Source organism: Acipenser ruthenus, chromosome 11, assembly GCF_902713425.1.
Source record: "Acipenser ruthenus chromosome 11, fAciRut3.2 maternal haplotype, whole genome shotgun sequence".
Classification (NCBI taxonomy): domain Eukaryota; kingdom Metazoa; phylum Chordata; class Actinopteri; order Acipenseriformes; family Acipenseridae; genus Acipenser; species Acipenser ruthenus.
The window spans coordinates 21,428,590-21,500,678 of NC_081199.1; the positions used below are offsets into that span (position 1 = coordinate 21,428,590).

The 72,089-nt window shown below is 43.4% G+C and overlaps 1 protein-coding gene across 3 annotated transcripts; it reads right to left on the reverse strand.

The window, feature by feature from the left end:
- Positions 1-929: 929 nt before the first annotated feature.
- Positions 930-38,179, reverse strand: LOC117426794 (collagen alpha-2(VI) chain-like). 3 transcript variants are annotated; one of them, XM_059033442.1, is made up of 30 exons: positions 37,974-38,176; positions 37,145-37,190; positions 35,493-35,594; positions 29,849-30,450; positions 28,666-28,686; positions 28,113-28,178; positions 27,662-27,715; positions 24,282-24,326; positions 23,782-23,808; positions 23,461-23,487; positions 22,526-22,570; positions 21,986-22,039; positions 21,413-21,475; positions 20,674-20,736; positions 20,162-20,215; positions 19,782-19,817; positions 19,292-19,354; positions 18,977-19,039; positions 18,550-18,612; positions 17,977-18,039; positions 16,250-16,300; positions 15,872-15,907; positions 15,565-15,627; positions 15,329-15,391; positions 14,808-14,843; positions 14,128-14,173; positions 12,211-12,363; positions 11,645-12,097; positions 11,202-11,240; positions 930-3,071 (listed from the first exon to the last, which is right to left on the reverse strand). In XM_059033442.1, the coding sequence occupies exons 3-30, from the start codon at positions 35,572-35,574 to the stop codon at positions 2,464-2,466; spliced, it is 3,039 nt and encodes a 1,012-aa protein (XP_058889425.1). In that variant the 5' UTR covers positions 35,575-35,594; positions 37,145-37,190; positions 37,974-38,176; the 3' UTR covers positions 930-2,463. The 3 variants fall into 3 exon arrangements, with proteins under 3 accessions (XP_058889425.1, XP_033900692.2, XP_058889426.1); XM_034044801.3 differs by lacking the exon at positions 37,145-37,190 and having other exon boundaries at positions 37,974-38,175; XM_059033443.1 differs by lacking the exons at positions 930-3,071; positions 37,145-37,190 and adding an exon at positions 3,093-5,932 and having other exon boundaries at positions 37,974-38,179.
- Positions 38,180-72,089: the final 33,910 nt, after the last annotated feature.

Sequence of the window (72,089 nt, forward strand, 5' to 3'; positions counted from 1 at the left end):
TTTTGGCCTTGCAGGTATATTGATATATCGGCTTGCTGTGCACAGACATGATTGAACCTGTTTATAGAACCAGCCCTCGTATTAGTGATGCACATCGATCAGATCCAGTCTCATTGGAGAAGTGCATTGCTTCACCTTGCAGGGCCAATGTAAGGTGCAGCATGGCAGGAAATGTGAGGGAGCCAATAGGAAGCGAAGGACTGCAGTAGTGAATGACAGTCACAGCACTGTATATGCACAAAGATGAGACAGCTGGAGGACAACCCTCTGAATTTAGTCAGCTTGCACAGGGCTTCTTTTGCGTCAAACACATGAGAAAAAAAATATGAAAAAATAAGAAATATGATTGGTGAAAACAATACTCCTTGCTCCTTCGAGGAGTTCAGTAAAAAGAAAACAGAAAGTGAGTTGCCCAGACATGTTCAGTCAGGATCCAGCAATGAGGACGGCTGATTGAGGATGGAGATATAGAAGTCATCTCTAATCTCTAATCATCTGGCATCAGCAGTCCAATTTATTACTGTGTCAGCGAATGAAAGGTAAAATCAAATGATACCAAATGATATCAGTTTGCCTGAGGTCAGCCCCCTCCCCAACCCTGAACATTTTACAATAAACTACAGGTAGTTCCTCTTATTTTTTTTTTTAAAAAAACAATCTAACCCTGCCATCTTGTGGACGCTAAGTGTACATTGGAAATTGAAAAGCTGAAAACTAGACCAATTGTTTAAAACTGAAACTATCTTACGGTGACCTGCTGAGGTAGCTTGCTAGGCTTTTTAGGATTTCTTTTTAAGCAACCTTGTCTGGGCTTCCACAGCATGGCAGTAGGGCGGAACTTGGAAGTTGACAATGAAAGGAAAAGACAATGACAACGAATTAACACACAAGGCGCTGAGTCTTAACAACAACACAGGACACAATCAGTGGGAAAAACTTTTTTTTATTTTATTTTATTAAAATGCACAAAACAGAAAGCTGATTCTGCTACATCCCCTTTTTTAAACCCAGGTAGCAAGGTGGCATTTTACAGATACAACCCTTTTTTTATTAAAGGACTGTTCAACAGACGCTCTGGTATGTGAGATCAGACATCCCGACTGACATTTGCTCGAAAAATAAACTGGTTGTCAGCAGCCTGCAGAAACTCTGATGTTGCCACTAGCTTTCCTCGGATAATTGACATTCATGTACACGGTTACAATAAGATGATAACTGTCTACTGTTAAAAGAGTTTTTAATAATATTGGATAGCTGATTAAAGTGAATCCTTATGTAGCGTTATGTAGAATGCTTGTCCATGAGTGTGGTGTATTGGACTGTTTAAGTAATAATTCATCAGAAAGTTCAGCAGTGTCTACATACTTACAGCTTGATGCAAACACTGCTTGACATGGCAAAACTCATCAGGTGTTTGTATTACAGTGGTTTTGTTATTTGGTTCCCTTTAAAAGTCGCTATATAGAAAACGCCCTCATATTTAAAATGAAATCCCAGGATAGGTTGCAAAAATAATTTCAGCTAGGAATCATGGGAGACGCCACTTTCAACTGAAGATGTACTGAATACATATATTTGCTTCATGTCCTGCACATTCTGCATTAATATTAATATGTTTAAGAATTGCAGTTGTCACTTCATAGACAGGAAACAAACAAGATTCCTACCTGCTTGTGCTTGTATTTTATTAAATTAATTCACTTTACTGTTAATGCGCTTTATAGCACCTTTTTGTAGTAAAACAATTCTCGAGCTGGGTACAAGTTTACAGCATGTAAAAGCTCAACATTTTAATACATTTCTTAGAAAGGTTACCTATATGTGTAGTTGCAATGTATTTGCAACTGTTGTTGCAACAATTATAAATAAGTGTTAGGCAGATCGAATTAAAATTATTACCACAAACTTAATTCCAAACACTCAATTATATATCCTGAGGTGACTTTGTGAATTTGTTTTGGGTAATGCCTTCATCAATGTTTTAATTCATTTTGAAATAAAGAAACTGCAATTTCCTTTCACCTCCCCTCCTTTTCTCACCTTGGGTGCAGTTCTCCCACATCACCTCTGCATCTACAGGACTTGACATAGTGTTGTATAGTTTTAACTCAGAATTTGCAAGTGCGTTGTACTGTAATCTGTTTTATGGTATAATTTGCCAACATAACAGCTGGAGGGCTGTTCTGCACTATGTGATTATCTCCAGATTATAGGCAAGTGACAGAAGCATACTCAGTGAGAAACACAAACACAGTCTCCAAAACTTCTCTAACAATAGCACCATAATGTAAAAAAAAAATAATAATTGTGTAATTCTTTTTCCTGTTTAAAATTCTAACCCATGAATCATATAAAATAACCCATGAATCATAAAAACTCATAAAAAAGTTACTGATATGTCAAGAAAAGATTCTGTGTTTATATCCAATAATATACCCCCCCCGCCCCCCCTTGACAGCACAACTAACAAATCCACCTGATGAAGCGATCGAAGAAGCTGGACTTGGAGAGCTGGGAGAAGGATTTCTCTCGGAAGATGGCCGTCCGGTCTCCCAGTCCGATCTGCAGCAGGATGTTCATGTCTACATCGTCACCCACGGCGATCACCGTGGGGACGACATCGACCTTGCGCATGGAGGTGACAGCCTCCGAGAGGCTCTTGCTGCCGGTGATGCCATCCGTGATGAAGACGAAGGCGAGCTCCGCGTTGCGCCGGGCAACTCTCTGGCTCCCCCCCTGGCCATTGACGATGTTGTTGATGGCGTGGATGATGGCAGAGCCCACGTTGGAGGAGGAGTCGAGGTATCTCATCTGCGCCAGGCTGTCTGCGATGACGGTCAGGTTGTGCGACAGGGAGAAGGCTACTCTCTGCTCGGCCTCACTGCCGTACTGCAGCAGGGCCATGCGTGCATTCAGCTCATCGTCCTTGTTGCGGGCCAGGGTCAGCCGCCGCGCCACGTCCTCCACAAAGGTGCGGGCGTAGCGGAAGTTCTCAAAGCCGATCCGCTCCGAGCCGTCCAGCAGGAAGACGATGTCGACTGGGCGCTGAGTGCAGTGCGCTACGGCAAGCTCTGAGGGACAAAAACACAGTTAGTTTCCCTGCTCGGAAGCATATAGTTGTTTTTAATCACATTTACATGCTTCATGAAATCAGTCCCTATTCAGAAACCAAGAGCCCGGGTCATTGTCTAGCATGTGTTCATTGGTGAGAGCAGCTTCTGTGAAGGACAGCCAAAGCGTGGAGGTGCTGACTTCGGGGAGTTGGAATCCTCGTGTTTGGCTCTCCTGCTCAGTAACCAATCACTGCTTTTCTAACTTCTCTGTGCTCATCATATGACTTCTCTATGAAGTGCAGGACTGAAAAATGTACAAGAGCATTGGGTCATTTTTTGTTTGTTAGCTGAGAAAACTTTGGAAAATCAAAAACATGTAAAACATGCAATTGTAACTTAATATTTAGTACTTTTTTTGTTTGCTCTATGTCCTGCTAAGACACTGTCATTCAACACTTTTCAAGAAGCCAAGCAACAGAACACTCCAATCACCAGAAACTTTGACCATACAAAGCAACATTTTTTTCAGCAAACAATGCAGCAACTACAAATAAATGAAGCCCATAGAGGAAGCACTCAAAACCCTGGTCTGAGATTAGTTAGGCCTTAAAAATGAACTGTTTTCTTAAACAGCACAAGATTTTTGAAGGAATGGGTTAAGAAATTAATAACCAAGATAAAATACAAAACAAAATAAACCACATGGTACATCCTGAATTGCTTTCAATACATGTATTTAATTTAATGTAATGTTTCATTCTTTTCTCAGTTTATTTACAAAGAAGATCTACATATAAATGCTTCTTACAGTCATCTTGGACAATTTAACATATCCGATATGTGCCAGACACTTATACATTCACAGGGTTATAGCATGCCTTCAATACATTGAGACAGTGTATTGTAAAATATCAGAGATAATAGAGAGATTTTAATGGAATAACACTTTAAAACAACCGCTGCAGATCCATATGGATTTCAATGGAATATCTGATTGTCTTGTAATAGTCCACTGGATTCCTATGATATTCCATTGGATTCCTACCATATTCCATTGAATTCATTACAGATCACTGGCCACTACAGTGTTTCATTTCACATTGAAGTATAAGAGCAACTGTGCTAGTTTTCTGTTTGGTCAAAAATACCTGGAGACATGATTCGCTTCACTCATCGAGTATTACTCTCTGGCATGCAGACCATGCAGACCATGCAATTTGCTCTATTTTGTTTGAGAAAAACAAAAACATTTTATGGGAATGATCAAGTTTTTACTAAAAAAAGTTTTCTTAAAGATTGAAGAAACATGCTTCATTGTACATGCTGGAATCCTATGATATTCCATTGGATTCCTACCATATTCCATTGGATTCCTACAATATGAACAATGTGAAGAATAGGTAAGCATTGTAAAGCCCAGAGAGGTACGGAACAGCATATTCATAAACATGGCAAACTATGGTCAACTATAAATGAATTGTATAAACATGGGACAAGCGAAGGGAAACTGCTAAATTACAAAAATACACCTCCTAGCAAGCCAAGTAAACTTTTATAAGGGATATGCCATTACAATGCATTATTGGTATAAGAATCCTCATATATAGATAGTGTTTTGTTCTCCATTACTGAATCATGGGAACAGCCTAAAGATGCCAGACAGGTACTGTATCAAAAGGGTTACTTTAAAGAAACTTCATCAGATCACATTAAAAACAATACTATACCACAGAAACAACCAAATATTAACATTTCAAAATCAAGGCCACACATTTCCTTCTATTTTTTTAAACTTAACTTACAATCTAACATTATCTGAGCGTATGTTTTTTGATCAGTTTAACACACTGTCAGCACTGTGTCTGACTGTAAACACTGCCATTGTCTAACTTTCACAAAAATAAAAAAAATATATACACAATTCCAATTTTAAAGGACTGTTATTCTCAAGAGTTCTTGTGCATTCCTATGCGACTGGACCTGACATGACTTTACCTTTATAGTTCCATACAGAGGCAGGTATCTGATTCTCATTCCAGACAATGCTATGGTTGGACAATGATGACATTTTAATTGATTATTGGCTAAAATATCAATTGGGAATGCATTTTGTCATTTATTTTTTCTAACATCCAGTTTTTGGTTGTACCGACATGAAGGCTAAAGGCCAGAATGATTCAGAGGAATGGGAAATACCATTCAAATGACTAAAAAGAGTGCCTGCTGCCGGCAAAGAACAGTGGCTGTATCTACCCTTAGATACCTCCAATAAAGTACAGAGGCAGAGGAAGTGGAATTTGAGGCCTGTATCTTACATTAATTGGCAGGAAAGAAGCAAGAAAAGGAATCAGTATGATCTTAGTTGCAGATAGCAGTAATACTGCCTTGCTTTGGTGTAGCATTAACTAGAGCGGCACAAATCCAAACACAGCATACTCTTGTTTTTTCAACCAAAAACATTAGAAAATGTAATTGCTTCAGCAAACAAGACAGAAATACCACAACAATGATTCTGAATGATTGGACTGCATTATAAAGACAGTGAGTATGAAGTTCTGGCTGCCATTGCTGACTAGTTTAGCACAACCCTAGTGCTATATCTGGGTCCCCCATGATGTCCCCGTACACCATTTTGAAGGTGTCAATGAACAGATTGGTCCATTTCTCCCTGTCTTCTCCCTTGGTGAGCTTGGCTCTCTGGGCAGTGTACGCCAGGGTGGCCACCACTTTGGGGTAGGAATCGGGGTCCTGGCTCGCCTTCAGGGAGCTTAACAAGTGCCGGACCTCAGAGATGGAGGTGGGGATGGAGTTGGGGTTTGAGGGGTCCTTCCCCTCCTCTGCAGGGGCTGGGTACAACTCATTCCAAGGCTCTGTCCCATCTGCAAGGGAGCGTTAAAACAAGAGTTTAAAAGGGGGGGGGGGGGGGGCTAGGTGGAGCCGCTCCTGCCTTTCATCTCTGGAGACCTGGATTCCAATATGGTTGCGCAGACAGACAACGGGCTAATTCAGTAGCCTATCATTCCTGCCTTTCACCTGAGGAGGCCTGGGTTCCTATCTGGTGGTGAAGACAGACAGTGGGCTAATTCACTAGCCTATCATTCCTGCCTTTCACCTGAGGAGGCCTGGGTTCCAACGTGGTGGTGAAGACAGACAGTGGGCTAATTCACTAGCCTATCATTCCTGCCTTTCACCTGAGGAGGCCTGGGTTCCAACGTGGTGGTGAAGACAGACAGTGGGCTAATTCACTAGCCTATCATTCCTGCCTTTCACCTCAGGAGGCCTGGGTTCCAATTTGCAGGGCTAAGTGGGGCAGACAGACAGTGGGCTAATTCACAAGCCTCTCATTCCTGCCTTTCACCTCTGGAGGCATGGGTTCCAATCTAGATGTGTATGTGTTGTAGATAGACAGCAGGTTTATTCACAAGCCTCTCCTGCTTTTCATCCATGAAGGCCTGGGCTCAGATCTGGAGGGCTAGTTGGTGTAGAAAGACAGAGGTCCATAAAACTGATGTTGTGTATTTCCACTTCCAGGTTTTCTTTGGCTTTACATGCAGACAAGGTGTTAGAGATGAAACATCAAAACAGGCATGAAGCAGGTTGCTCACACTGAGATGCAATGGTAACGAGATAGCAGGCAGCAAGAGGAAGTCAGTTACTACCGGTGTCGTGGTGACATGCTCACAAAACAAAACAAAAACATACAAGGGAGTTTCATTCAATCCAACAACTGGCAAGAGAAAAGGGAAGCATCTCTCTCTGTTTGACCACAGCAGGCAACATGATAACACCAGCCCCAGTGGGATACAGCACAGTCAGTATCTTACTGTAACAAACACCATTCAAATTTCAGGCAAGCAGTTTCCAAGATGTAGCATAGCCAGACTTCATGCATAATGAAGGTCACCTTGAGGTTTGACTGACATACGGCTGTATGGACAGATGGACAAAGACCACCACAATAAACCTGTATCTTTGTCCCGGATATGATTAGAAGCTGACAACAGAACTCACTTAACAAATGAAAAGCTCTCAGTTACTGAGATTGAGACAGCAGAACTTTTTTTTTTTATTATTCACAAAGCAAATGGAAACTCACAGATTTACATAAATTAAGTTAAAAAACAAAGTTCTGCCCAAAATTCTCGGCCCAGTATAGTGGAGTTCCCAACCACAGTCCTCCAAAACATTACTATTGTATTTTACCTTCTAAAAACACCTTTGAAAGAGCACTCACTGTAGCACTCACGGTTATGAAGTCACCTAAGGACTACACAGCAATAAGCAGTAGACCCAGCTTCCACGAAGGCCCATAGGGTGCACTCTGTATCTCTAATTTACATAAAGTCGCATTAAATGACATGTGTGCCATATAAAACTGCTGTGTCTTATTGTTCAGCAATTCATACACAACTACACCAATTGCAATTCTCTACCTACACTGAAACCGGTATCACACTGTGGTGAACTCATACCTGGTCCCATGGTCTCACTCTCTGTTGGACTAATTGAACAACCCTCAACATCTTTTAAAGATACATTTAGATTGAGTAGGTAGCAGTGGTGCTTATCTTCTTACACTTTAGGTAGCTGTCATATTCTGTCTGTCTGTCTGCTCAGCTGGTGGAGCCTGCTTTTTTTTTTTTTTTAGCACAGCAAAAAAGAACTGCACTGCTGGTATTTCAGAGAAGATGCAAAATAAATGAAAATGCCCCATCATGCAAATCAGCCAGTTTACCTCCTGAAGGGCCAACATTAGCAGACATGCTTATACTGTAGACATGTGCCAGTTCAGAGTTCATACATACAGTAAATACTGTGGTGTTAGCCACATTTACAAAATACCATTCAGTACCATAAATATACAGTGGCTCTCAAAAGTATTCACCCCCCTTGGACTTTTCCACATTTTATTGTGTTACAACATGGAATCAAAATGGATTTAATTAGCTGTTTTTGCCACTGATCAACACAAAAAAGTCCATAATGTCAAAGTGAAAAATAAAAATGGTTCAAAATCAATTACAAATACAAAGAAAATAATTGATTGCATAAGTATTCACCCCCTTGAGTCAATATTTGGTAGAGGCACCTTTGGCAGCAATTACAGCCATGAGTCTGTTTGGATAAGTCTCTACCAGCTTTGCACATCTGGACATTGCAATTTTTGCCCATTCTTCTTTGCAAAATTGCTCAAGCTCCATCAAGTTGGATGGGGACCTTTAGTGAACAGCAATTTTCAACTCTTTCCACATATTCTCAATTGGATTGAGGTCCGGGCTTTGACTGGGCCACTCCAGGACATTGACCTTTTTGTTTTTAAGCCACTCCAGTGTGGCTTTGGCTGTATGTTTGGGGTCATTGTCCTGCTGGAAGATGAATCTTCTCCCAAGTCCCAGGTCTCTTGCAGACTTCAGCAGGTTTTCCTCCAGGATTTCTCTGTACTTTGCTGCATCCATTTTGCCCTCTATCGTCACAAGCTTTCCAGGCCCTGATGCAGAGAAGTATCCCCATAGCATGATGCTGCCACCACCATGCTTCACGGTAGGGATGGTGTTCTCAGGATGATGTGCGGTGTTAGGCTTGTGCCAAACATAGCGCTTAGCATTGAGGCCAAAAAGCTCTATTTTGGTCTCATCAGACCATAGAATCTTCTTCCACTTGGTCTCAGAGTCTCCCACATGCCTTCTGGCAAACTCTAGCCGAGATCTGATGTGAGTTTTTTTCAACAATGGCTTTCTTTTTGCCACTCTCCCATAAAGGCCAGTTTTGTGAAGCACCCAGGCTATTGTTGCCGTATGCACAGTGTCTCCCAGCTCAGCCGTGGAAGACTGCAACTCCTTTAGAGTTGCCATAGGCCTCTTGGTGGCCTCCGTGACTAGTGCCCTTCTCGCCTGGATACTCAGATTTTGAGGACGGACTGTTCTAGACAGATTCACAGTTGTGCCATATTCTCTCCATTTCTTAATAATGGACTTTACTGTGCTCTGGGGGGATATTCAATGCCTTGGAAATGTTCTTATATCCTACCCCCGATTGGTGCTTTTGAAGAACCTTATTCTGGATTTGCTTTGAATGTTCCTTCGTCTTCATGATATAGTTTTTGTTAGGAAATGTACTAACCAACTGCGGGACCTCCCAGAGACAGGGGTATTTAACCTGAAATCATGTGAAACACCTTAATTGCACACGGGTGGACTCCATTCAACTAATTATGTGACTTCTAAAGACAATTGGTTGCACCAGAGCTTATTTAGGTGTGTCATAGCAAAGGGGGTCAATTTTGTGTTGATCAGTGGCAAAATCCATTTTGATTCCATGTTGTAACACAATAAAATGTGGAAAAGTCCAAGGGGGGTGAATACTTTTGAGAGCCACTGTATCTGCATGGAATGATATGCAAAATAAATGTGATATAAATACCCACATACTGTAGATAAAATGACGATGGATGCCATGCTACAAGATATATAGGTAAAACCTGTTGCCCAGACATTAAGTAAAGCATGTTACTACTGTTTCAGGTCACTCCTGGACCTAAAACAATGACTGGTTGTGATGCACGACCCTGTTCTGAAACCCCATGGTCTGACAGTGACAGTGTGTGTGAGCTGAACATGATTTGGCTGAGGCAGCCAAATATCAAGCATGGTCTGGCAGTGGTGTAACAAAGTTTAAACAGGATACAAACCCTTGGATTGGATATGGACGCTTTAAGATGACTGGATTTCAACAACGAATACATTCAAAACTTACTGAGAAACACCTTTTTTCACAATTATCCATTTAATTGCTAACTGAAATGGCTGCGTAATGTAGGATTACGCAATACACAGGCAAGGTGTGGCACTATTGAGACCTGCTGCTATTTAAAAGATGACCTGGAGCCTGTCACCCAGAGAAGCCATGCTATCCCTGCAGTGGGACTGTGGCAGCTGTTGCTGGCATTTCCTCGTCAGCTTTTTCTTGTGTGTTGCCAGTTGTGCTCAATGCATTTTTGACGCAAACACTCAAATACCTATTTTTCCCTAAAATCAGGGTGTACTTACAAGCCTTGCAAACACATTTATATGACATTTCTGGTTTCCCCAACGTGTTGGGAACAATAGACTGCACACATGTGCCGCTAACCCCTCTAGCTCATTCTAAACATCTGTATAGGAATAGGAAACACACCTTTTCTATTAATGTGCAGGTGGTTTGTAATTGTGCACAATTTAGCACTGCACCCCTGAGAAACTTAAATAAAAACTGACAGTATACATTTGGCTTATAGGCTATTCATGATAATGTGAATTAATGGTACACTGCAAAATTTGTTGCTGGTCCCTTGAAATTCGTATTAACGAGAATTGACTGTCCTTCTGTAAGTATCATAACTTGTCAATGCGGAACCATGATCTATTTTGTGATAATTGTCTAGGCTTCTAAGTAGGCCAAGTTAAAAATAATAATAACAAAAACCTAAAATCATATTAAAATAATCATTTATTCGCATTGTACACCTATGTGTACAATGCAGCAGCATGATTTATTTTGTGCTACCAGTAGCCTACAGGCTAAAATAAAAAGAAAGTGCGGCAGGTATTTATTTGATTTTAGTACTGTACTGTATACTGTATAGGCGTACTGTACAGATTTATATTTTTACATAATGTAATGTGTAGCCTACCCAAAACACATAAGTGTTATTTCAGCAGAATGAGTTATACATTTAAAATACACTGACCACTATAAATGTATGTGTGTTTGATTTTACTGTAGTTCTTTAAACCTCCTTTTATTGGACAAACATGTCCAGTTTAGCGAGGGGCTACTGTATGATTATGAAAAGCTTTTTGATAGAAAGACATTTTTTATTTGGGGGTGAAGGTGGAGGCTCCACTATAGAATCTGATGGGATTAAACTGCCTTTCATTAATTATTTCGAAAAAATGTCACTCAAGTCTCGCAATGCTAAAGATCTCGCTAAAAGGACGCAACAAATATTTAAATTAGTATATTGCGGCTCTTTTCATAAACATATTTTCTCTTAGTACATACTACCAAATGTATACCTTGTTAATTGTCGCAACGAAAATGCAAATTGCGGTATGTTTGTACAGCCCATCTTAGTACATCTATCCCTCTGTCTCATTTGAATTTCCATACCTGTTTTGCAGGGAAGGTCCGGGCAAACAACAAATGGATCTGAAAGAAAAAAGATAAGCCAATGAGATTCACTGAACCCCAAGGCACATATCACCACACCTGGCAGAGACAATGCAAAGGAGTCTCCCTATGATCAAATATGTATATACTTTATATATTTATATACAATCAAGGTAGAGGAGAATAGGTAGAAATACTCTCCATCAAAAGTATATAGTGAACAAAGGTCTATCATGAGGCAGTGATAAAGCAGATAGTGATAGTAAGAAGTACCGGTAGGAAAATTGATTTTAAAACCTTGGTTAGATCTCCTTTTAAAGGGAGCAAAGTGATGAAGTCGCCAGTGCTAACAGGAAATATAATGCATTGAAAAGCCTTGGTTAGCTCGATAGTGTTGCTGTTGCTAAGAGGAGGTAAGAGGGCGGGTGCTAAAGCTTCTCTACCTGGGCACAGCACCTCCTCCATTTTGTCGATGAACTCCTCGGCTACCAGGTCTGCAAACAGGTTCATCCCGGTTACGCGGCTCTGATCGTTGCACGCGATGGATTTCAGGCTCTCGTCCTCCTGCTGGCGGCTGAACATGTCCCCAATGCCGATGGCGTTGACGATGACGTCGCCACTGCACAGGGACTGCAGGAGCGTCTCGTCGTCTCGCGGGTCATAGCGCCCGTCTGTGATGACAACAGCGAAGACCTTGGCTTTGTCGCGCTTGCTGCCTTTGATCAGCTGGTCGTAGGCGAAGCGCAGGGCGGAGGGGGTGTAGGTGCCCCCCGCGATCCACTGCAGCCTCTTCACAGCGTCCTTGAAGGTGGCCAGCGAGTCAATGCGTGAGTCGTTCAGCTGGATGGCCTCAAAGGTGTTGTCATGGCTGTACTGGACAATGCCAACACGAGTGCCTGAGGAAACAAAGAGTCCACGGGTCAACTGCAATGTTCCACTTACTACCCCCAGCTGTAACGAGAGGTTGAGAGTAAGTCCTATAATTAAAGTTGCGTGTCAGTGTCCTGACCTGTATCTGATTTGGGGTCCTTGGCGATGGAGCCCAGCCTGCTCACCACGTTGATCACAAAGTTCTTCTCCAGGGTGAAGTTGGTGAGCCCCACACTCTCAGAGCTGTCAATAACAAAGACGATATCCAGAGCCCCACAGCGCTTCTCGCAGTCTAGAAGACACAGCATTGAAACGGCTCTTTAAAGATGAACTCCCTTCAAAGCAATTTGCGGTGACACCAAACATCCTTTACACAGTTCTGACCTTGGTATAAATAGCTTCACACAGCACAGTATATACCTCTTCCCTTCTTGCTGCAGTATTCTGTATTCCTATTGGTATCCAGAAAGATGCAACTGAGGTGAGCAAAGGAGAACATAGCACACCATTTGCCTCTACTAAGGAGATCTAATTTAAAAGAACAGAATATAACTGTTTTTTTAATGCTCATGGGGTAGATGTACTAAGATGTGCCAGTCACAGCACAAACATACCGCAAATTGCATTTTCGTTACGACAATTTGCAAAGTGCACATTTTGATCTCTAGCGAGAGTTGTACGACATTGTTTCAAATAAAAAAGCAGCAGGTGAGTTGTGGTTTGCTGCAGCAGAGAGTGCCCAAAGGATAACGTCTAGGCAGCAGTGTGGAGTAGTGGTTAGGGCTCTGGACTCTTGACCGGAGGGTTGTGGGTTCAATCCCCAGTGGGGGACACTGCTGTTGTACCCTTGAGCAAGGTACTTTACCTAGATTGCTCCAGTAAAAACCCAACTGTATAAATGGGTAATTGTATGTAAAAATTATGTGATATCTGTATAATGTGAAATAATGTATAATGTGATATCTTGTAACAATTGTAAGTCGCCCTGGATAAGGGCGTCTGCTAAGAAATAAATAATAATAATAATAATAATAACGTCTATACATGCAAGGGTGCATGAATCAAAATAACATTGTTTTTGTTAAATGTAAACGTCATCTGTACAATGCATTCTGTTCCGTCTTCATTTTACCTATTTTAGTTGAAAAGCAGTATATAGTGGGGCCCCAACCTTCACTCCCAAAAAGCTTTTCATAATCATACAGTAGCCCCTCGCTAAACCGGACATGTTTGTCTGACATAAAGAGGTGTTGGGTTTAAAAACAATACAATAAAATCGCACACACATACATTTATAGTTCTCGATGTATTTTAAATATAAATCATTGCGCTGAAATAACACTAATGTGTTATTTCAGCTTGTAAGCACACCCTGACTTTAGTGAAAATTAATTACTTGGGTGTTCATCTCAAAAATGCATTGAGCACAACTGGCAACACACAAGAAAAAGCGGACTAGGAAATGCTTGCAACAATGTCGACTGTTTAAAACATGCTTTCAAAAGTTCTTAACAAATTGATGCAATTGTAAGTGTCGCAATTGCCTGCAGCTTTAGTACATCTCATTACAATATTTTTGCTCACTCATTTGCATCTTCACCCTGTTTTTGAGAATTTCTGCAGGAATGCCCAGAATTACATATTCATTTAAGGCTAAAACGCAAATAAGAACTGCGGCTGCAAAGCATTTGTTAAAATGATGCTAACAGCGTTGCGTTGGTTTAGTACATTTCACGCTACACTTCCTTCTGGTTTGCATGTGGTTTGCAACGATTGCAAGAGATGCAACACTTTAGTACATCTACCCCATAGGGTTTTAGATTCTACTACTTCTCCTGTGTAGGCTACACCTGCTGAAGCATCATCTCGTCAATTTTGCAATACCTTTAAGTTAATGTATTTTGATCAAACAGTATATGGTACCATGACACTTTAACTGGGTTTCTAGTCTGGCTAATGTGGCACACCCTCTTGCCCTGTGTACATCCTGGCATGTTTTCTGTTGGTCTGACTGCAGAGAGCTGACCCAGAACTCAAGGACCACAAAGAAACACACCACAGCATCCACAGGTCTCTCTGACGTAGGTCATGACATCACAGTCCTGAAAGATAACAAGGACAAACTCTTAGTTGACTCTGAACTCACTAGATTGTATTGGATTGTGTTTCAAAACATTTCTGTGCAAAAGATTGTATAATGCATTACAGGAATCTGAACTTTAAAAAACAAACCCACTGTAGACACCTAAGTGGCACTTTACCTGCTGTACAGTGCTCGATACAACCATCCGACATGTTTTGATATAGTATGGCTTGTACTACAAGGCTTGTGTCGCATAACAATACCATTACAATGGCAGAAAACCATTACAAATAGAATATAGAGTGGAGTAGAGGCTGGTCTGCACAACTTAAGGACAGAGTGGGAAAGCCCTTCCATGGTGCTGCAGCAGTTTCTATTGTACACCGCCTATCTATATGCACCCCCTCTTGTATTGTATAGCTATTCACTGTACTGTACAGCACCATATCCTCCATTCTAGAGGTATTCACTATACTGTACAGTATCTATATGAATTCAACAGGTAATCACTGTACTGTATGGGATTCATCCTCTATTTTATATGTACAGTTTCCTGAATGCTATCTGCATAGTATGTACTCTACAGCACCCCATCCTGTGTTCATTTTATATAGTATGTTCTGTATTGCAGGAATCCAAACAAATTCACTTACTGTCAGGCCGGGATCTCCTTCAGGGCCGGGATCTCCCTGTAAAATATGAGAGAGAGAGAGAGAGAGAGAGAGAGAGAGAGAGAGAGAGAGAGAGAGAGAGAGAGAGAGAGAGAGAGAGAGAGAGAGAGAGAGAGAGAGAGAGAGAGAGAGAGAGAGAGAGAGAGAGAGAGAGAGAGAGAGAGAGAGAGAGAGAGAGAGAGAGAGAATTTCAGAGACGCAGTGTGGTAGTGTGCCCCGCCCATGTGTGTGTTGTGTGTTAATGTTGGTGTATAGATGTTGGTGCACAGGATATAAATGGGTCTGTGTTTTTTTAAATGAATTAAATCAAAGCATGTGAACAATCAAATAATCACATATGTCACATAAGTCTAGTATTATATGGGATGTGTTATACCAGTCTATCCAAAAATATTGTTTACCCCAAAACCCCCATACCAGGTACATATAGGTTGTACTATATTTAAATTAAGGCAGTTTCAATTAATATGATCAATAGATTAATCTGTATAGTTTAAACCCACCGGCTCTCCTGGTTCTCCTTGGGGTGCTCGCAGTCCGGGCTCCCCAGTAGGTCCTGGATCACCCTGCAGACAACGAGAAACAAGGCATTTAAACATCAAGAAATTAGGCATTTAAACATCAAGAAATTAGGCATTTAGACGTCAAGAAACCAAGCAATGAGACGACAAGAAACCAGGCAACGAGACGACAAGAAAGCAGGCAACAAGACAATAAGAAACAAGCCATTCAGACTCACCGGGTCTCCACCAGTGCCCTTAACACCAGGGGCTCCCTTCTGTCCGTATTCACCCCGTGCTCCCTGGAATGCAAGAGGACAAGAGGATTAGTCAATACAAAGTATCACCTTCTTGAAACAGCATCTGGCTAAATGGATTCATTTTATTTGTTATTGTAAGCAAATTAAGTCAAACTACTGAATCCAGTATTGATTGATTTTAGAAAAAAATACCAATTAACATAATGTGTGCCTCTTTCATATGTGTCAGATCTATGAAGATAGGTAAGATTTACTGGAATTGTTTTGTTAGCTCTGCTGATCATACCTGAGGTCCTGGGTTACCTTTATCACCACGATCACCCTGCAGACACAGAGGGGGGGACATTAACAATGAGAAGCAAGTGCATCTCTGCATTGAAAAACATGAGCTGGATGGAACTGACATTATACAATGGGACAGGGTTAGTGTAGACAGTAAAACAAGTAGTAACCAACATACCCCTTGCAAAGCATACAAATTACAATTACTGGGGTCGTGTCAGTAATCCCTGCAATCTACATTTGCAGCATGCAGAATAGCAACTTTTATTAAAAATGTTCATAATGAAGAACAGAAAAGCATTTACAAATGTTGGTATTACAAACTCCACTGATATTTGAACCCATAGATAGTAAACATGGCAAAGCGAATGCTCGACTGTACCGTGGGTCCGCGTGGGCCAGGGTAGCTGAATCCTGTTCTTCCCCTGTCGCCCTGCAGAGCACACAGACATCACTCAGCGTTAGAGAGAGAGACACACAGGGTCAAACAGCACAATGTCAACTCGGGGGCACTGATGAATCGGGATACTGCACTTTCTTTGTATGCTATATTGAGCCATATTTATAAAGCGCTTGCTCTAGTCTTTAATTAACTCCAGTTTTGTGAAAAATGAAAATTCAACATTAAATGTACAAAACAGAGAAAAAAATATATTTTAGAGTGAATAAGAGACATACAGTTACATCACATTTTTTATACTAGTTTTGTAAAGTCAATTGGTGTTTTTCTCCATTCATAAAATAGGAGTTCATTAAAGACTGGAGTAAACTCTTTGAAAATACAGCTAGGTGTATTGTAATTGGGGTACCATTATGTATTTTGACTACCACCAAATGGTTCTTGAATGACAAAAAAATTTGATTTACTGTGTATTTGGTGTGAATACATCCATGTCCCTATCTCATTTAAGTTCAGTCATTTAACCAAACAGCCCATCACTAATGATCTTTTGATCTTGTTACTCATCATACTAATAGCCCATCAGGACCTAACATGTATCGTGATGAATGTTGTGTCTGGACCTGCATATCATGATATGTAGTGTATTGCAACCATATTGTAGAATTACACCCCTAATGTCAACTACCTTTTATTTTCTTTTTGAACCCAGACTTTCCGTGTGACATTAAGTGACACTCCAAGGGAAACCCATTGTAAACTGCAGCTAGTTTATCTAGACAGTAATCTAAGTGTCTGTAGCCATCGTTTTATTTAGGCACAACTGTTTTACAACACTGCAGCCTTGTCTTAAGAATAATGGCACTTGTCAATATCAAAACACAAGATTTCCTTTAAGTCTGGTCTTGTATAGCGAGTTACGATCATGTTCTTTATTTACAGCTATCTTGGCTCTCAAGAGCCTCTAGATACCAGGATGTTTGTTGTATTTGATCGATGAATCGTTTAATCCAGGAGTTTGCAATCGGGGGTACGCGTACACCTGGGGGTACTTCTAAGGGTCATAGAGGGAATGCAGGATGGCTCACAAATGAAAGTAAAAGAAAATAATGATTTTTAATGGTATTATATATTCTCTAAAACACTCTATAATTATGTAATCTTTGACTGACTGGCTTTTATATAGGTGAAGCAGGCACCTGCTGATTGTGCCTATGGCAAGCGCTCTGTGCTGCTCATGATCTTTGCTGTTTTCATCTTGTCGTATCAGTGAAGCACAGTGTTTGTGCTTTTTATAGAAGTATAAATGCTCCGTTAACCATCTGCCGAATAGAAAGCGAATACGAGTGTTTCCAAAGAGATTCCTAAATACTGTCTTTTAATTCTGTTCATCCAAAGACATGTAATTACGTTTTAAGAATTAAGCCTACTGTTTGGTATTCTGTCTTAAACCCGCAGTTTGTCAGTCCCAGACTGTTGTGAAAAATGATATATTAAATCAACTGGAAAAAATGTGTTAATCAGATTATTCTGCCTTTCATTGCAACTGTGGTACCATTCAGTGAGTGAAAATTGTAAAGGGTACTTTAGCTGAAACCTCCCAACAGAAAGGGTGCAGTTTCAAAAAAAGGTTGAAAACCCCTGGTTTAATCCATTAACCCCCCTTTAGTTGTAGTCATGTCGGCCCCTCTCTGTTTGAATATTTTTACCTTTGGTCCTGGAGCTCCAGGTTCCCCTCTCTGTCCCACATCACCAGAATCTCCACGGGAGCCCTGAAAAACAATTACAATTCAAACTATGCTGCTGATGTGCTGTATAACTGCACTGTGTGTCTGAATACAAACATCAGCATTTGTGTGGGAATGGTCCCTTACTGCAAAATACAAAGACACTTCATCAAAATGATTAGTATTTCTAAATCAAACATGAAGAAAAGCTGGAGGTGGGGAAGTTGTTTCCTGTAACATGACATACTGTAATAATGGATTTGTGCACTGGGAGAGGGGACAGCTCTTCATTACTGTAAGAATGGGTTTGTGCACTGGGAGGGGTGATAGCTCTTCATTACTGTAAGAATGGGTTTGAGCACTGGGACGGGGGACAGCTCTTCATTGTAGTGTAAGAATGGGTTTGTGCACTGGGAGGGGTGATAGCTCTTCATTGTAGTGTAAGAATGAGTTTGTGCACTGGGGGTGGGGGGGAGAGTAGCTGGCTGTAGTGATGCTGTGGTGTGCACAGTACGGCTGAGATGGTTTGTCTGGATTTAAAAAGCTTCCACTCACATTTCTTCCTGAACCGCCGATTTCTCCGGAAATGCCTCTGGGTCCTGGCAGTCCCAAGTCTCCCTTGAGAACGAGAAGGGAAGGAGAACAAGAGGAAGAGTGAGACACTCCTTATATGCAGCCAGACTATCGATCACCAAGTCACACACAGGACCAGGCTTCATTGAGAACACATGGATTCATACAGAGATAAAGGAAAGCCCACTGAAATAGATGTCAAAGTGCTAGCCCAACAGTTATATAGAGAACAACAGACAGTGAATTACAAGACAATAATCCCATCGAGGGATTCTGAGACATGATAAATCACAAGATTATCAAGAACCTACTTGTTCTTGACTGATGCTGAAACTGCATCATGAACTAAGCAAAGGCAGGATGATGAATTAAAGCAGCTGATAGAAAGTGTATATAAACTGTGGCGTACCTTGGCTCCTTTGTTTCCTACTTCTCCAGGAAGTCCCCTCTGCCCCTCAGGGCCGACGTCTCCCTGTGAAGAGAAGAGGAATCAGTTCCCTTCTCGACTCCCTGGACCCCAACCCAAGGAGGCTGGTGAGCAGCTCACTGGTGCACCTCCCCAGTCTTTTATAACACCCTGAACTGTAGTGTTTGACTTTCCCATGCTGTGTGGGTACAGGAGACCCTCTCCAGGGCCGCTTGGCTCCCTGATATAGTGCAGTAAGAAATCCTCTTCAACACAAAATGACAAACACTTCAAAGAGCAGAGATGGAAATCCTTTACCTTCTCTCCATTGGGGCCAGTCGGCCCGGCACCGCCCTTGGTACCAGGGTCCCCTCTCCGCCCCTGTAAAACAACGCAAGCCATGACTCTCTTTCACCCTGTACAGACAGGGCTGCATTTCTTATGCTCTTAGTAACAAAAAGATACATAGACCACAGTACGCTGATCTACAGGTGATTTAAAGGAGCTCAACTGAGGCAAAGGTGGGCTTTTAGTTCACAGGAATACCTTTGGATGAAGGATGCTACAGTATGTAAGAGGAATTTTGTATTGTACATTTGATACATTTGAAAAGAAACTGTCAGACAGGTAATCATTCTGAATAGTCTCCTTTTGTGTTGTGATCCTTAGGAGTTACATATAGAAGGTTTATGTTCACTGTTCTAGATGAAACTGTTTGAGATACTTGGTGAAGTCTCTTCTAGTATTATCGCACAGAAGATGTATGAGAAGTTTGTCAAGCCGTTGCAGAGGTCAAAGGTCACCCTACCGGTTCTCCTTTAGGTCCACCTCCGCCTCTTTCTCCCTGAAAAAACAAAAACAAAGAACAATGAATGTCATGTATTCTTCAAACAAATGTGTTCATAAACTTTAAATCAAGACATTAGTGAGAATTCTGGAGTTTATGTTTGGATTATTACAATAAATCACTGCTTTGTGTGCCAAGCTAATGAAAACTAAACCTACACCACTGCATGAGATTTTAGAATATTTTAATGGTAAAAATGTGTAAAACAGCTTTGTATTTTATTGTAATGTAATGCACTGCATTGCACTGCACTGTACTGTACAGCACTGTACTGAACTGCACTGTACTGTATTGCACTGCATTGTACTGTATTGCACTGCATTGTACTGCACTGCACTCACCTGTCTTCCTTTCTGCCCAGGAAGGCCAGGGGATCCTGGACTTCCTTGCTCTCCCTAAAAGGTAGAACAAGGAAGAAATACAAGTGATGATATATTAAGAACTACATTTACAATAGCTACACCACATTGATGAAGGGGTCTATCAAAACTACATTTACAATAGCTACACCACATTGATGAAGGGTCTATCACAATTACATTTACAATAGCTACACCACATTGATGAAGGGGTCTATCAAAACTACATTTACAATAGCTACACCACATTGATGAAGGGGTCTATCAAAACTACATTTACAATAGCTACACCACATTGATGAAGGGGTCTATCACAATTACATTTACAATAGCTACACCACATTGATGAAGGGGTCTATCACAATTACATTTACAATATCTACACCACATTGATGAAGGGGTCTGTCACAACTGCATTTATAATAGCTACACCACATTGATGAAGGGGTCTATCACAACTACATTTATAATAGCTACACCGCATTCTCACTTACCTTCTGTCCTGGCTCTCCGGGGGGCCCAGGGGGCCCGTCTCTGCCTGGCCGGCCGTGGTCTCCCTGAAATCACACAAGTAGCCGTTATACCACACCTGACACCTGCAGTGTCTCTCAGTCACGGTCAATCTCACACATAGTCAATGTTATACTTAAATTAAATGTTCACTACACTCTTCCATAGTTTACTCTGACTCAGACCAGATCTGGCTTTGCTGGACCTTAAGAAGTGAGTGAAATAAAGGGCATCTTGAAATACTGAGCAGTTAAAAGAAATCCTGTTAACGTACAAAAGACTGATACATGCTGAGAGAGGTGGTCTGCATGCTGAGGAATCCAAAGGAGGTCCTGATAACATTCAGTAAAGAGGAGGGGGTGTCTATACTTACAACCAAAATGGTTCTTTACTGAATGGAATTCAATTCAACTGTACTGAATGTTAATTATGTATTTCATGTATTTATTAAGTCATTTGTTTTCTTACAGTCCTCTTATCTATGTATGATGTTTAACACTGTGTTTTGATATACTCTATGATGAGGTGCTTTGACCTGAATTCAGGAGCAGCTCTCCTTACAGCATACAGATATGAATCCCAGGCTAGATCAACAAAGTGTCTGTTTAGTTGTAAGAACCATCGCTATCTAGCGAATAAGTACTGCGTACAGGTACTGATAGCTACATAATCAACTGGGTGTCTGAATCCACTTGCAGGTGACAGTAGTGATGGGATACAGACCTTAGAACCAGGGTCTCCTTCTTGTCCCCTCTCTCCAACATCACCAGGATACCCAGCGGGGCCCTTAATAAAAATAAAATACACTGAATCAGAGTGGATTCCCAATCATCTATTAGAATGGGCTGTTAGTCATTAGAATAGGTTGCTCATCATTAGAATGGATTGCTAGTCATGTATTAGGATGGGGTGCTAGTCATGTATTAGAATTTGGGTGCTGGTTATGTATTGGAATGGGTTGCTCAAAATTAGAATGGATTTCTAGTCATGTATTTGAATGGGGTGCTAGTTATGTATTAGAATGGGTTGCTAGTCATTAGGATGGGATGCTAGTCATGTATTAGAATGGGCTGCTAGTCATTAGGATGGGATGCTAGTCATGTATTAGAATGGGTTGCTAGTCATTAGGATGGATTGCTAGTCATGTATTAGGATGGATTTCTAGTCATGTATTAGAATGGATTGTTAGTCATGTATTAGGATAGATTGCTGGTCAAGTATTATAATTCCTCAAGGTATCTGATCACATCTTAATGAGTGAGTGAGCAAGCGAGCGAGTGGGTGTGAGAAACATACCTTGTCACCAGGATCCCCTTTGCAACCTGGAGCTCCGATACGTCCAAGTTTGCCCTGCATTCAAACAAAATGATACATTAAAATAACCTTGCCTCAACTCAATCCTATCATTCAACTTTCTAAACTATGTTTTTTACTCTGCTTTTGGTCAATTGCAGATTAAGCTGTCATTAAAAAACAGGTCCAGAGGTGGCACATCATACCTTTGTGTTTAAATTGCTCCCATCTTGCTGACTATAACTGAGGCTATTGCTGGGAAAGATCACTGGGAGCTTGGCTGTTACTAGCTTTAAATCATGAACCAAGCCCTCTTTTAAAGAGTGTAGTAAATCATAACTGTAATACAGTCCTATGTGCTATGCCTGCTTCACTTCATGGAAACCTGTACTTGACTTTTTAAACTAGACTTAAAACAGACTTGTGCAATCACATGAATCACCTGGCTTGCATGAGACAAAGCGATTGGAAGTTCTTGAGAACTAGTACCAAGTGAGATACTACAATAGATTCCTGCTCTTACACTTTTAAACAAAGCCTTACCTTCTGTCCATCTGTTCCATTCCGCCCAGCAAGCCCGGTAACACCCTGGTATTACAAGAACAGAACATGTGAGGAATAAAGACAGGCATGGAAGAAACGCAACCCAGGCTTTTAATACTGATACTCTTAAAACATGATTGCTAGCACTTTCTAATGCATGCTTCTGAAACAAACTTGTCAAAATGTTAACGGCACACTTCAAATAAAACTCTTGATTTAAAAAAAACAGTGTCAATTGTAAACAGTTCTATTGAATAATACAATTGTTAATTGTAAATACAAATCAGGTTATAGCTGATAATTGCGAATAATAACTCAAAGCACAGTCCCTTGTCATTATGACCTGATTAATTCTATACCCTTTTCAACATTTACTGGTTGACAGTCCCCAAACATAACTGGTAAAAGTGGCTAATGTCTAATTTCAGTACCATGGAGAGCAGTCAGCTCTGAACAGACGCTATGGTACAGCTGCTCATCACTGAGACATTGCCTAGGGCTACATGTAGAGTGAGAATTTCTCAAGCTATTTTCATGCCAAGAGCTCCTTTCTTAAAAGAAAACGGGTTCACATGTAGCTCCCCTTTCTTATGGGAGGCCCGTCTTGTCATGATGATATGCATTTAAGTGTATCCCTAAATCTGCACAATAAATACAGAATCATTTTATTTTTTAGAGATTTGATTTTGAATGTCAGATTTTGTTTTTGTTGTCTTCCGTCTACATAAAATGACACTAAATTATATAAAATGAAAGGAAACAACTAACTCTCTACCTAAATCTCTACTGTAAGACACCTGCAAGGGGGAAGCTAATTCTGGTTGTCTAACCCAGGACACCCTTTAGCCAGGGTTTAGTATTGAGCCCCGGAGTATATCATATATTCAGATCATCGTATTGATCATATTTAGGTTTTATTATTTATATTGTCTTACCCTCTTTCCTTCAGATCCCAGTTCCCCCTTGAAAAGAACAATGACATTGTTCATCAGTTCATATCAACACATTTCAAGCAATTCCTGTGTATCATATTCAGCTAAACATTTACAAAAATAAACTACCACTACAATGATTCTTTTTTAAAATCATTATATATCATCATATAGATATGTCACAGTGTTACTGTTAAATGTAAAAATAAAAAATCTACATAAACTTCCAGTATTAAACTGCATAATATGAATGAATACACTCCAACTTCACTGTCATTTCCACAATATATCAGGAGGCAAACAAAGAAAATACTGTGGGCTTACCTTTTCGCCTTTCATACCATGAAACCCCTAACACAAAACAGGGAAAAGAAGAATAAGAAGTCAAACATTTCATTAACATATGATTTGAAAGCATTATTTATTAGAAAATAATTTCTGTTGAAATTACTACTTCAACAATGAAAACCAAAACCAAACAAAAACACTTTACAAAAGAGCTGCCATCATCCCTTCTAGTGCAGTACCTGATTAACCCAGCAGGGTCAGTGTTGCACCGGCTCTTGATGCATCTCTTTCCCTGGACCCCCCTGCCTTATGTTCATTGGCCAATACTAACACTTCCCTGAAACCAACCTTAAACATTAAGACTGCTTTTCATATGTAAACTGGCAAATCTTTATTTTTTAATCACAATATTTTCAAGTGATTTATAGTACACTGTGTTAGAGCTAAGGCTATTGAAGCCCACAAGTCTGTTCTGATCCCACTGTATCAACACCCTACACACGTTTTATTCTCCTGTTCTGGTGAGCCACACTTACCTTGGGACCAGGGTAACCAATCGGACCTTCAATACCTGGATCCCCCTAAAAACACAAAGAGACATTTATTTATTGTACAGTCCTGGAATTGGGATGGTTCTGAATCATACTGAAGTGACCTGCTTTGAAACGCAGGGTCTGAGTCTTGTGCTTTTGGGTTTGAGGGTAGCCATCAACACTGTGGATCACATAGTCTGTTGGAGTTACTGGTTCTACTGGTTATTTCTCTCTTGCATGCATTTCTCCTCTGGAGATGTCGTGGATATGGGCCTATCCTGTGTGTGTGTTTATAGAATGCTTTGCAACTAGACAGAGGCCATGTGTCTGAGTTTCCAATGAAAGTTTCTTACCCATGTTATCTGTGTCAATTGAAACAGAAACAAGAAATTGTGGTCCATATAAATCACAAATCAAAAAAAGTGACAATGATGTATTTTTCCCATCTGTGTGATATTGCAAGGCTTGGGCTATGTGGACTATTGTAATGACACCTTGGAGTTTGTTTGGTGCAAAGACTCGCCTGTTCAGCACCAACACATTGAATCCTGGAACCTTTCTATTGCTTCCAGTTGAGTGAAGAATTGATTTTTAAACAACAAGGCAACTAGGGGGCAGACAGGTTCAACTCTAACACTATCAGCCCAATCAATCCCTCTGCTCTTCATTTGATGTGCTGTGCCCCTGCACTCTAGAATTCCTGGGGACAGTACAGTACAGATTCTGAAACTGTGCCTGTTTTTTTTTTATTTCACTTCCAGACTTTCCTGTTTGATTTATTTTTTAAGCCATACTGAATGGAAACAATAATGTGTGTGCACATGAGCAGTCCAAGAATTTTTTATTTTATTTTTTATAATTTTCTGTTTACTTGTTTGTCGCAGAGGTAAAAACAAATTGCTTGTTGAAAACGTTATAATAATAAACTGCTGACTGAAAACTTGTGTTGAGAACAGACCCAACACATAGTGGCAGTGATACTTAGACCATAGAGGTGAAGGGCACAGATTATATATATATATATATATATATATATATATATATATATATATATATATATATATATATATATATATAAATGGATATAAATGCTGTTTGTAATGTTGTTGTGTTTGTGATGTGTCTGATTGGTGAGAGCCAGTCTGAAGTGGCACAGTGTTTTCAGTGGAGTCCACCTCTAGTGTAGAAAAATGCAGCTGATAATTTAAATCAGAGCTGGCTTAAAGAGCCACAGTGGCTTGTGACGATAGGTAAATGTGTCGGTACTTGGCTATATATTACTTGCTTCCTTTAAAAAAAATTAATACGTAACATTGGGATTGCAGGGGTAGTGGTATAAAGCTAGCACTGTTGCAGGACGAGAAAAAAAAAAGACGTTGTGCGCGAGGTGTGTTGCGGGAGATATGGTTGAGATGAGCAAGAGAGACAGAGAAAGAGGAAAGTTTTGAAAATATGGCGGCACACTACTGAAGGCCACAAGTTTAGCTGTGTTTTGTTTGTTTTTTCAAGTATAGTTGTTGGATGTTTTACAGAATAGAGTAAAGAAAAACAACAAACTATTCGAGTGAGCTGTGGCTGGAGTGCGTGTGGAACCTGGGGAGACGTGTTGCTGCCGAATCTACATCGGGTTTGAGAAAATAAACTTTTGGTTATAGTTTTTCCTGATATGGACAATTGCATTTTCATCGAACTGTCTTGACTATTTCATGCTGATTTTTTTATTACGGTGGAAAAGGAGAGCATACTACTAGTTTTATTGCTCTTAAACTAATGGAAATTTACTGCGAATTGTTCTTAAACACAGATGCACTTTATTTCTGTTTCTTTCATTTCTCCTGCTTCTTTGGATAAACGTGCTGGAACTCTTGTGCAACATTTAATTAATATGTTGTTTGTTGGATTACATGCTATATAATTGTAAATTGTTTTCTTGTATTGCAATGCATTGCAACCTTATTAGTTCTGCTATATAGTTTCATGATGTATATATTTGCATAGCATAAGTGGGCCATTGACTCTAGTTTTTCTCGACTATTGTAAGTTAAGAATAGTGTCAGTTAAGGACAAATTATATACAATATAGCATAATGGATGGTCTTTTCTAAATCATGATTAATTGATCACTTAATTTTGAAATTTAATGCTACTTGTGATTTTAAATTGGTGGTTTGAGACAAATCAATAGATAACTATTTAATTGATGATTAACTAATCTATTATATGCTAACTATTTAATTAAAATGTTATGTGCAGTATATTTATTAGTTACTTACATGCAATATGTGTAACGAGTTGTGCAAATATATATATGTATAACTTATTGGGTTCAATAACTTATTTGAGTACACTATAACTGGTTGCGCAATATATAGTGATGTGCAAAATAATTACCTGTTGGGCTCAGTATAACCAATTAATAGTGTGATTGTGCTAACTATGTAATGTTACGTGCAATATATTAGCTACTTGCGTGCAATATGTGTAACAAGTTTAAGTGTGCAAATATATGTATGTATGTATATATATATGTATATGTATATATATATGTATATATATATGTATGTATGTATGTATATATATGTGTATATATGTGTGTGTATATATATAATGTGTAACTTATTTGAGTGCACTATATAACAATGCTGTGCAATATATTTATGGTTGGTGTCCGCATAACCAATTAAGTGTGATTGGTCAATTGATGTAATTAACTAGTATATTTTCCTTTGTTAGTTCACTGTCAGTAACCAAGAGGCCTGCTTGTTATTTGTAGAGTGTAATAAATGCTTGAGGATTGTATGGTTCCTCAATGCTTCTTCTCCTAGCTGTTTACCTCTTCTGTCCTGTCTGTTAATTAATTATTTTCAATTACACTTATTATTCCCTGGGCATATATAGGGTGTAGTGGTGTCACATATGGAAAAGTGAGCTACTATGTCCTAGTAGCGGTTTGGTGACAATTAAATATGGTAGATTATGCATTTGCCTGGCCCCCCAGATAGCCAACCGTTACAGGCTACCATTGAGCTCTCAACGAGTCAAACAGCTCAAGAGAACATAAAGGTTCAGTGGGGGTCCTTCTATCCCACAACCAAGCCAGTTTCCCCTTTTACACCCAGAAACTCAAGCGTGGATGTCAGCAAGCTACCTGCCCCTGGAGGACAAAGACCGGCACTGCAGGTTTCTGCATGAGCTCACCAGGCTCCTTGCCATTTGGGACCGGTGAAGGAGACAGTGTGTTGGAGCAGGGGAGGGGACAGTGTGTTGGAGCAGAGGAGGGGACAGTGTGTTGGAGCAGGGGAGAGGACAGTGTGTTGGGAGAGGGGACAATGTGTTGCAGCACTGGAGGGGACTGAAATGCAATGTGTTCCATCAACATTTACTTGTCTTCCTTTGCTCCCAAGAGGTCCTACGTCCCCGATGTCTCCTTTTGCACCCTGGAACAAACAAAATGGTGAGTTAAGAGCTATGCGGGATGAGGAGCTCAGCACTGCAAGTCAGTCCTGGGAGGTGCACACAGACTCTTCTGATACAGCAGCCTCCTCACATTTAATAGAACAACTGAAACACATTGTTTCCTTTTATAAGTGTCAGTAGAGATCAAGCTGCATAACAAAGACTCTTCTGGAAGAAACTCTCCTGTGCCATGTGGCTACATTACTATTGGTCACATTTTTTCTTTCTTTCTGACCCTCAGCAGCCACAAAACCTGAATATAAAATGAGTGAACTTCCGCCTTGTGGAAAATCTTTAACAATACTGTCTTGTAACAGACTATTTTTCTCTATCATCATTATTATTTAAAAGACCTGTCTTTGCAGTGGCTCGACTCACCTTCTGTCCTCTGTAGCCCTTTGGACCAGGGGGCCCCGGCTTCTCCAAGCAAGTCAGTTTGTAACACTGCAGAGACCAGAGAGAGACACACGGTTAAATATGCAATAAAAACAGCCGGGAAACAAAGTGTGGTAATGCTAAAATCTAAATCTAAATCTAAAATTGACAAATTGACAACAAAACAGGTAAGCAGAAATCTTTATATATCTACTACAGACTGTATACAGTAAACTTGTCAATGATGCTTGCCTTGCCAGAGCGTCCTAGTTTACAAGATGATTAAACTGCACCATTTCCTACTCATATTCACCCTTGGATTTCATGACAGCATACTGAAGCACTGGGGAATGCCCCTGGATTGCATCAGCCACCTATTTTAGGATAGGTGGTTAATGCAATGAAGATGGATTCCCCATTGCTGTAAAAAGCACTAATAAAATCCAGCCCTGGACCACGGTTAGAGGCCAGCCAACACACGGGATGGGTACCATCGACCATCAGAAGGAAGACACAGGTGAGACTTGTAAAAAGGCAGAAAAAGATGGAAGCTTACCTCGGAATAGGCTTCTTGTTTCTGAAAGAAGAGAAAGAGAATGTCAGTGACATCATCGTTACAGTTGAACTGAAAGCGAAACGTCATAAAGGAACCAGAGCCAACAAGTCCACAGTAGACATTCCACCTGCTTCTCAAACAGAAACAGACATTTAAGGCATCATCAAGGTCATCTTAAGCAATCTTGTCTCATTAAGATTCTATTCATAAAGGTACTTTCAGATTGTCCTGGTAAATCACTTTTAAAAAGCTGTTTATTCATGTCGCTAGCGGTTGATTATATATTGATTATATTTGCTATTTTCTTTGAATATTCAACTGTATTGAAATAAATTAAATAGAATGTATGTTATTGTATAACCCTGACAAATAATTAAACATGAAATCAATGTAACTATGCAATCTGAGAGAGCTGATTTTCTGAAGTGTGGCTGGGAAGCTTATTAGTGTTGCACAGACTTCAGTGCATAGTGCGACGCCAATATACTTCCCCACCTCACTTAAGAAAACCAGCTTTGAGGAGACATATTTTTTTGCTGGATTAGTTAGTAAGCACAGCAAATAATGAGAAACACACAAACAGGATATGAAACAGATATTAAATATTGTGTTAAGCACTCTCTTTTAAAATGGCTGTAGCTACCAAAAATACTTTAATAACCTTCCTCTGACTTACAGTTCCATTCACTATATATAGATCTCAAGTGCGCTGTTCAGGTTATTTCCCTTTCCTTCCAGGAAATCAGTATGCAAACAGAGATTTCTTTTCTTTAACCTAGTGTAGTACCATATGACATGTATTAAAATGAAAATACATATTTTGCCAAAACATGTTTCTTTCAAAACTATACAGCGAATGCAGCAGTGTGGAGTAGTGGTTAGGGCTCTGGACTCTTGACTGGAGGGTTGTGGGTTCAATCCCCAGTGGGGGACACTGCTGCTGTACCCTTGAGCAAGGTACTTTACCTAGATTGCTCCAGTAAAAACCCAACTGTATAAATGGGTAATTGTATGTATGTAAAAAAAATAATGTAATTGTATGTAAAAATAATGTGATATCTTGTAACAATTGTAAGTCGCCCTGGATAAGGGCGTCTGCTAAGAAATAAATAATAATAATAATAATGGGTGAAGGTCTGGATGTACTGTGTTCGCTCCACTCACCCCAGCACCTGACACTCACCATGACTTTGATAATGCGGTCGATGGTTTCCACATGGATCTCTCCTGTGGTCCCGGTGGCCTGGTAGTTGTTGCGGTACAGCTCGGCAGGGCTGTTGGCGATCTCCCTCAGCCCCGACTCGTACTTGTTAATGCTGGGGGACACGGCGAAGAGCCTGATCCCCGCGTCCCGGGCACTCTCTGCCCTGGACTTCATGCCCCCGCAGGGGCTGCCCGTCACGTGCCCGTCGGTGATCACCACGGCAAAGCGCACGCGGTTATCCGGGGAGGCCTGGGCCACCACCTGGGAGGTCATGTTGGACAGGGCGCAGTCCGTGAAAGTGCCTCGGCCCAGGTACTTGATACTGCGCAGGCGCTGGATGTATTCATTGGTGTTGCTGGTGATCTGGCTGTAGATCTCCACTCGATCGGAGAAGTGCAGCCCCCCGAACTCCCAGGTGATCGTGATGTGGTCCTTGTACATCTCCTCCTGCAGCTTATTCACAAAAAGCTCTGAGAAGGACTTGATCCGATCCACCAGGCCCCCCGGAGGAAGAAACTGCAGGGCGATGCTCTCTGACGTGTCGATGGTGAAATATACGTTGATCGGACACTTGATCTGGGCTGCAGGAGGAGCAGGGAGAAAGCAGTAAGTCACGTTTTCAAGTCTATCAGGTTACATCAACACTCGTAGTGCTTAAACTCGTTCACCTCTACTTGTGCTGATATTCCGCCACCCATATACATCCACCGTCCGATAACTCTTTAATACCTCACTGAACCAATTAAACCTCTCATCAGGTATGAATCTGGTAACTATTTAAATGATAACCTCTAAAACATGATGTGGAATGGGGTTGTGCATCCAGCTCTTAATGTAAGAGTTAGGGAGAAGCTAGGAATTCTTGGTTGATGCCTCGGTAACTTAACCTGGAGGGTGAAATTGTCCTCACCTTTTCAACATCTTCTTTCCTGGCATTAACTAACCAGCTTTCCTGATGACTTGCATGCTTTGCAGTGACCCCAGAGGCAGTGCTGGGGTGAAATACAGGTAACCAGAGTCGGAGGCAGATAGGTAACTGATCCTGCTTCAAGTAATTAACAATAGCTGTATTTAAGTAACATTATAAAGGTGGTGTTGTTTTAATTAGGTGATTAACTGTTTGTGATTAGTACCAGGTGAGGGTGGTTAAATTGAATAGAGGTTGATTTGCAATTTGATTGGTTTCCACACAGCTTTTATCCATCTAGTTAGTATAATAGACAGCTAGACAACCGAAGAGCCTCTCTACCAAGGAGCCGGGAGTCTAGTTGTGCGAGTCCAGCGAGGAGAGGATGTTGGAGAAAATCTGAACGTAGCAGCGCTCTGGAAGAAACTACTAGCCAGGTCTATACCCTCCCCCCACCGCTCCTGCTCCCACTACTACTGTAGCTATCTGTCTCACCTGTCCTGCTATGACTGGCTCTCGCATCCCTGTTATTCTGTCCTCTCACTCCCGTCCTCTGTCCTCTCTCCGCTGCTGCTCCTCCAACCTCTCTAACCTCTTCCCTCTGCCTCTCCCCCCCTCCCAATCTCTCCCCCCCCCCACACTCACTCTGGTGCCCTCTGGAACTGTCACTCTTCTGCTAACAAAGCTAATTTCATCTCTGCCTTTGCCTCCCACCTCTCTCTCGATTTCCTTGCTCTCACCGAAACCTGGCTCTCGCCTGATAACACTGTAACTCCTGCTGCCCTGTCCTCTCTCTACGCCTTCTCCCAAACATATCACTGGATGGGGAGGTGGGCCTGGTCTTACTCTGTTCTGTTCCCTCTGACCTCTCCTCACTCTCTGTTAACACCTTTGAATCTCACACTGTCCAACTAACCTCTCCCTGTCAACTCCTGCTAATTGTACTGTACCGTCCCCCTGGACCTCTCGCTCACTTTCTTGATGAACTTGACTATCTCCTCTCCTCCCTCCCCTCTCTGTCTACCTCAGCTGTCCTGTTGGGTGATTTCAATATCCATCTCTCCAACCCCAGCCCCTCTGCTGGATTCCTTCCTCTCCAACTTCTCTTTCTCTCTCTCTCTCTCTCCATCCCCTCCTACCCACAAAGCTGGCTGTCAACTAGACCTCACCTTCTCCAGGGCCTGCTGCCCCTCCACTTATGTCACCCCTCTGGACCTCTCGGATCACTACTTCATCTCTCTTTCTCTGTCTCTCCCCTCTCTCCCTACTCCACCTACCCCCACTGTCACCTCCCACTGTAACCTCTGCTCTCTCCCCCTCTGTCCTTGCCTCCACCGCTCTCTCTCACCTCCCTCCTATCGACTCCACCCAACTCTGTAGACTGCTAACTCCACTCTCTTCTCCTCCCTCGCCTCCTCCCTCAACTCCCTCTGTCCCTTCACCTCCCAACCTGCCCGCCCCTCCACTTCCCAACCCTGGCTCTCCTCTGTGCTCCACTCAGCAAAAACCAAATTGCGTTCTGCTGAAAAGAAATGGAAGAGAACCAAACTCCCTGCTGCACTAGACCTCTATCACTTCCTCCTCGTCTCCTTCTCCTCTACTCTCTCCTCTGTTAAACACTCCTATTTCCAATCTATTTTCCAATCCTCCACTAACAACCCCTGGAAACTATTCTCTACCTTCTCCTCCCTCCTCAACCCTCCCCCTCCTCCTCTATCTCCTCTGATGACTGCCTCTTTCTTCTCCTCTAGAATCTCTGATATCCGCAAACTCTTTAACACTTCTCCTTCTCCCCCACCCCTCCCATTAGAATCCCAACACCTTCTGTTTCCACTAATAACTCACCCTCCTTCTCTCCCTTCTCGGACTTTGACCTCTCCTCGCTCCTCCAGGGCTACAAACCCACCACGTGTGCCCAGGACTCCCTCCTCACTCACCTCTTTCAAGCTGCTGCTCCTGCTCTACTCCCCTTCATCTCCTCCCTTCTCAACACCTCTCTCCTCTCTAGCCTCTTTCCCTCTGCCTTCAAACAAACCTCTATTACCCCTCCTCAAAAAACCTATCCTCAACCCCACCTACAGACGTGCTCAAATTTGTTAGTACCCCTCCACAAAAAACGAAGAATGCGCAATTTTCTTTGTTTTTTTTTTAAATTGGTATCCACCTTTGTTTATTCCATATTTAATAGAAATCAGACTTTGCTTTTGATTTTTTATTCAAAATAATATTGTAAATAAGAAAACAAATGAAAATGGCATGGAGAAAAATGATGGGACCACTAACCTAATATTTTGTTGCACAACCTTTAGAGGCAATCACTGCAATCAAACGTTTTCTGTAGCTCTCAATGAGACTTCTGCACCTGTTAACAGGTAGTTTGGCCCACTCTTCCTGAGCAAACTGCTCCAGCTGTCTCAGGTTTGATGGGTGCCTTCTCCAGACTGCAAGTTTCAGCTCTTTCCATAGATGTTCGATAGGATTCAGATCAGGACTCATAGAAGGCCACTTCAGAGTAGTCCAATGTTTTGCTCTTATCCATTCTTGGGTGCTTTTAGCTGTGTGTTTTGGGTCATTATCCTGTTGGAGGACCCATGACCTGTGACTGAGACAGAGCTTTCTGACACTGGGCAGTACGTTTCGCTCCAGAATGCCTTGATAGTCTTGAGATTTCATTGTGCCCTGCACAGATTCAAGGCACCCTGTGCCAGGCGCAGAAAAGCAGCCCCAAAACATAACCGAGCCTCCTCCATATTTCACTGTAGGTATGGTGTTCTTTTCTTTGAAATCTTCATTTTTTCATCTGTGAACATAGAGCTGATGTGACTTGCCAAAAAGCTCCAGTTTTGACTCATCTGTCCAAAGGACATTCTCCCAGAAGGATTGTGGCTTGTCAATATGCATTTTAGCAAATTCCAGTCTGGCTTTTTTATGTTTTTCTGTCAAAAGTGGAGTCCTCCTGGGTCTTCTTCCATGGAGCCCACTTTCGCTCAAAAAGCGACAGATGGTGCAATCAGAAACTGACGTACATTCACCTTGGAGTTCAGCTTGTATCTCTGGCATTTATCCTTGGCTCTTTTTCTACCATTCGTACTATCCTTCTGTTTAATCTGGGGTCGATTTCCTCTTGCGGCCGCGCCCAGGGAGGTTGGCTACAGTTCAGTGGACCTTAAACTTCTTAATATTTGCAACTGTTGTCACAGGAACATCAAGCTGCTTGGAGATGGTCTTGTAGCCTTTACCTTTACCATGCTTGTCTATTTTCTTTTTGATCTCCTCAGACAACTCTCTCCTTTGCTTTCTTTGGTCCATGTTCAGTGTGGTGCTCACAATGATACCAAACAGCACAGTGACTACTTTTCTCCATTTAAATAGGCTGAATGACTGATTACAAGATTGGAGACATGTGTGATACTAATTAAAGAAACTAATTAGTTTGAAATATCACTATAATCCAATTATTTATTATCTTTTCTAAGGGGTACCAACAAATGTGTCCAGGCCATTTTAGAATATCTTTGTAGAATAAGCAATAATTCATCTCTTCACAGCTTCTTGCTTTATTCTATGACATACCAAAGGCATGCAAGTATACATGATAAAATAGCTTTTAATTTCATCACTTTTCAGGAGGAATGAAGCATTATTTCAATGAGCTGTAAGGGTACCAACAAATTTGAGCATGTCTGTACATTTAGATCTACCATCGTGTCTCCCTCTTAACCTTTCCTCTCTAAAACCTTCAAGCGGGCAGTACACCGCCAGCTCTCTGCTTTCCTGTCTAACCACTCTCTGCTCGACCCTCTCCAATCTGGTTTCCTGTCTGTCACTAACTCGCTAAACTCTGCCTGTGCTGCCTCTCTCTCCTGTCCTAATTCTCCTTGATCTCTCTGATGCCTTTGACACTGTCGATTGCTCTATTCTCCTATCCTCTCTCGCTGACCTGGGAATCTCTGGCCCTGCTCTGGCCTGGTTCTCCTCCTACCTCTCCAACCGCACCTACCAGGTAACCTGGCACTGCTCAACCTCCACACCTCACCCTCTCACAGCAGGAGTCCCCCAAGGATCAGTCTTGGGTCCTCTCCTATTCTCTTTATACACCCGCTCCCTGGGCCCCCTCATCTTCCTCTCCTCCTCCCCCCCCCCCCCCCCCCGACCCCACCATCCCCTCATGTATCTCTACCTGTCTGTCTGCTATCTCCTCCTGGATCTTCAACACTGTTATCTGCTCTTGAACTGCCCCAATATCAAATCGTACTGTGCAGTGTACTATACTTATTAGGACTGAAGTCATTGTATTTTGTATCTTGCTCTTAATTATACTGTAATTCTTGATATGTATTTTTTGTATACAACTGTAAGTCGCCCTGGGTAAGGGTGTCTGCTAATGAATACTACAAGAACCTTTGATTAGCCTTGTACTATCTGCTTACTGTAACATGCTTCTGTTGACTGCACAGGGAGGTAATTGCACAGCAACGCACACCTTATTGCTTAGTCCACAAGCAATCCAATATAATCAGATTGGTGTATTGCTTGTGGTACACTGACAGGGTAAGAAAGGAGAAGTCTGATTGATTGTTGCTGTGGTACAGTACCAGCCATATGACACATTACTGACTGTGGCAGTACAATAATATCTATACTAAGGGCAGTTATCTCCCGGTAGACTCGACTGCCTTGCAGTTGTAGCTGGTAACAAAGCTGCTAGGTTCTTACTTGAGCAATCCGTCACGGGTTCCTGCTGAGCCTGGCTCAGAGCTCCGAACAGCAGGCAAGGGAGGAGGAGCTTCAACAGCATGGTGGCCAGGGTCCCCTCTACTGCAGGGGAAGGGAAGGAACATAAAACAAATCAGTGGAAGGAGGAATCTATTCTCTGGCCTGTCCTGCCATGCAACAGCTAGCAATGTTGCAATTGATTTTAGGTTAACAGAGTACTGTAGTATTACAGAAAAGGTAAAAAGCTTTGTGCATATTATCTCTGGCCCGCCTTCCTTCTGTTGAATATATTGTGGTTATTTACTTGTATTTTAATCATATGGAATCTGCAGACATTTCAAAGACAATGCTGTTGATGTCGCTGCTACTTCCTGTCACATGGCCTGACTGCAGCTAAACCATTTGGCCTCTGTGCCCTGTCCTCTGTGCAGTCTGTCTAAATTCTGCCTCTCGTCAGAAAGCTGTTCAAACAGAAATACAATTCCATTATAATTAAATCACTAACGCATTGGGACAGTAAAAACACATTTAAATTCACCATCTCAAACCAGAACTCTGCTTTTTGGATTAACACTGTGATATGCCATAGTAAAAAGCGTGGGACTGTAATTTGGCACTATTACATAGTCAGCAGTGTTTCTATAACACTCTCTGCATACTTGAAGTCAGCTCCTCAAATAGTCTTTGAGATGGTGGCAGTTTTGTGAAAGGGTTCATCAAACACACTGTAGATAATCAAAGAATACAGTTGTGTACTGAGTACTCAATGTGAAGCCAATATCTCAGTCTTTTCCAGCTGGAAACTGGAAAGTAACCGCAATACGGAATCCATATGAGGCCAAAGGTGAAAGTTAAGGGTACGGGTGGAGCATGGATGCGGCGCCTCTGCAATACTGAAACAGTGTATTCGATCTGCCGTCTAGGGTAGCCCTACTCGGTTTCATTTCTACAGTCTGGAGAGAATAGACACTCAGGCTGTATTTTCATATAGTGTGTCATTTCGACTTAACCCTTTTCTGCCCTGTGCATGTTCCCATATCTATTTAATGCCTATTTTCTCAGATATAATGGACACTGGGCAGCAGAGGGTTAAATGAAGGAATATTATTAACACAGCTTAATAAAGTAAGTGTGGATATCCAGGTCAGTTGGCTTTATCTTGTGTGGGTTTTAAATATTGAATAAAACTGTTGTGTTTAAATGTTATTCAAGAAAACACGCCTGGTGCTGCTGCTACGTAATCACTTTCTGTATTCAGACATTGTGACCTACAGCACAGGAAGTGGTTAGTTACCAGGAAGTTTCAAATTGAATGTATAATGTTGTGTTGTAATATCCCGAAAAAGCAGGCAAATAACTTGAAGATACCCAGCACAACAGAAGGAGCAGTGATACAGTTACCAATGCTACAAAACAGAACCACTATCAAAGAAAGATAACATTAGACACAGGCAGGAATGCAGCCATTTCAGAGGGATAGACAGTACAGGCCGCTGACCAAACCCATTAGGCTTGTGATCAAAGCTAGATTTGAACCCAGCCATCCAGAGGTGGTGCAGACCCACTGCGCAACCCAGCCTCTTTCCAAAAAACACAACAAACAAACAAAAAAAAACACTTTAATGGGAAGCAAGCACGCAAAGTCTACTTACATCTCGATACAATATGAAGCTAAGCGTCTGGTCACAAGACCTGTTTCTGAATAAAAGAACCCATTAACAATTCTTTACAAAACATTGAATTTGTTCGGGTCGCACTATTATTTTGTAATGGAAAGCTGAAAATGGCTTTACTAGATTGCTCTTTTTCTGCTTCAGTAATTCGTTTTGAGAATGTAATTACAGTCAGGAGCTCACAAGGAGCAGGGCGATCAGTTATTTTAATTGTATTAAACATTCTATTTAGCTGGTATGCCTGTTTGTTTATTCAAGACACTACATATTAAAAGTTTATGCTCACATACATATCAGCTAATTATTAAATGAACCCATTTTCATAAACTTTTATAGTTCATACATAGGCAAAAACCATTGTAAGCTAATAAACTGAAAGGGTTTTCAAAAGTTAATCTTCTATTTTACAACGTGTCGATACTTGCATTAATGATGAGATCTTGCAAACCTGTGCTAGAATGCAATTGAAAATTTAGACATGATTAAATTATAAGTATAGACACAATTAAATACACGTTGCGCTCTCCTCTGCAAACAAGGACAGCCAGTATGTTATTTACCAACATTTTCTACATCATTAATATACAACAATTTGCAGACTGTAGACTTATGGAAATATTTTACTAAAATGCGTATTCAACAAAAAGCATAGCAAAACATTTTCAAAATAACAGAGAAATCAAACTTTGGACAGCATATAAAATGGTGCTGGTTAGATATGTAATTAATTACAGTACTTCAAATAAAAGTCGCAAAGACTTTTATAAACTAGACAGAAAAGCTGCACTTTAACAGAAGTTATACATACCTGCGAGAAAGAAAGCCAAAACGTTCTCTTCCTCCTATAGGAGTCTTGATATTTCGTATCCAAAGGCTTCTTTTCACTTCTTCATTGTTTAAAAATAGTTGAAGTTGAAGAGAAATGAAAAAGCATATAGTGGATTGAGACTGGGAGTGGTCGAGAGAGCACAGGCTTACTGCGATAGCATCAGCCTTCTAAAGACGACCCCTCCTCTTTCAAACAGGCTCCGGGCTTCTTACCATAATAATAATTCTTACAGCAATGCCTAACAAATCCACCAGACGGCGCTGTGGATCCACAACCATCCGGCAGCGCTCCTGCTAATTGTGAACGATTTCAGTGACTACAGTATTTATAAGGCAAAGAACAACACCTTTCATAAATACAACAGGGGTAGTGGTTTGGGCTCTGGACTTGACTGGAGGGATGTGGGTTCAATCCCTGGTGGGGGAAACTGCTGTTGTACCCTTGAGCAAGGTACTTTACCTAGGTTGCTCCAGTAAAAACCCAACTGTATAAATGGGTAACTGTATGTAAAAAATAATGTGTAAAAAAATAATGTAATTGTATGTAAAAATAATGTGATATCTTGTAACAATTGTAAGCTGCCCTGGATAAGGGTGTCTGCTAAGAAATAAATAATAATAGCAATTGTTATTCCTAAAAACGTACATGTTTATGTTAAATAGCTCTACTTCATAACTTGGTGAAATATTTTATATATTTTGACTGATGTTATTTTAGATGATTGTATTTAGTACACCAAACATACTGTAAAAATGCAACCAATCTTTTTAAAAAGAGGCTTTTGTCCCCATCATGTAACTGCATACCATGGACATGCAGTGCAAATACTATGAAATGAACTTCAGTGCAGCTAAGGTACAGGAATTCCCTGTAGAGTTCCTAGAGACCATTAATATCTGCTTATATTGCATCTGTGATACAACCTTTATTATTATTTATTTTATTTCTTAGCAGACGCCCTTATCCAGGGCGACTTACAATTGTTACAAAATATCACATTATACATTATTTCACAATGCAATTACCCATTTATACAGCTGGGTTTTTTTACTGGAGCAATCTAGGTAAAGTACCTTGTTCAAGGGTGCAACAGCAGTGTCCCCCCACTGGGGATTGAGCCCATGACCCTCTGATCAAGAGTCCAGAGCCCTAACCACTACTCCACACTGCTGCCCCCCAGCAGTGTTTAATTATGTAGATTAATACTCATGTGTAGAAATGTTTAGAATTACTAAACAAGAATACCTAATGCATCGCAAATGTTTCTTCCTTTGGAACAATAATGGTGTATATTTTTCACTGAAGCAAAATCTATCTGTCCATTAGATCAGTGCATAGCCTACGGCAAAGTGTTTGAAATCGAGTCAATTTTCTGTGTGAAATTAGCGAGACTTTAAGTAGCAAGTATTTAAGTACCTCGTGTATGACTCAGAACCCAGTCGTTCTTTTGCAGCAGAAGACAGTAATGGAACACACATGTGAAACTTCACTGTCTCCATATTAAGGTCAGCTGTTAATGTAATCCCATCAAAATAAAGCTGCAAATTGGTTACATATTAAAAATGGCACCCTGGCATCTGGTGGAAATCAGGATAAAGAAAAGGAAATAATGATATACCATACTGAATATATCAAACTATGTCCCCAAGTCTCCACATTTCCTCTCTTTGTAAAGTAGACTATTACCATAGCTCAAATCAGAGCCATGCACTTGAATGCATCCAGCACAGAATGCATGATTAGTGAGAGCGGTGTCCAACACACCAACAAACAAATCCATTCAACTATTATTTACTCATCTACATCATCATTTGTACATTTCATTGGTCTTAACTCGAGGACCAATGTTCTCTAAGCACTAACTCCAGGACCAGTGCTGTACTGTGCTGTGAATGAGAGTCTTTGTGATGTTTGTTTATTCAATCACATGACTTGGAATCCCAATGGAAATGAATTGCAGAGACAATCTTGTTATATCATGTCTAATAACTTTGTGTTGTGTCTGATTATGATCCTTCCTGTTTTTGGACTCCCTTCCTGAATTGTGTCTGGAGACTGGGCGGCAGGCAGGGCCTTCTAATCCTCACACTGTCAGGGATTACTTTGTGTCACTGTCAGGCCTCACAGCTCCATTAGAGACACGATAATACAACTGAGGACAAACTAGAAGAAGTCCAGCACACAGACAGCAAATGTCTGTGTAGAAGGGAATATCGACACGAGTAGAAGGGAATGGACAAGCTCAGCAGTCTATGACAGGTTTTCATAGGTCATTCAACCATAACTTCAAAAACTCAGTGATAAAACTACTAAAAGCAGAAAGGGCATCAAAAGTCGAGCAGCGGTGTTCATTTCTGTGTGCCAGCGTAGAAATCAAAACACAGAACAATGGGCAGAAGCTGATTGGCTATGCGTCAGAAGGTATTAAGAGTCTGGTTTAGTAAGATGTGCTCAGCTGAGTGATCCTGCTCAATCTAAAGTTACTTCCTCACTGCTGAGAAGATGTATTGGGTTGTCAAGGCAACCGAATGTATAGCATAGTAAGGTAGTGTAGAGTTCCTGCAGCAGGACATGTTAGGTGTACTATGCATGTTAGGTGTATTATGCATATTCGGCCTGTGAAAAGCAACCTTTTTTCCTTAGGATTTTTCCAATTGTTTTCTTTTGGGTTTTGAAATTTCTATTCTGTATCGTGTAAGAAATACCAAGCTAGGAGCTGATATGCTACCCTGTGGCAAGATGGGGTACGGGTGACGACAGACCAGCAAATATATGGACACAGAATGGTGAGTGAATTGAGCTGGTGCGCAGATTTAATAAACGAACGAACAGTTTTCACAAAACAGGAACAAAATGGCATGCTGGCTAAATTATCGTTTGTAAGTACTGTCCTCTCTCACTCCCTTCCTTTCGCCCTGAACACCTAACCCTGAGTGAGTGATTTGTTACTGCTTTTATGCTGCTGTACCGGGACTCGATTGCTAATCAATCATTCACTGGAATCCCGGCACAGTCTCCACGTGAACTAATTGTGAAACACCCATGCCCAACTACAAATATACATTTCAAATCTCTGTGCTACACAACCCAAATTATACCCCGTGCACCAATACATACACGCCAACAGTAACACACCCCATACAACATAAAATACACACAGGGACAGGGCACCCCACCACATACTCTAGCAACGGCTGTGCAGAGCTCTATAAATATTCTAAATACAGTATTATAAACAAACCTGGGTGCCTGCCGGCATTTGAAAGAAAACCCTCTATTACTCTCAACATCATTAAAGTCATTGTAGCTATCAAAATAATTTCAATAATCTTACCCGTTTTGCTCTTCTATTAGCTAAATAGGTCTCAAATGTGCAGTATTAAAGAAACACATGTTATAGCACACGCGTGTGTTCATTTTGAAACACATCTGGCACTACTTTAGATTAAAGGAAGCTCTCTGTTTCTATGCCTTATTCTCAGGTTATCTGTTTGCACTTGCACTTCCTGGCTGAAAGCATGTCAGTCAATAGGGGAAGCAGCTGATTGGTTATTGACAGGAAAGAAGCCAGTGAACGGGTGTTTGCAATTTTTACCTCCAGGTGTGCAAGACAGTCTAAAAACATGGTTTGCAAACAGAGATTTCTTTAACATAAAGTAATACTAGATGGCATGTTTAAATTAGAAATACATGTTTTTGCATCCAGATGTCATGAAGTCTGCTTCTAACACAGTGAAGAAACACATTTCAGTTTTTCCTCTGAGAACTCAGATTCTCGGTTTGAGAACTCCTGTATTCGTACCAGTCAGCTCCCATGGCAATATTCCACTGAGTTCTGTGTTCATGGCTTCCAGGTGCTGGTTAGCGCAGCTCGTTGTTACAGTATGGGTGCGTTCACGACACTTTTTTGCCTGCTAGATTGCAGACGGGAGTCTGTGTGTAACATCACGGTCTGTGCAGACGGAGCGAGGACAGCTTTGGTAGATGAACAACAGTTCTGAGCAGAACCAAAATGGAGGTGGTGTTGAGAGAAATTCTAATCGCAGAAGAAGTGGATGCAATCTAAGTTCCCTTTGTGCTCCACCAGCTTCATAATTTACAGCATGATCAGAAAATGTATAGTAGAAACAGTCCCTGCTATAAAGAGATAATATAAACGTATGTATTATAACGGGTAGGATTCCCCCCCCCCACCCTCTCACAAAGGGGTTGTTAGACAGTACTGTATTTTGATCTGGGACAAAAATAGTTCAAATACTTGCACATATGGACACATATCTCACTTCAACTACCTGTTATTAAATCTGATTTATTCTCCTTAATTCAAAGTAGGTTATTCCCTGTCCCTGATAGCCTTTCATCAATAACCAATTACACCTGCTGAAAATAATAGTGGTTTAGGTTCATTTCAACTGTTTAGCATTATTTTATTTTTTTACATGTTTAAACCTTTAGAATAAATATCTGAATATTTGAAAAGTATAATAACTGTGTGGAAAAAGAGTCAAAACATTTTAATTTGTATTACAAATCATTCATAAGATAATTAATGACATGACTCGAAGGCGATTCACACCCCCTGACTAGGTGGCAGTAGCACATGGAGTGAGGATTGTATCTGGTTGCCTACACACTTCTTTGTCTTTTCCGTCTGAGTTCACGCAAAGGATGAATTTGGACAGGTTTTCCACAGAATCCGCAGTACCTCCCTTAAATAAGGGCGGTTCAGAAGAATTTATACTAGAAAGGAAGGGGGGAGAAATCAACAAAAAAACAGAAGGCAAACTACATCAAAACAAGGGCAACAACTAGGTAAGATAGCCATTAAATGTATTTTTCTAAATGCTAGAATTCTCAAAAACAAAATGTTAGAACTTGAAGCGACTGCACTAACAAGTAACTACGATGTGATAGGTGTTACAGAAACTTGGTTGTCTGAGAGTGATGGAGACAAACATAATAGTGGGTATACACTGTATAGGAAAGACAGGCAGGACTGAAGAGGTGGAGGGGTAGCGCTATACATCAAAAATAGCCCAGGTGTTAAATCTGGAAGAAAAAAACAATGCAAGAATCAATATGGGTCAGAATAATGGACAAAAATTCAAAGGGCATAATAATAGCGTCATGCTATAGACCGCCAAATTCAAAATAATCTGTTATACAATGAAATTAGAAATGCATGTAGCAAAGAAGAAGCCATACTAATGGGGGATTTCAACTTCCCCCATATAAAATGGGAGAACCCGGTGGGGAGCACAACGGACAAAATTGAAATGGTGGAAATGACAAATGACTGCTTCCTAACGCAATTTGTCAAGGCACCGATTAGAGGGGATGCATGCCTTGATTTAGTCTTTTCAAATAATGAAGACAGAATAACTAAACCAGAGGTCAGAGAGCCATTGGCAAACTGTTTTTTAAAACCCCAAAAGTAATGACTAAAGCTAAGGTTTACAATTTTAAAAAGGCAAACTATGAAGGAATGAAACAGAGACTAACAGAAGTAGATTGGAGTAAAATAGAGAAACATCCACAGAGAAAGGATGGCTATGTTTAAAAAATGTAGTACTAGAGGCGCAAAACAAATACATCCCAAAAGTAGACAAATCAAAATCTAAAACAAAATAGCCAAAATGGTTTAATAGATCAATTAAAAAATATATTCATACAAAAAAGGCACTTTACAGAGTGTTTCATGGGGCGTGAGCTGGGGAGTGTAAGGATAGGGCAGAAGAAGCAGAAAGGAGCAGTTAGTAGGATAGAAAGTGGTCACTGACAGAGGGCGACGATGCCGACACATCTCAGGGCAGAGGACCCAGCAACCAAAACAGGATAGAAAAGATGGTCGCTGACTGAGGGAGACGATGCTGACACATCTAGGGGGCAAAGGACCCAGCGACTGAAAACAGATACAAGGGTTATGACTAGGGGAGCTGCCCCTCGAGAGGAAGTCGGTCCCAGAAGACTGGGACACGAAAGGAGATGAGAGAGAGAGGAACCCAGCATCTGAGACTTCTGTAAAGGGGCGCTCGTTAAACCCCCGATTGGCCGAGACTTCACGCTGCCTGGGACCTGAAATAAGGACAAAGCATGGAGGTTAGTATGGGGCTCGAGCATGAGAGGCCACATCCCAAAAGAAGGCAGAACAGAACAGAGCCTCGAGTGAGGTAATATAAGCGCAGGAGCTGCGACAGGACAGAGTATGGCTGGGGGTCTGCTCTGACTCACATGGTGAGAACCCCCCTGAAGGTAAGGGAGGCCGATGCCTAGCCCTGAGGTCGGGGAAGTGAGACTCACTTGCCCCCCGGCACCTCATGAAATCTCCCACACCGTGAGACAAACAAAAGACAGCACATGCCAACACATAACATAAACAAAAGAAGGCTGAGACGCATATGATCCATAGGTAGATCCTTGTATGGGGAGAAGTGGCGTTTCCAAAGAGTAGAATGAGCAAATGGAGAATGTTCATTGATGGAGACAGGCGGGAAGGTGAGGCAGAAGGGAAAGCTCTTAAGAATCCCACAGAGGGTCAGGCGAACTGCTGGTATGGAGAGAATGGGGGAGAGAGAGAGAATCCCTAGCGTGGACGATGAAAGCCAGATGAACTCACATTCAGAGATTGGGTTTCACAACTCCAGTCATTCTCCTAGTAGTGGAACTCCTTAACTCATAATCAAGACAGATTTCCAGTCTCGTACCACGTCTCTCACCAAGGTTGGACAGGAAAGCAGAGAGCTGGCGCTGTACAGCCCGCTTGAGGGTTTTGGAGAGGAAGGGTAGGAGGGAGACAGGACGGTAGCTCTGGAGGGAGGTGAGGTCGATGGTAGGTTTTTGGTGGCCACTCCCGCCAAATTGCGCTACACATACATTATATTTGTGCACAGCGCAAAATGGATTGTGGCACACAAAAATAAGTTGTGAATATGGTACGTTTTGTGCATTCGCGCATAACGGCCATTTGCAACACGCATAACCCTTTGCACGGTACACAAACCTTTTGAATATCTGGGCCGTAAAGTTCCATAATAACACCTGTGGCAATGTGCCCCGCCCCTGTGTGCATATTATGTGTTGTATGTTGCGTGCGTGTGTTAATGTTGGTGTATAGATTGGTACACGGGATATAAACGGGTCTGTGTTTCACGTGTGATTTAAAGATGTAGATTTATATTTAGGCACGAGGAGGGCACAAATCACTTCACGTGCTGGTTAAATGTAATATGTGAGCACGGGGTTGCACGTAATGAATTCACGTGCTGGGATTCAATTACTAATTAATTATTCACTTGAATCCCAGCACGTGAATTCATTACGTGCAACCCCGTGCTCACATATTACATTTAACCAGCACGTGAAGTGATTTGTGCCCTCCTCGTGCCTAAATATAAATCTACATCTTTAAATCACACGTGAAACACAGACCCGTTTATATCCTGTGTACCAATCTATACACCAACATTAACACACGCACGCAACATACAACACATAATATGCATACAGGGGCGGGGCACATTGCCACACACCTCTCTACTAACATAAATATACACCATTTCTAGTTTAAACTAATAACATTAACAGCACACATAAATCAAAAGGCGTCCTACTGTAGCTTACTCATCATTCACTGAAAGTAACTTAAGAACATAAGAAAATCTAGGAATGACAGCAGGTTATTCGACCCTTCTGCAGTAAACATGTCCAGTTCCTAGTGGCTGATTGATCTCAAAACTTTGTCAGGTTGGGTTTTAAAGGATCCCAGCGATTCAGCATCAACAACATGGCTAGGAAACTCACTGCACACCCTCACCACTGTGTCAGGAAGAGTCTCTCAGCCTCCACTTTATTTCCAGCTGTGTCCTCTGGTCCTGGTTTCTGTGCTGCACTTAAACATACACATTTTTTAATATACACCCATTGGTGTGCAAGGTACAAGAAGACACGGTAACACTAAGTGTCTCTAATTACTGTGTATTTACATAGTAGTTACTTAGTAAATACATGTGTACAATGTACAATGTACTTAATGTGTAAATCTTTTTGCATGATACATGTAAGTATACACTTGTATCAGAAAAGGGTTAGGGTTAGGGTTACGTTTAGGGTTAGGGTTATATCGTGTAAACATCCACGGTTTACCGCACTTTGATATGCTACGTTTGTTGTCATCAGTCATTTCAAAATGAAGGTCAGATAGAAAAAGTGCACCCAGACCAACAAAAGACCTGAGAAATACATGCATAGGAGAACTAATTAAAAAGCACAATCTGAATTGAGATGCGTCATCTCAATCAGTAGAAATTATGTTTTTTTATCAGTTATCTAGGGCCTTGACATGAAAACAAATGAACAGGAATTGGCTCACATTCCTTTCCTTTTTGAAGCCTGGAACTGTTTCAAATAAGTAACTCGATTCCAAGCTAATGACTTCTCGCAAAGGGGTTCATTGTAATGCAACTGCAACAAAGCTATTGTTTTTAGGATACTTTAAATATAGAACGGCCCTTATGGGATCCACATCGAATTGAACTTGCATTTTATCTGAGCTGTACAGTCAGCCAATGCAAGCTCCTTTTAAAAGAGATATAAACAAGGCTTTATATTTTGCATGAGACACCTCACCCTTTCCCTGTCATTGCAAGGAAAATATTGTGTTTCTTACATTGTTTATTTATATTTGTTACTTTAATTTGGAGCATTAAGATTTTAGTGCAATGCTACAGATAAGAAAAAAATAGTTGATTGCAACGTGACGATTGGAGTGAAATTGCCCAGCACATGAAGTGATGTGGAACCAGTGTAGAACGTGCTGTTTGAAATAGTGTTCGTTTTGATTAAAGCGTAAAGAGACTGGAGTACAAATGATAACAATCAGGATGCTGTCCATCAAGTATTTTATCGACAAGTTGAGTTTCAGGGCATGGTACCTTTTTTTTGTTTAATGGTGTATTTGCCAAGGACAGTGAAGTAATGGTTCTTTGTTATGGTTTTGAATTTGGGCATTGGCTTGGTGCACATGTATAATATACTGATGAACTTCAGTTTATGATTTTGAAAAACTCTCTGAGCCCTCTCCCTGGTTCCTACACAAGTGTAACATGTTGCTGGGCAACCGATTGGGCAGTTAGGCTTGCCAGTACTGAGCGGATCAGGAGGTCCGGATAGGCTGGTGGGCGTGCTGGGGGATGCTGCGCAGAGTTCAAAAAATGTTTGCACCACAGTTCGAGGCTACTGCAAGGCCATTGCCACACAGGCGAGCGCTGAGGGAAAGTGTGCTTTGTTGACATCAAGGAGAGCATCCGTTCAGCAGGAACTACTACATGGAACTCCTCAACTGCAAGACTGTGCCTGTGAGGGCTGCTCAGCAGGGACCATCACAACTACCCGGACTTCGGAAGCAATAGTAGTAGGTCAGTTTAGGGGATGTTGATCCCACACAGTATAGAGAGAGTTACCGTAGAGTAGTAGGTTCCTGGAGCGGGACGTTTCTTTTAGTGGGACTAGCGCTCGACATATTAAATGTGACGCTAGAGTTACCATTGGTGGTACTCTAGTGTCAGCACTTGTGCAATAAATAAATCTGCACGCCTGTACAGCATGTCAACACCAGAGTTCTGTGTCTGCCTCATGATGATGATGATTTATTTAGTTATTATTTATTTCTTAGCAGACCCACACATGTAACACATCACCCTGTTACACATGGAAACTATAGTTTACATAGCTATAATTACCAGAAACTAAAGCCTTGTCCCAATTTACAAAAGATTTTCTGCTTCTGAAAAAGAGAGAAAGAATCAGAGCTGTAAATCTTCCTCCCGACCAGAAAGGGCGCTGTGTAAGGTTGGGGGTACACTTCCCCATAGGAAGGAAACAGGAAGTCAGCCATCTTGGAGGAAGCATGTCGCTGCACGTACGCGAAACGATTCCTATGCGATCAACTGCGGGTCGGGCAGTGATTGGATAAACAGTGGCGCCGGGCTGATTGCAGGGAGGAGTTGGGTAGCAGCTACATGAGTACGGCCCCTTGCGCTGAGAACATAACCTACGGCATGAGCGTTTGTTACTTGTTTGTTTATCTTGCAGAGGAGGAGTAAGGATCAAGGAGCTGACGCTAAAAAGCCAGCACACACCCCTTAGCACTTCCTTCACTGCACGCATAGACACTCACCACGATTCCCCAGATTTGAAGAGCACTATTTCGTGCACTGTGGACGTGGATTGGGGATTATTTGTGTGTATTTTTATTTGGGCTTTCAAGCCTGCTGTACCCCTGTGACAGAGATCGAATGAGTCTTAGTGTTAGATCTCCCTCTCGACCTGTGAGAGCACGGTATACGAGGAACAGAGTACCCTTAATGAAATGGCACGACAATTTATTCCGTAGGGTAGATGGAAGTCGGTCAGTTCGGAAGGGGGCGGAGCCATGGCACCCGAGCTCAGTGACCCAGACGGTAAGCGGCGTGGCATCCGAGGACTGGAGGAGCGGATGCGCTCGTTAACCTCGGGGTCATGGGCGAGGGTATAAATAGGGGGCATGGCTTGAGTGATCTGTTCCTTTGCATATGGTTAAATGATATGACCAAGAAGGAGCCCGTTTGTGAAATCGACCGTGAGTGTTTTGTGTCTGTGTCCTAACACTGTGTGTCTTGTGTGTTGTTTTACTAAAGATTACTGAGCACGATCCGGAGCTGCAGCCGCAGGCCAGCGACAAACCCGGACTTCACCACTCACCTTTTCACTACTGGAACTGTCTGTTGTTTTGCACCTTTTAGCACTTGAATCACGCACTGTCTTTGTGTTTGTGTTTAGTGTGGGTGTCGGAACGGGACTTTGGGGTTGCGGGTCAAACCTGTAGGATTATAACGAGAAGTGATATACGCCGCTGTATCACTTCCAGCACCATTATTATTTACAGGTTTTGCCTTGAGGCTCTGGACATTTATTAATTTAAATAAACACCCTTGCACCTGTATCAACGTTTGTCTGTGTGATTATTCTGCACTGCACTCACCTGCACGTCATTACCACTTTGCCACACGTGGTTGTCAGAAGTAAGGATGGACTACGCAACACTGTCGGCGCTGCTGGAGCAGCTGGACAGCAGATGGGAGGTGGAGGAAAGACGGAGAGAGGAGAGGTACACTGCGCTGATCGAGAGGGTCGGGCTGGCAATACCTCCCACAGCATCAGCGGAACGCGGCTTCATAGCGCCCAAAGCCAGGACGCATAAAATGACGGCGGATGATGATCCAGAAGCATACCTGGTGGCATTTGAGCGGCTGGCTACCACCGCGTCATGGCCCCGACAGTTCTGGGCAAGCCAGCTGGGACCCTGCCTGATTGGGGAAGCGCAGGCAGCCTACCAGGCGATGGGGGATGACGACGCCGCTCAATATGACCTGGTAAAGCTGGCTATTCTCCGCCGTCTTAACATTACGGAGGAAACGCACCGAGTGAGGTTCAGGGAGTACAGGAGGTCCCCGAACGTACGCCCCAGGGTGGTCGCGCAGAAGCTCTGTGACCACATGATACACTGGCTCACCCCGGCGCTAAAAACAACTGCCCAGATGGGGGAGGCCATCGTCATTGAGCAGTTTTGTCATGTGGTCGGCGCCGAGACCCAAGGATGGATACGGCGCCACAACCCCGACACCCTGGAACAGGCAGTCAAGCTCGCTGAGGACTTCGAGGACTCCCTGGTATCCGCCCAGACCGGGCTACTCACCCCGCTATCTCAACGGAGCGGCCGAGCCCCACCTCCTCTCTCTGCTCCACCAACCCCACCACCAGGACCGGTTCAACGACCTCCGAGAGCACCAACCCCAATGGGCGACCTTGCCTCCTCTTCATGGAGACCAAGGTCGGCCCCCAGCGGGGGTAGAGGTGCTGCCCCTGCCCCGTTGCCATACCAGCAGCGGGACAGACCATTTAACACTGTGCCCTCCTTTCCCCCTACCTGTTTTAGGTGCCGCCAGCCGGGACATCAGCCTAGGTCATGCCCATCTGCGATGGAGTGTGACGTGGCCGTCTGTAATCTGGCATCTGAAGCGGGTGAGCGAGGGAAAAATGGTCGGGAGGGGCCTTGTATTGTTAAGGTGATTTTTGGAAATGTGAAGACCCATGCATTAGTGGACACAGGGTGTGGTCAGACCTTAATTAGAGCATCTCTCTTAGGCGGTATGGTGTGGCAGCCACAAGGTCAGGTGGCGATCTCCTGTATCCATGGAGACACGGCAACATACCCCACCGTAAAAGCATATTTATCGGTCGGTCCGATGAAACGTTCCCTGGTAGTTGGGGTAGCGGAAAGGTTACCACATCCCATTATTCTGGGTCGGGACTGGCCCAACTATAAAGATTTATTGAAATTAAGGGCAGTCCCGGCCATACACGCAAATGTGGCAGAAAAAGTAGAAGGGGAAATGATTGGTAATGTTTTTCCCTTTCAAGCGGAAATGTTCTCTTCCCTGTTCCGGCCGAAAAAAACAAACAAAGAGAGAAGGCTGCGGAAATGGGAGGGAGCGTTAATGAGACAAGGCTGGGGGCTGGTGGGAGCCTGTTATAACGGTGAAAAACGTCAGTCAAAGGGGGTCGGAACGCAGTGTGACCGAGAGGGCGAGGTTACTGGGCCATCAAGGGCAGATGTTACTCCCGCCCCGCTCAATATACCGGACATGTGGCACTCGAATGTGAACCTAGTGTGGGAGCAGGACAATGACCCATCACTGGTGCACATTCGGGGACAGGTCCGGTCCATTGAAGGTAAGGATGTTGAAGGCGCTGGGGCACTAGTATTTCCACACTTCATTATCAAGGGGCAATTACTATATAGGGTAAACCTGGCCGCGGGCACAGGACATCCTGTAACACAATTATTGGTCCCCCCGTCTTGTCGGCTGGAGGTCATGAGGCTGGCGCATGATATCCCTTTTGCGGGGCACCTCGGAGTTGACAAGACAAGGGAACGGATATTGGCTCGATTCTTTTGGCCAGGTCTTTATAAGGAAGTGTCGAAATATGTAGCCACATGCCCAGACTGCCAGAGAGTAGCGCTGGGTCGAGTGCGCCCCGCCCCTTTGGTCCCACTGCCGATTATTTCCACCCCCTTTGAACGCATCGCAGTGGACATAGTCGGCCCTTTGCTACCTTCTGACTCCGGGTATACGCATATATTAGTGGTGGTAGATTACGCAACGCGATACCCAGAGGCAGTTCCATTGAGGTCCACTAGTGCTGCTGCGATAGCCAAAGAACTAGTGCAGATTATGGCAAGAGTAGGGATCCCCAACGAGATATTGACTGATCATGGAACTAATTTCTTGTCAAATACGCTACAGCAGGTATATAAATTACTAAAAATACGTCCCATCAGAACGTCGGTTTACCATCCACAGACGGACGGTTTGGTGGAACGTTTTAATCAGACTCTAAAGGCGATGCTGAGACGATTTGTGAATCAGGAGCAAAAACATTGGGCATCGCTTCTTCCCTACCTCCTTTTTGCAGTGAGAGAGGTACCGCAGAGTTCGACAGGGTTCTCCCCCTTCGAGCTCTTGTACGGCCGACAGCCTCGCGGCATTCTCGATCTGTTGAGAGAGGGGTGGGAGGAGCACAAAGGCTCGTCCAAAAATGTAGTGCAGCATGTGCTCCTACTGAGAGATCGCCTGGATTTGGTCGGTCGTTTGGCCCAAGACAATCTCAGATCGGCTCAGCATCGACAACAGCAGCATTACAATCAAAATGCATTAATCCGAACCTTTCGACCTGGAGACAAGGTAATGCTGCTACTTCCCTCAGCGGAATCCAAACTATGTGCTAAATGGCAAGGGCCATATGAGGTGATTTCGGGCTATAGGAAAGGTGAATTACGAAATTAAACAGCCCGATCGCCGTAACAAAAAAGAAATTTATCACATAAATTTATTAAAGCCCTGGCAGGCAAGAGAGGTGTTATTTATAGCCCCAGGCAATATAGAGGATGATTTCGGGCCCGAGCTAGAACCCTCTAGCACAAAGAACATTTCGATGGGGGAACAGTTACTTCCTGATCAGCAACGTGAACTACGCAGGTTTATTGAGGAATTTAGCGATGTTTTTTCTAACACGCCCGGTAGAACTAACCTCGCTGAATATGACATTATCTCTCCCCCAGGTGTCACAGTGCGAGAGAGACCTTACCGGGTCCCGGAAAGTCGACGGAGTGGCGTTCGCAAAGAGGTATGGGACATGCTCGAACTTGGGGTGATTGAGCCTTCCAGGAGTGAGTGGTGCAGTCCAATTGTGATAGTGGCCAAAAAGGACGGCACCAACCGCTTCTGCGTTGATTTCCGCAAGGTAAACGCTATTGCCAAGTTTGATGCGTATCCCATGCCTCGGGTCGACGAACTCCTAGATAGACTGGGGACGGCGAGGTTCATCTCCACTCTGGATCTGACGAAAGGATATTGGCAGATCCCGTTAACTCGTAGGTCTAGAGAGAAAACCGCATTTTCAACACCAGAGGGGCTGTTTCATTTTACAACCATGCCGTTTGGGTTACATGGTGCGCCTGCTGCCTTCCAGAGACTGATGGACCAGGTTTTACACCCACATCGTGAATATGCGGCAGCGTATATTGATGATGTGGTCATTTACAGCTCCACCTGGCGAGAGCATTTGGCTAGGATCACAGCCGTCCTTCAGTCTCTAAGGGCAGCCCGGCTGACAGCTAACTTGCGAAAATGTGCGTTTGCCAAAAGAGAAACACAATATTTGGGATTTGTAATGGGGAATGGCAGGGTGAAACCCGTTGTTTCCAAGGTCCAGGCCTTGGTAGACGCGGCAATCCCCAAAATCAAGGCTCAAGTGCGGTCGCTACTGGGGTTAGCCGGTTATTACCGCCGCTTTATCCCCGAGTATGCCACAGTGGTTAATCCCTTAGTTGACCTCACCAAAAAGAGCGCACCAAATTTAATTAAATGGTCAGAAGAATGTCAGGGGGCGTTTAATACTGTTAAGCAGAGACTTTGCCAGGCCCCTGCTCTCATCACTCCAGACTTCACTAAGAGATTCATCCTCCACACCGATGCTTCGGATGTCGGTTTGGGTGCAGTCCTGTCTCAAATGGTAGGCGGAGTAGAACACCCTGTTTTGTACATAAGTAAAAAAATGCTCCCTCGGGAGCGCAACTACTCCGTCGTCGAAAAAGAGTGTTTGGCCATGAAATGGGCTACTCACTCTTTAAGATACTACCTGCTGGGACACTCATTTGATCTTGTCACTGACCACGCCCCACTCAAGTGGTTAAGCACAATGAAGGACAGCAATGCCCGGATAACTCGGTGGTATCTGGCGTTGCAGCCCTTCATGTACCATATGGTACACCGTGCAGGGAAAGACCACCAAAATGCGGATTATTTTTCCCGGGAGGGGGGAGTAATGGGAAAGGTAGGTTTAGCCGAGTGTTCCTTCGGCTCCACTCTGAGCGGTGGGATATGTGACAGAGATCAATGAGTCTTAGTGTTAGATCTCCCTCTCGACCTGTGAGAGCACGGTATACGAGGAACAGAGTACCCTTAATGAAATGGCACGACAATTTATTCCGTAGGGTAGATGGAAGTCGGTCAGTTCGGAAGGGGGCGGAGCCATGGCACCCGAGCTCAGTGACCCAGACGGTAAGCGGCGTGGCATCCGAGGACTGGAGGAGCGGATGCGCTCGTTAACCTCGGGGTCATGGGCGAGGGTATAAATAGGGGGCATGGCTTGAGTGATCTGTTCCTTTGCATATGGTTAAATGATATGACCAAGAAGGAGCCCGTTTGTGAAATCGACCGTGAGTGTTTTGTGTCTGTGTCCTAACACTGTGTGTCTTGTGTGTTGTTTTACTAAAGATTACTGAGCACGATCCGGAGCTGCAGCCGCAGGCCAGCGACAAACCCGGACTTCACCACTCACCTTTTCACTACTGGAACTGTCTGTTGTTTTGCACCTTTTAGCACTTGAATCACGCACTGTCTTTGTGTTTGTGTTTAGTGTGGGTGTCGGAACGGGACTTTGGGGTTGCGGGTCAAACCCGTAGGATTATAACGAGAAGTGATATACGCTGCTGTATCACTTCCAGCACCATTATTATTTACAGGTTTTGCCTTGAGGCTCTGGACATTTATTAATTTAAATAAACACCCTTGCACCTGTATCAACGTTTGTCTGTGTGATTATTCTGCACTGCACTCACCTGCACGTCATTACCACTTTGCCACAACCCCCCAATACCATTGCTGGTAGAGGGGCGGCTCTTTTTGTTTAATAAACACAGACGTTTTTTGGAGAAATACTGTCTGGACAGTCACTTTATACACCACACCACTCACATCAGGATCAGAGTTGGTGTCCAGAAGTGAGGTACGAAGATGGTCCCGGCTACATTTGTGGCGATGTTGGAGGCACAGGAGCAAAGACACCAGGAAGGAATGGCGGCCATGATGGAGCGGATGCACGCCATATTCCTGGAAGCCAATCAGAGGGGGGAACCGACGACTGAACCAAGAGTGCCCTACCGAAGACAAGGGTAGTGAAAATGTCAGTGGAGGATGATCCTGAGGCGTATCTGGTAGCATTTGAGAGGCAGGCAACTGCAGCACAGTGGGCTAGGGAGTTGTGGGCTACCCAGTTGGGCTCCCATTTGATCGGGGAGGCCCAGGCAGCCTACCAAGCCCTGACCCATGAGGTCGTCCTCTATTATGACCGTGTGAAGCAGGCCATACTCCAGTGGCTGGACATCACAGAGGAGACGTACTGTCGCCGGTTCCGGGAATACCAGCGACCCCGCATAGTGGTCCAACAGCTAGTGGATCACGTGACCCGGTGGCTCTGCCCCGGCACCAATAATGCTGAGGTGACCAAGCTGGTTGCCATCGAACAGTTTGTGAAGATGCTGGGGCCAGACACTCAGTACTGGGTCAGAACAGCAGTCCGATTGTCTGAAGGGTATGAGGGTGCGCAGCCTACACCTCCCTCCCTCCAACCGACACAAGATGACGGGCTCAAGGATGGGAACCCCCCAACACTACACTCCCTTTCCCCATGGAAAGGGCACCTCCGCGACAGGAGGCAGAGGTCGACCCCCAGCTGGGTAAAAGCAGGACCCCCCTTTCTCCTCACTTGTTACCGGTGTCAAGAGGCCGGCCACATCACTAGAAATTGCCTAGCAGCCATAGAATGTGATGCAACCTCCCATTAATTGTTACCAGCACCAGGTAAGTCCAGGGGTAATGATTGGGAGGAGCTTTGCATTATTGATATACAGGTTGGTGATAGGAGCACCCACGCATTTGTGGACATGGGATGTAGGCAAATCTTAATTGAGGAAGCTCTCTTGGTGGGGGTGCCCTGGTGGCCATGGGGATCCGTGGTCATCTCCTGTATCCATGGAGAAAACAGGGCATATCCCATCACTAAATTAGACATGATGGTTGGGCGTCAAACAGACCATGTAATTGTAGCTATTGCAAAAAAGTTCTAGAGAATCATACAATATCAGATCCAGTGCAAAAGGCGGCGTTCAGTATGGACACACATTCGATCGACAGATTGGTGGGAAAGAATTGTTGGCAACTTCACAGACGCCCAGTGGCTTAACAACTTCAGAATGTCAAGAGAAACTTTTAAATACTTATGCCAAGGACTGACACCCTATGACAGAGATCGAATGATTCTTGGTGTTAGATCTCCCTCTCGACCTGTGAGGGCACTGTGTAAAAGGAACAAAGTACCCTTAACTAAATGACATGACAATTTATTCCTTAGGGTAGGTGGAAGTTAGGAAAGGGGCGAAGCTATGGTACCCAAACTCAATGACCCAGACGGTAAATGGCATGGCATCTGAGGATTGGAGGAGCGGATGCGCTCGTTAACCTAGGGGTCATGAGCAAGGGTATAAATAGGGGACATAGTGTAAGTGATCTGTTCCTTTGTAAATGTTTAGAACAAACCTAGAAGGAGTATCCTGTGTTGCTAAAAATGTGAGTGTTGTCTTTTAGTGGTATGAGTAAAAACTGTTCGTTTGTTATTTCAGACTGCTACTAAAGCTCCGGAGCTATCGTTATTCAGCCAGCATCAAACCTGGACACCAGCACTTTCCCCTTTGTTCACGGAGAACTGTCTTGCACCACGAGCACTAATAATCACTCACTTGTAACTGTATTTGTGTTTTGTGTTTTGTGTGGGTGTAATAGAACTTGGACTTTTGTTATTTGGTTTCGGGTCAAACCCGAGGATTACAAACAAAGTGATACACGCCGTTGTATCACTTCCATCATTCATTATTTACAGGTGTTCGCCATAAGGCTCTGGACATTGTATAATAAATCAATAAACACCCTTGCACCTGAAAAATCATTGTCTGTGTGTTCTTGTATCCACTCTGCACTGCATGCACCTGTAATCAATCACCACTTTGCCACACGTGGTTGTCAGAAGTCGGATGGACTACGCAGCACTGTCGGCGCTGCTGGAGCAGCTGGACAGCAGACGGGAGGCTGAGGAAAGACGGCGAGAGGAGAGGTACACGGCGCTGATTGAGAGGGTCGGACTGGGAGCTCAAACAGCAGCAGCACCCGTCATGACGGCCCCGAAGGCGAGGACGCACAAAATGACGGTGGAGGATGACCCAGAAGTGTACTTGGTGGCATTTGAGTGTTTGGCTAATACCGCGTCATGGCATTGAGAATTATGGGCAAACCAATTAGGAACCTGCCTGATTGGAGAGGCACAGGCAGCTTACCAGGCTATGTCGGATGACGACGCCGCTCAGTATGACCTGGTAAAGCTAGCCATCCTCTGCCGTCTTAACATCACAGAGGAAACCTACCGTGTGAGGCTCAGGGAGTAGAAAAGGTCCCCGAGTGCACGCCCCAGGGTAGTGGCGCAACAACTATGTGACCACATGATACACTGGCTCACCCCAGCGCTGAAAACAAGTGCACAGATGGGTGAGGCCATTGTGATCGAGCAGTTTTGCCATGTGGTCGGCGCCACAACCCCAACACCCTGGATGAGGCAGTAAAACTTGCAGAGGACTTTGAGGACTCCGTGGTGTCAGCCCAGTCCGGGCTACTCACCGCTCCAACACCACCTCCTCTCTCTGCTCCTCCACCCCCACCAACGGTACCGGGTCAACGACCTCCTAGATTGCCGGCCCCAATGGGCAACCTTGCCTCCCCTCCATGGAGACCAAGGTTGGGCCCCAGCTGGGGTAGAGGTGCTGCCCCCACCCCATTGCCATGCCAGCAGCAGGACAAATATCTAACCGCTGTGCTCTCCTTTCCCCCAACCTGTTTTAGGTGCCACCAGCCGGGTCATCAGACCAAGCCAAGCCATCCGATAAAACGTCACCTGGTAGTTGGGGTGGCGGAAGGGCTACCTCACCCAATAATTCTCCACACACGTAAACATGGCAGAAAAAGACGAAAGGGAAATGATTGGTAATGTTTTCTCCTCTGTTCCACCCAAGAAAAACAAATAAAGAGAGAAGGATGCGGAAATGGGAGGGAGCGTTAATGAGACAAGGCTGGGGGCTGGTGGGAGCCTGCTACAATGGTGACAAACGCCAGTCAAAGGGGGTCGGAACGCAGTGTGACCGAGAGGGTGAGGTTACTGGGCCATCAAGGGCAGATGTTACTCCCGCCCCTCTCAACATACCGGACATGTGGCACTGAAGCGCGAACATAGTGTGCGGCCAAAATAACGACCCCTCACTAGTGCACACTTGGGGACAGGTCCGGTCTATTGAAGGTAAGGATGTTGAAGGAGCTGTGGTGCTAGTATTTCCAAATTTCATTATCAAGGGGCAATTACTGTATAGGGTAAACCTTGCCACGGGCACAGGACAGCCTGTAACACAATTATTTGTTCCCCCGTCTGGTCGACTCGAGGTCATGAGGCTGGCGCATGATATCCCTTTTGCGGGGCACCTCGGAGCTGACAATACAAGGGAGGGAATATTGGATCGATTTTATGGGGTAGGACTTCATAAAGATGTGTCGAAATATGTAGCCACATGCCCAGTCTGCCAGCGAGTAGTGCCGGGTCGAGTGCGCCCCGCCCCTTTGGTCCCACTGCCGATTATTTCCACCCCCTTTGAACGCATTGCAATGGACATAGTCAGCCCTTTACTACCTTCTGACTCCGGGTATAGGCATATATTAGTGGTGGTAGATTACGCAACATGATACCCGGAGGCAGTTCCATTGAGGTCCACTAGTGCCGCTGCGATAGCCAAAGAACTAGTGCAGATTATGGCTAGAGTAGGGATCCCCAAGGAGATATTGACTGATCATGGAACTAACTTCTTGTCTAATACGTTACAGCAAGTATACAAAATACTAAAAATACGTCCCATCAGGAAGTCTGTTTATCATCCCCAGATGGACGGTTTGGTGGAATGCTTTAACCCTTTGCGGTCCATTGTCGGACTGGGTCTGACATTGCAATTATTCCTCACAGGTCCTTTGTCGGACTGGGTCCGACATCATTATAGCAACGCAAAAAACGGGTTTCTAGTCGTTTTTTCTCCGGAAAAAGCCGAGAAAACCATTCAATTCCGAGTAGGAGCGACAGGAGCCAAGACAAGTCGGAAAAAAATAAAAAAAATAAAAAAAAGGCGTATCTCATGAATAGTCATACATGGTATCTGGTATCAGAAAACGGGGCGGGCCGTAAGTAAACAAGTTGCTGACTGAATCAGCGGACAGAAAACACGGACATTTGCAGAGCTTTTTTGAGATGTTATAGTAATAAAATAATGACTTGGATCGCATTATTGAGGTGTTTGGTGATAAAACGAGTGATCCGGAGATGATCGATCAGTATGTACGACTATTATTATTATTATTATTATTATTATTATTTATTTCTTACATAGGTGAACGCTATAGCAAACGAAAGGGTGGGGCGGGGCTGGAGATGCCTAGTGAGTGCTTTGTTGATATGCAGGGCCATTTAAACCCGTTTGACTGTGGAAAAAAATACTTTTAAACAGCACGTCTAAAATTAACTGCGCGTTTGAAAATTAATTAGACCTGACGTGCCTGACGCGCGATTAATAAATGGACCGCAAAGGGTTAATCAGACCTTGAAGGCGATGCTGAGACGATTTGTAAATCAGGAGCAAAAACATTGGGCATCGCTTCTTCCCTACCTCCTTTTTGCAGTGAGAGAGGTGTCGCAGAGTTCAACAGGGTTCTCCTCCTTCAAGCTTTTGTATGGCCGACAGCCTTGCAGCATTCTCGATCTGTTGAGAGAGGGGTGGGAGGAGCACAAAGGCTTGTCCAAAAATGTAGTGTAGCTTGTGTTCCTACTTAGAGATTTGGCCTAGATTTGGTTGGTCGTTTGGTCCAGGACAATCTCAAATCAGCTCAGCACCGACAACAGCAGCATTATCATATAAATGTATTAAAGCCCTGGCAGGCAAGGGAGGCCTTATTTATAGCTCCAGGCAATGTAAAGGATGATTTGGGCCCCAAGCTAGAGACTTTCCCCTTTGTTCACGGAGAACTGTCTTGCACCACGAGCACTAATAATCACTCATTGGTAACTGTATTTGTGTGTTTTGTGTTTCGTGTTGGTGTAATAGAACTTGGACTTTTGTTATTTGGTTTCGGGTCAAACCCGAGGATTACAAACGAAGTGATACACGGCGTTGTATCACTTCCATCATTCATTATTTACAGGTGTTCGCCATAAAGCTCTGGACATTGTATAATAAATCAATAAACAGCCTTGCACCTGAAAAATCATTGTCTGTGTGTTCTTGTATCCACTCTGCACTGCACGCACCTGTAATCAATCACCACTTTGCCACACACCCACACTCCAAAGATCAGAGGTTGAAGGGCAGATGGCGGTGTCTGCTGAAAAGAAATGACTGTGATGTTAACTTAGTTAAGCGAATGGTTTTGACATGTTGCGTGCTTCACAACCTCTGCGAAAAACATGGGGAGTACTACAGTGACGACTGGGCTGCCACACTGGAAATAGCACAACCTGTACATGTGTTACCTGAAAGAGGGGTGGATGAAGGGGCTGCTGTACGTGAAGCTCTTGTTGAGTATTTTAGTGCTGACATGTGAAATACCGATATGTATTTTGTTACCTTTTCTGGACTGTTTCATGTTGTGTACTGTGTCATGTCAAAAAGAATAAACATTCACAAATTGGTTTAACAGAAATGTCTTTATTTGTTGTAAGTACTCAAAGTGTTTACATAAAATATATTTTAACTATATAAACTTACACATATAACTTAACTGTATGAACTTACAAACTGTATACATTAATAATGTAAGTATTGAGTTACAGAATATTAACATATAAAAAGGGTGCTGCACAGGGTCTGTTCATTGTTGAATCTACAGGAATATCTTTGGCATTTCTTCTTAGCAAAGCCTCTCCAATTCTTCCTAACACAGATATTAACTGAGTATTCAATGTCATGGATGCTTCCCTTTCCCGTTCCCTTGTGTTCCTGGTCCAACACCATTTGCCTCTTGCGAAAGTCACTCTCAGCCTGCATTTGCACTTGCATGAAGTCCATGTACTTTGTATCGGACTCTCTCATGGCCTTTACCAGTTCAGCTACTCTTTTCCCTGAAATAAATGAAAACACAAGCAACCGGTTGGTTTACCTGCCACAGACCATGAAATAGTTTATTTTTGTATTTTAAATACAGTACAGAAAGCGCGGTACGTTTTAGTTCAGAATAGGAAGTGAAAAATACACTTTTGAAATACAGAAAAAAGAGAGGTTATCAATCTCATGTATTGTTGCTTATGCAGTTGGAAAAAAAGCAAACTTGTCTTGCAAAACTACAGTGAAACATCGTGCGGGTAAGGAGCATCAAAACACTGATTTTTTTTCAAGGGAGGGGGGACTATTGGGGAATGTAGAATTGGCCGAATGTTCCTTCAGCATCACTCTGAGGGGTGATATGTGTGATAAAGAGAGAAAGAATCAGAGCTGTAAATCTTCCTCCCGACCAGAAAGGGTGCTGTGTAAGGTTGGTAGTACACTTCCCCTAGACGGGTTACCTCGACGGTGGGCGGAAACAGGAAGTTAGCCATCTTGGAGGAAGCATGTAGCTGCACGTATGTGAAACGATTCCCATGCGATCAGCTGCCGGCCAGGCAGTGATTGGATAAACAGTGGCGCCGGGTTGATTGCAGAGAGGAGTTGGGAAGTATAAAGGGGTAGCAGCTACATGAATACAGCCCCTTGCGCTGAGAACGTAACCTATGGCCGGAGCGTTGTTTGCTTGTTTCTTGTACAGGAGGAGTAAGGATCCAGGAGCTGACACTACAAAGCCAGCACACACCCCTGAGCACTTCCTTCACTGCACAGCATAGACACTCGCCACGATTCCCTGGATTTGAAGAGCACTATTTCATGCACTGTGGATGTAGATTTGGGAATTATTTGTGTGTATTTTTGTTTGGGTTTTCAAACCTGGTGTGTACCCCCCGATACCATTGCTGGTAGAGGGGCAGCTCTTTTTGTTTCTGTTTAATAAACACAAACATTTTTGGGAGAAGTACTGTGTAGACACTTTATACACCACACCACTCGCTTCAGGATCACACGTGCCCAGATAAAGTGGACCTAATTTCCAGAGTGCTTTATAAAAATCTTTTTTTTTTTGTATGAACAGTATATTTTCAGCAATAATTGTAATATCAAAATTTAAATAGGGTGGAGACCTGTGTGAAGCCTGTGTGAGGTCTGTGTGGAGACCTGTGTGAATCCTATGTGAGGTCTGTGTGGAGACCTGTGTGAATCCTATGTGAGGTCTGTGTGGAGACCTGTGTGAATCCTATGTGAAGCCTGTGTGGAGAACTGTGTGAATCCTATGTGAGGTCTGTGTGGAGACCTGTGTGAATCCTATGTGAAGCCTGTGTGGAGACCTGTGTGAATCCTATGTGAGGTCTGTGTGGAGACCTGTGTGAATCCTATGTGAGGTCTGTGTGGAGACCTGTGTGAATCCTATGTGAGGTCTGTGTGGAGACCTGTGTGAATCCTATGTGAGGTCTGTGTGGAGACCTGTGTGAAGCCTGTGTGAGGTCTGTGTGGAGACCTGTGTGAAGCCTGTGTGAAGCCTGTGTGGAGAACTGTGTGGTCGGAACAAAAAAACAAGATACTGTGTGAACCTAAAAAGCGTATACTGTTTTGTAACTGATAAACCTCTTAGCCATCCGGTATTATACTTAGGATTTCTTTAAAAAGTTTAGTTTAGCACTCCTTGATGGAGTTTGTTTTTTGTTTTGTTTTATTTTAATTTCTGTAAATAATAAAAGTGCATGTGTGACTGGGTCTTACGTCACTTGCGTGGATAGCCGCTGTTTAAGTAACACAGAGAGACAGCTGGGGGTGGATTTGAAACGCCGGCACAGGCGCGTAGGTTTTATTCACAAACAAACAGAAAACGAAAGTAAAGGTGGTCATGTGACGTTACCAGCCATGGTAACACACAGAGGACACATACAGCAAGCTGTACAAAAGGCAAAATAAAACACAGTACAAAAACTACAAATAAAAAGTGCCCCAGAGGGCGAGCGCTAGCCTTAAAACGAGGCGTCCCGCTCCAGGAACCGGCTACACTACGTAACCCTCGCTATACATCACATGGGATCACAATCCCCTAACTAACCTACTCATGAGCCGGTATTCATACAACGACTCGTGCTGCTTCATACTGCCTTGGCTGGGCATTGCCTTCACACGCACCGCTTGCAGTCTCAGGGTTGCGTAGCTGTCGTTCCTGCAGTGCGGACCCTCTCCTCCTGAGTATACGCCGCTCCCCTCTGGCATGGCGTTACAGTCGCCTCGAACCATCTCCCACGGATGCTTTTGAACTGACGGACACTCATTCAAGACTCGCCCACCCGCTGATTGAGGTCCAGCACAGCCAATCGCTTGCTGCCCTTCCCCTCAACCAAGCCTAACAGGCAGCAAGTCTCAATCGAGCGCCCGTCTGTAAAACAATAATTCAATTAAACAAATCAACTCCAAAACGACATACAATAAACCCATTTCCCCATACAAATGATATCAACACTAAATACACACGTGCAGGGCAATCGCCCTGCTACAGCATGTGTAACAAGGGAGGTCTGTGCTGACTATCTGGCGTATGCGTGGTTCTGCAGGAAGAGGGCAGCAGCCTCGTAAGATGCGCCTGTCAGTCATGACAATGACACGGAGAGGTGGAGAAGAGGGTGTGTTGGCTTTCCCTCTCTCTGAGTGGCTGTGAGGCGGGCCTTGGTGGATTGCTCGGCCCATAAGAACAGCGCTTGGTTGTGCATTCAGATGGCCATGACAGGGGAAGCCCAGTGACGCTAGCTGAGGAGGCGAGCATACACAAACACCAGGCAGGAACGCCAGTGGTAGAAGAAAGAAGAATAAAATCAGGCAAGCACGGCTGAGGAAGACAGCCAGCCTTAAACAAACCATTTATTAAAATATATGGTTACGCAGTTTTTGAAGCTTTAAATGATTATCTAAAAAAAAAAGATAGAGAGAGAGGAATGCATCTGGTTAACAAACATTCCTGTGAGACTATATTTAAAACTCCACGGTTTACCACACTTTGATATGTTACATTTGTTGTCATCAGTCATTTTAAAATGAAAGTTAGGTAGAAAAAGTGCACCCAGACCAACAAAAGACCTGAGAACTACACGTATAGAGAACTAAATAAAAAGTAACAATCTGAATTGAGATGCTTAATCTCAATCCGTAGAATTTTTTTTTTATTAGTTATCTAGGGCCTTGACATGAAACAAAACTGAACAGGAAGTGGCTCACATTCCTTTCCTTTTTGAAGTCTGGGACTGTTTCAAATAAGTAACTTGACTACAAGCTAATGACTTCTCGCAAAGGGATTCATTGTAATGCAACTGCAACAAAGCTCTACATCGAATTGAACTTGCATTTTATCTGAGTTGTACAGTCAGCCAATGCAAGCTTCTCTTAAAAGAGATATAAAGAAGGCTTTACATTTTGCATGAGACACCTCACCCTTTCCCTGTCATTGCAAGGAAAATATTGAGTTTCTTACATTGTTTATTTATATTTGTTACTGTAATTTGGGGCATTAAGATTTTAGTGCAATGCTACAGATAAGAAAAAATAGTTAATTGCAACGTGACGATTGAAGTGAAATTGCCCAGCACATGAAGTGATGTGGAACCAGTGTAGAACGTGCTGTTTGAAATAGTGTTCGTTTGATTAAAGCGTAAAGAGACTGGAGTAGAAATGATAACAATCAGGAATCTGTCAAGTATTTTATCAACAAGTTGAGATTCTAACAGGACTTTCAGGGCATGGTACTTTTTCTCTGTTTAAAGGTGTATTTGCCAAGGAGAGTGAAGTAATGGTTCTTCAGTATGATTTTGAATTTGGGCTTCGACTTTGTGCACATGTATAATATGCATAAACTACTGGGGCAGATTTTCAAACCATTTGCTCCAGTCTGTAATGTATCTATTTAAACGAGATAACCAAATGATATATAATTCATGGTCTCATAAGCATTCTCTTTTAAAATGAAAGTGAAGTTCTGTTGATTGGTACTGTACAATGACGAAGTAAATTTAAAAATAGAATTTGACCCATTCAAGATCAACACTTCTCTGCGAGTTTATGTAGTTTCTCTACACATGTGAACTTGATTTCCATTACACGAGAGTAGATGTTAAAACTTCATGCTTGTTTGAACTCGGCTCTCGCCAAGATAAGCACCAACTAAGACGTAGCTTTACAGTAAACTAATGTGATTCATATGTGTCTCCATCCATTTACGTTTCCTTCCATATGATGATGTAGATATCCTTCTGTCTGGTGTTAATGGCTGAAGTGTAATGCTGGCTCCAGGGATCAGCTTATTTTGCCTCCCTGGCGCATCAGCACACACAACGGCTGCAATGCTGGCTCCAGGGATCAACCACAGTGTGGTCTCCCCGTCTGGATTGAGCGAAGTAGGGTACATCTCTGGGGTCTTCAAGTGGGCACCTTCCATCCTCAGTGTTTTGTCGACTAGCCCACGACAACTCAAGAGGGCTCAACGGTGATTCTGGCGTCCCAGCATCACCCCCCTCTGTCCCCCACTCAACTCAGCCCAGCTTACTTACCTGTACATCAGCGTTTCTTTCTTTCTATTGTGCTTGAGATCCCCAGCCAGAATCTTTCCGTCTCAACCACAGCCAGTTGCTCTGCTGCTTCAGATAAGTTCTTCACTGTGCGACGCAACTCTTGGCCACTGAATCCAACGTCTCTGAGAAATCGGGTTGTAGAGTGTGCCACAAATCCTCGACAACCCACCTCCACTGGGTAAACCCAGACTCTCCATCCTCGCTGTTCCGCTTCAGTGGCTAGTTGAGCATACTGCAGTTTCTTCCTCTCATACGCCTCATCTACAGCATCCTCCCGTGGCACTGTTAACTCTACCAGATGAACAAGGCGTGCTGATCCAGACCACAAGACAATATCTGGTCGAAGTTTAGTGGTGGCAATCTCAGGTGGAAAAATAAGCTGTTGACCAACATCTGCCAGCATTTTCCAGTCTCTAGCAGCTTCCAGCAGTTGTCCTGGGCAAGGATTGGTTTGAACACCTTTTCTTGGTGGTTGCTCTCCTGGGCAGAGGAATGTTGTCTTTTGTGTGTAATGTTTTGATGGAACAGGTGGCAACTTATTGGTCATGTTACACTTGTCTTCCAATGCTAAGGCCAAACATCGCAGCACCTGGACATGGCGCCAAGTAAACCTTGGCTAAGACCCACCTTACCATGTAGTGCTGAATTCTGAAGTTGAAAAACTAAATTGCAAATCTCCAAAGTAGGCTTTCACTAAATTTGTTATTGTCATCGGTACACTGAAAAAAATCAAATGCTGCCCAAAGAAGTTCATGTGGCACTGAACCATATGCATTAGCCAAATCCAGGAATGTCACATGGAGCTCCTTCCTCTCCTTTTTAGCTGATTGAATTTGTTGCCAGATCACATTGATGTGTTCTAAGCACCCTGGGAAACCTGGAATGCTCGCTTTTTGTATTGAAGTGTCAATGAAGCAGTTCTTTAATAGGTAAGCTGACAATCTCTGAGCAATAATGCTGAAGAAAATCTTGCCTTCTACTTTTAATAGGGAAATAGGATGAAACTGACTGATGCTTGTAGAATCTTTTTCTTTAGGTATACATACTCCGGCGCCATGCTCTTGGTACAACCTGTTTTTCCCATGCCACTTTCCTCAATTTCCACAGAATTCATAGAACTCCTGAAACACTCTTGTACACTCTGTACGGAACTCCATTAGGCCCTGGAGATGATGAAGCCCTTGCTTTTTTCACAGCTTGCTCTACTTCTTTCCAGTTAGGTGCACAGTCCTCCATTTGGTATTCTGGTGGATTGATAGGTGGGATGTCTGATGGAATTGACATAGGCTCCTGCCTTTTTGAATCTGTATATGTTTCCTCCAAATATCTCTCCAGCTCAAACATGGACGCTTTTAGTGTGCCATTCTTCTCACTGGTGAATGACTTCTTTACAAATTTGAATGCGTCTTTAAAAAAATGTAAGTTCTCGCACGCTCCTTCTTTTTGTAGCGTTTCCGTAGGCACTCAGCTCTGCGCAATGTTGCAAGCTTATCTTTTATGACCCTTTGTAAGAGATTGAGTCCCTCCTTCTGACTTTGTTCTGCTCTTCTCCATTGGATCCTCAGCTGTCTCCTTTCTCTAACTAAGCGTTCAATCTCCTGCTGCCGTCTAGACTTTCCAGGAATAGTTTGTACTTTTTCCTTCCTTTTTTCAACTCCAAACCTCTCACTTCCATATGCGTAGATGATGTCCCCAAATTTATCCAGCTTCTTTTCAACTGTTCCACTTAATCTTTCCAATGCAACGCAGAGATCTGTGTTTACTGTGTCCCATGCAGTTTTCTCACAAGCTCTTGGCCATTTAACTCCAGGCTTGTGCCCGTTGAGGTTCTTTTCTCTCTTATGCTGGTTTGTCTGACCGGGTTCACAAGGATCATTAGGTTCATCACTAACTGTGTCCATGCAAGTCCTCCTCACGTCTATGACAGGAGTGCTGATATCCTGTGAACTGTGGTTTGCTTCCTGCCGCTGGATTTCATTCGACTGACTTGACTAACTTCGTAAGAAGTACTTATCAATGCGAGGCCCTTGTCCCTTCTCCCTCAAGCATTTCATTCTCCCTTGATGAATCTTCAATCCCCTAACCGTTGTCGCCTTGCTCCAGCCGCAGACACAAAACTGAAGTTCCATGTCTTTGCTAACAATGAAAAAAAAATAACATCTATTTGATGTAAACACAAAAGAAAACAGCTGGAAATCTCACTCTGGAAATCATATTAATCAATGTCACCTAAAATGATCTGAACCTCCTGCTGAGACTGGAGGTTTACTCGTCTCTAGTTGTTTGTCAGTAATGATTAGTGACACATGGTTTCTGATGGAGAACAATCTGCAATGGTGGCGCTAGGCATAAGCAGACTAAGCAATAGCTTCGGGCCCCACACAGGTCAAGGGGCCCCTATTCAGAGGATTTTTTTTTTTTTTAAAGAGAAATTTGAATTTTTTAGCATTGTACTAATTTCAAAATAGGCTATGTATTTCTTTTGATGAAAGCGATCCTGAAACAGAAATTTAATAACAGAATGTCTCTGACAGTGCGCAGAAACCTCATTTTTAGCCTTCAGTAAGGACAAGTTTATTTATCAAAAAAGGGGGAAGCGATCAAAAAAAGGCGCCAAGTTAGAAGCAAGAATTGTGTGAATGTTGGGCCCCAGCACCTTTCCAATTGTGCCTATGCTTGACCAGGTTGCCCCAATTGCTTCTCCTAACTTGGGCTTTTGTGTTTGATATCACCCCTTTAAACGGCTGTTGCGTTTTTCTAACTTGTTTTTTTACATTGACAATGTTTTTGTTATAGATATCACTCCTTTTTTTACTTCATCAAATAATGAATAAAGCGAGGGAAAAATATTTGAGAATTGTACATATACAGGGTAGTATACTAATATATTGTAATGCTGGAAAAAAAACAACATTATTCTCCTTGATATAGTGGTATTATGAAGTTAGGCTAATGTAAGGCATTTGTAAAGCATTAGATCTCTTCATAAAAGGCCATATACATGTCCTTTGCATTTCTTGGCCATGGTTTGACTTCAATAAGTGCAACATTTGCATGCACCCATTTTCCAGTAGCACCCACAGCAAGAACAGACACATAGGGTCCTGAAGTAACATCCTTTCCTTCAGACTTTTGGTACTGGTACAGATGGTAATTCTAAGTGATTTAGTTTTGCCGCTGCAACAGGGTAAAAACAGCTAAACTCTTTGAGCTGTATAGAGACTCTCGGTAGTTTCAAACAAGTTTTTCTAACTTGTACGAGGAACTACCGGTCCTCTCTCTCTCTCTCTCTCTCTCTCTCTCTCTCTCTCTCTCTCTCTCTCTCTCTCTCTCTCTCTATATATATATATATATATATATATATATATATATATATATATATTTCCCTTTCAAGTCAAAGACGACCACCAACATTAAGTATAGGATATTCCCTGCCCTAGAAGTAGGTAATACTGAGCTCTCTATATCAGAGCTGCCGAAGGCCCCTTCCTGTGATGACACACTTGGTCCCGCCTACCGAGGGTACAAAACCGTCACTCACCAGAAGATCTCCCTCTTTTTCCTTCTCAAGATGGTAAGGTAAGACCTCTGTGTCTAGAACTGAGCGTGTTGATAGGAAGAGCCCTCGAGTCGATTCGGGTCGGTTGTAGTTCCTAACATTCGTGCTGAAAGCTGGCTTGCCTCTTTCCTGGAATCAACGACTCTTGAAAAAGACAGAGTCTTTCATCTTTCTGTCTTTCAACGGCCCTGCTTGGTGGGTTGCTCTCTTTTTACTGTCTGTCGTATGTGAGCGGCTGTCTGTGCAGCCACCCGCGAGTGAATTGTCTTTTCCTATAGAGAGCTACACAAGTATCCTCCTCGGGGCTAGGCCTGGCCGTATCCCTGCTGTCGAGTGACCCAGCCGCGCTCCCATCCTCAGGGCTAGGTACTGCCGTATCCCCGTCCGAGTGGAGCCGCCGGCCGAACCTGACCGCTGCGGTGTGTCGGTTCATGTGAGTTCGGTGTACTCTCTCTTTCCTTCCTTCTTATAAACTATAATTTTTGCTTGACAAAAACTTCACCCACTGCGGCTTCGGCCTCTGTCCCCCCCGGTACACGCTTTGCGCTGACCAGGTGTGTGTGTTGACCACGTGGTCTGGGTACGCACTTTGCTTAGCGTCCTCTCCGGTGCTGCGGTACCGCGGCACACGCATAGCCTGATTTCTCTTGACACAGGCTGCATATTATCCAACGCCAGCGTAGGAGCTTAACGCACACGGTACTTGGTTCCCAGTACACAGTGTATGCAGAACGATATTCAGAGTGCACATAATGCGCAGATGCTCGTTGCTCCTTCCAAAAAGTTACGCACAGAGCGCAGGGTACGCAGTTTACACTCCCGCTGTGCAAGGCGTCTAGAACATTCGAGGCAGGCAGTGCTGTGCACGTTGCGCTCGTTCTAAAGTGCACTTACGCACAGTGCGCACGGTACGCAGTTCACTTAGTGTACGGTACCCATTGCGCAAGGCATTTGGAACGCTCGAGGCAAGCAGTGCGGTGCACGTTGCGCTCGTTGCGTAAGTACTGCTCTACTAACGCATAGCTTGTGGTGCTGCACGGTAATACCAGTGCGTACTGTGCTCAGCTCAAGCGCTGCACGCGGTGTACATATTACACGGTGCAGGCGTAGTTGGTTGTACACTAGTGCCCATACGCTGCGTAGTACACGGTGCACTTGTGCCCACGGTACCCGGCGCAGGGTAAGCAGTGTTAATAGCCTTAGCTGTAGCGCTAGCGAAATTTACACTGTGTTAGTACCTGTGGGTCAAACGCAGTGAAAGCAGTGCTTAGTGCTATGCACAAGCCAGGCGTCCTGTCTCAGGACTCTGTGCGCACGGGTTATTGCGTAAGCACTGCTCAACCTGGCACATAGCTCACGGTGCTGCACAGTATCTGTGGAAACAGGATACTCGGTGCGCACAGGGCTCAGCATACCTTGCTGTAACGCTAGTGAGCGGACACACTACGTGAACACTTACCAGTGTTCAACGTAGTGCGAGCAGTGCATCAGTGCTAATGCACAAAGTCAGCACCATATCGGGGTTACTCCCTGTACGGCCTGCGACGCATCATACCCACAAGACGTATGGTGCTCGGTAGGCAGGTGCTTAGTACATCAGTCGCATAGCGCCTCGGGTGCTCGATGCACGAGGTGCCTCGTTGCCTTCTGCCTGTAGAAGGTGCTTCACTCCGCGGTAAGCTACGCGCTGCCCCGGTCGTGTGACTGCACGTAGTCCAGGCTAGACACCCCTGTCCAGTTGCCGTGGTGTCTGCTTTATTACCCTCACAGCTTGCCGTTGTGTGCGTGTATGTGTGTTTTTATTTCACTGCCTTGCGTTTTTTAAAAATAATAAAAAACGATACAATCGCGATTCCTCCATCGGGATCCAGCTATGCTGAGCCCCGCTGTCGAGATGCTTACGCCGGCTTGTTTCAGCCTGCCTACTCGGTGGGCTGGTAAAAACAAAACAAAATCAGTTACCCGCATTGCCGTGGTAACTATTATTTTTACTCGCACAGCTTGCTTGGAGGGTGTGTATTTTCGTTTCTTTACTGCCTTGCAGTTTAGAAATAAAAAATAATGCAGCGATTATTTCCACCGATGTTGAGCGGCTTCTGCTGGCTTGTCTCAGCCCGCCTACTCGGTGCGCTGTTTAAAAGCAGTTATACGCGCTGCCGTGGTGACCGCTACTTTACCCTCACCACCTTGCTGTTGTGTGTGTGTTATGTTTTTTTTTTTTTTTTTTCCTTTACTGCCTTGCAGTTTAGAAAAATAAATAAATAAATAAATAAATAAAAAGTAGTATGATATCAACCGGCAGCTCTGCTGCGCCCCGCTGTTGAGTTACATACGCAGGATTGCTTCAGCCCGCATACTCGGTGGGCTGGAAAAACAAAACAAAATCAGTTAACCGCGTTGCCGCGGTGACTGATATTTTTACCCACACAGCTTCTGTGGTGTGTGTGCGCATTTGTTTCTTACTGCCCGGCAGTTAGAAATAAATAATAAGCTGATTCTTCCACGGGAACCCAGCTCTGCTGTGTCCCACGGTTGAGTTGAATCCACCGGCTTGTTTCAGGCCGCCTACTCGGCACGCTTGGTCACCCGCCTGGCATGGTGAATGTGTTTCTCCCATAGCTGAATGGTTGGGTATAAGCCTGTATGTTCCTGTTACTGCCTTTGCAGTTAAAAAGAAATAACAGGTTGCAGCTCCATGAGCTTGTGCTCCACCCTGGCATACGCTATGCGCTGCAACATTATTATTATTATCCACGTTGTGTGACTGCACGCGGTCCAGAACCAGGTTATCGCCGCTCTGCACCATGGTGCAGCACCGTGCACTCCCCTGTACTGCTCTCCTGGTTGCCTACCGCAGCCACTCGAGTCTGGGTATCCACCCCGGTGTATGCTATGCGCTACCCCAGGTTGTGTTGACTTCACGCGGTTAAGGCTGGGTGCCCTCGGTGTTTAGATGCTCCATGCCTCAGTGCTTAGCACCACAGCATGTGAATAACAGCTGCACTCGGTGCCCCGATGCTTCGGTGCACCAGTACTGTATTCTACCTCACTCAGTGTCCTCGGTGCGTCTGCACCCTTGGTGCCTGAGTGCTTCAGTACACGGCTGAGCTGTATGCGGCGCTGGGCCTGGCCAGGCAGCAGGCTCAAGCCCTTGCTGTGGCCCTAGCTCAGCCAATAGCGCCGGCCCTGGAGCTGACCCCGCCTGCACCGGTGGTTGCCCCGGATGTTACGTGCTGGCATCTGCCGTACTCGCCAGGCTGTCTGGCCAGGCGAATGGTTTATCACACTGGACTGAAAGAACGCAGATTCCAAGTTGCTATTCGTCTAGTGCACAGGAAGTATCTCCGCTT

What these genes read in the sequence shown, in the direction of transcription:
- LOC117426794 (XM_059033442.1), bottom strand. Translation starts at nt 35,574, where the DNA reads ATGCTGTTGAAGCTCCTCCTCCCTTGCCTGCTGTTCGGAGCTCTGAGC. An exon ending in ACCCGTGACGGATTGCTCAA is followed by an intron (nt 30,451 to 35,492) that starts GTAAGAACCTAG and finishes CTCCTCCTGCAG; the next exon opens with CCCAGATCAAGTGTCCGATC. An exon ending in AGGGCACTGGTGGAGACCCG is followed by an intron (nt 15,392 to 15,564) that starts GTGAGTCTGAAT and finishes CGTTGTCTGCAG; the next exon opens with GGTGATCCAGGACCTACTGG.